The sequence below is a fragment of the Dromiciops gliroides genome, chromosome 4 (assembly GCF_019393635.1).
Source record: "Dromiciops gliroides isolate mDroGli1 chromosome 4, mDroGli1.pri, whole genome shotgun sequence".
Classification (NCBI taxonomy): Eukaryota; Metazoa; Chordata; class Mammalia; order Microbiotheria; family Microbiotheriidae; genus Dromiciops; species Dromiciops gliroides.
The window spans coordinates 474,584,876-474,656,754 of NC_057864.1; the positions used below are offsets into that span (position 1 = coordinate 474,584,876).

The 71,879-nt window shown below is 45.3% G+C and overlaps 1 protein-coding gene across 10 annotated transcripts; it reads right to left on the reverse strand.

Moving 5' to 3' along the window:
* Positions 1 to 25,740: 25,740 nt before the first annotated feature.
* PHKG1 (phosphorylase kinase catalytic subunit gamma 1) lies at positions 25,741 to 51,989 on the reverse strand. 10 transcript variants are annotated; one of them, XM_044002723.1, is made up of 12 exons: positions 51,745 to 51,989; positions 51,383 to 51,464; positions 49,098 to 49,136; positions 38,749 to 38,867; positions 37,828 to 38,003; positions 37,035 to 37,089; positions 33,556 to 33,621; positions 32,666 to 32,829; positions 32,238 to 32,328; positions 31,365 to 31,518; positions 29,920 to 30,045; positions 25,741 to 28,748 (listed from the first exon to the last, which is right to left on the reverse strand). In XM_044002723.1, the coding sequence occupies exons 4-12, from the start codon at positions 38,829 to 38,831 to the stop codon at positions 28,500 to 28,502; spliced, it is 1,164 nt and encodes a 387-aa protein (XP_043858658.1). In that variant the 5' UTR covers positions 38,832 to 38,867; positions 49,098 to 49,136; positions 51,383 to 51,464; positions 51,745 to 51,989; the 3' UTR covers positions 25,741 to 28,499. The 10 variants fall into 10 exon arrangements, with proteins under 10 accessions (XP_043858658.1, XP_043858659.1, XP_043858657.1 ...); XM_044002724.1 differs by lacking the exon at positions 49,098 to 49,136 and having other exon boundaries at positions 51,435 to 51,464; XM_044002722.1 differs by lacking the exon at positions 49,098 to 49,136.
* Positions 51,990 to 71,879: the final 19,890 nt, after the last annotated feature.

Sequence of the window (71,879 nt, forward strand, 5' to 3'; positions counted from 1 at the left end):
ATGGTGCCTTTCTGAGTGCCCGAGACCCTCCACCCCAATCTTTCCTCATTAACTTTCCCCACTCTGCCTCAGCTTCCAGAACCTGCTCCTAGTTCCCAGCCCCACACTGGCAGTCTCTTGATAAGAAGCTGAGAGGGAATTTTTCTGCTCCTCTGTTTGGCATCCAAGCCCTTCCCAACCTGGCTCCTACTGATTATACATCCTTCCCCCTCACACATTCTGTGCTCCAACCAAATGGCTTGCTATTCCCCTAGACAACATTCCATCTTTCACTGCTGTGCCTTTGTAAGGCTATTCTCCCATGCCTGAAATGTTCTCTCTACTCATCTCCACCTCTGGAGACCCCTAGTTCCTTTCCAGGATCAGTTCTGATGCCCCCTGATTATTAGTTCCTTCACATACAACCCCTACTAAAAAAAATAACTTTCCATTTAATCTTCATATATTCTGTATATCATATGTAAAATGGCTATCTGATGAGGCTTTACAAATAACTGAGGAAAGAATGAAAGCAGAAGATGAAGAAGAAAAAGATATACCCAACTGAATGCAGAATTCCAGAGAAGAGCAAGGAGAAATAAGAAGGGTGTTTTTTTTTTAAACTGAGGAATGCAGAGAAATAGAAGAAAATAATAGAATGGGAAAGGCAAGAGATCTCTTCAAGAAAATTAGAAATATCAAGGGGATGTTTCATGCAAAAACCGGGCATGATAAAAGACAAAATGTGGTAGGGATTTAACAGAAGTAAAAGAGATTAATAATATCCAGAAGAACTATAAAAAAAAATATCTTAACCTCACCAATAACCACAATGATGTGATTACTGATCTAGAGCCAGACATCCTGGAGAATGAAGTCAAGTGGGCCTTAGGTAACATTGCTAACAATAAGGCTTGTGGAAATGAATGAATTCCAGCTGAGCTATTTAAAACCCTAAAAGACTATGCTGTTAAAGTGCTACACTCAGTATGCCAGCAAATTTGGAAAACACAACAGTGGCCACTGGATTTGAAAAGATCATTTTTTGTCCCAATCCTAAAGAAGGGTAATTCCAAAGAATGCTCAAATTACTGAACAATTGCACTCATTTCATATACTGAGAAAGTTTTGCTTAAGACTCTGCAAGTTAGGCATCAGCAATGTGTAAGTCAAGACTTACCAGAAGAGCAGACGGGTTTTCAAGGAGGCAAAGGAACTAAAGACCAAATTACCAACATTTGCTGGATTATGGAAAATTCAAGGGAGTTCCAGAAAAACATTTACTTCTGTTTCATTGACTACATTAAAGCCTCAACTGTGTAGATCACAACAAAAAGCAAGTCCTCAATGAGATGGGAGTGCCAGATCATCTTACTTGTCCCCTGAGGAACCTGTTTGTAGCTGAGAAGCAGCAGTTAGAACCAAACATGGGATGACTGATTGGTTTAAGAGTGGAAAAAGAAGGGGCAGCTAGGTGGCGAAGTGGATAAAGCGCCTACCCTGTGTGATGTTTAAAATCTATATTGTGTGATAGCCTTAAATTAGAAGCTTTAGCACCAATCTTTGGGCATTAAACATTTATTAAAGCATACAGAGCTCCCGAACTCATGACACGATCGCTCCAAAAAACATCTAAATAACACCATAGGAAAATGCCCAGAGCAGCAAAACTCACAGAAGAATGTGTTGAAATCATCTTCTAACCAAGAATGGCTTGGAAGGTCAGAAGGAGGGAGCTGCTGTGCTGATAGAGGAGTCGAGCCCAACCCCACAGTCACCCCGACACAGATCCAGTCCCAGGAAGGCCTCACCAGAGAAGTAGACCCCCAGAGCCTCTGAATCAGCTGAAGCACCAGTGTTGTCTGAAACTAAACTCACTGTCTGGTGAATGGGCTGAGCCCTGGGCAGGGGGTATATGCTGGTGCTAAGGCAGAACTTGGATTTTACACCCCTGCTAAAAACCAGGAGGTAGACTCGAGTAGCAGTGGCCCAGTCAGAGCTAACAACCACAACACACAAAGCTGGTTGATTAGCAAGTTGGTCTGGGGTCATCTACGTATCAGGGAACAGGCCAGGCGAGTGAAGAACCTGATCCTCCTTAAATCATACCACCTGGGACTTCTTAAGCTTGGGATACTGCAGCCTGGAAACAGTGCCCCACTTTAAGGAGCTAAAAGTCTAGTAAAGGAAAGGCAAGATGAACTGACAGAGAAAGGTGAGGACCATAGAAAGTTTCTTCAGTAACAAGGAAGACCAAGGGGCACCTTCAGAGGAAAATGTCAACATCAGGGCCCCTATATCTAAAGCATTTTCCAAGAAAAATACGAATTGGTCTCAGGCCATAGAGGTGATCAAAAAGGACTTTGAAGATAAAGATGGAGAGGTAGAGGTAAAAATGGAAAGAGAAATGAGGGTGATGCAGGAAAAACATGAGAAAAAAGTCAACAGCTTGAAAAGTCAAATTGGCCAAATGGAAAAGGAGGTACAAAAGCTCTCTGATGAAAACAATTGCCTAAGAATGAGGATTGAACAAATGGAAGCCAGTGACTTTATGAGAAACCAAGACATAATAAAGCAAATCCAAATGAATAAAAAATAGAGGGCAATGTGAAATATCTTCTGGGAAAAACTTCTGACCTGGAAAATAAGTCCAGGAGAGAGAATTTGAAAATTATTGGTCTACCTGAAAACCATGATCAAGGAAAGAGCTTAGACACCATCTTCCAAGATATTCTCAGGGAAAATTGCCCTGAAATTCTAGAAGAAGCTAAAATAGAAATTGAAAGAATGCATTGATCACCTCCAGAAAGAGATCCCAAAAGGAAAACTCCCAGGAATATTATAGCTAAATTCCAGAGCTCTCAGGTCAAGGAGAAAATATTGCAAGCTGCCAAAAAGAAAGAATTCAAGTACTGTGGAGCCCCAGTCAGGATAGCACAAGATCTAGCAGCTTCTATATTAAAGGACTGGAGGGCATGGAATATGATATTCCAAAGAGCAAAGGAAATGGAATTATAACCAAAAATCACCTACCCAGCAAAACTCAGCATAATCTTTCAGCGGAAAAAATGGGGCTTTAATGAAAAAGAAGACTTTCAGATATTTGTGATGAGAAGACCTGAACTGAATGGCAAATTTGACTTTCAAATACAAGACCCTAGAGAACCATAAAAAGTTGGAGCTGGGGGACATACCTGGGGTCATGCAGTGGGTGACTGTCTTGTGTCTGAGGCTGGGTTTTGGCTGGGATCCCCCTGGGCCCAGGGGTGATGCTTTGTCCACTGTGTCACTTAGCTAGGTGATGACATCTTTAGGGTTAAACTGAGGGGTGAAGGGAATTCACTGGGGGAGGGGGAAGGGCAGAAGTGAAATCCTACATGAAAGTAACAGGAAAAGGCCTATGGAGTGGGGGAAGAGATGGGAGAGGAGCAGGGCAGTAAATGAATTTTATACTCATCAGAAAAGGCTCAAAGACCTTAAACTCATCGGAGCTGCCTCAAGGAGGGACTAACACACACACTCAACTGGGTGGAGTAATCTCTCTAACCCTGCAGGAAAATAGGAGGGTGAAGGGGATAAAGAGAGAGGGGCAAAAGAAGGAAGGACAGAGTGGGGGAGGGGACAGACAGAAGCAAATACCTTTCAAAGAGTGATAGGATGGAAGAAGATGGATAATAGAATAAATAACATGGGGAAGGGAATAGGATGGAAGGGAAACAGTTAACAATAGTAATCATGGGGGAAGCTAGATGGTGCAGTGGATAAAGCACTGGCCCTGGATTCAGGAGTACCTGAGTTCAAATCTGGCCTCAGACACTTAACATTTACTAGCTGTGTGACCCTGGGCAAGTCACTTAACCCCAATTGCCTCACCAAAAAAAAGAAAGAAAGAAAAACAATAGTAATCATGAAAAAGAGAAAAGGGGGGAAAACTGTACAAAAATATTTCTAGCAACTCTTGGTGGAGGCTAAGAATTGAGAATCAAGGGAATGTCCATCAGTTGAGGAATGATGGAAAAAGCTGTGCTATGTGATTGTGGTGGAATGGTCTTATGCTACAGGAAATGACAAACAGAATGATCCCCAAAAAACCTGGAAAGACTAATGAACATTGGTGTATAGTGAAGTGAGCAGAGCTGGGAGGACAATGTGACAGCAGTATTATTCAATGAGAAATTGTGAATGACTTAACTACTCTCAGCAGTGCAATGATCCAAGACAATCCAAAGGAACTAACGAGGAAGCTTACTATGCACCCCTATAGAAAGAACTGATAAAAAGAACACTTGTGGATTGTACATATATAACCTGGTTGCAATCTTGTGGAGGGGGGAGGAAAGGGAGGGAAAGAGGGAGAAAAATTTGGAACTCTGAATCTTATGAAAATAAATGTTGAAAACTACCCTTACATGTAACTGGAAAATAAAAATAAATATTTGTTGCTATTAAAGCATACAGGTATTCACATGGAGTTCAGAAAGTTAAGGAAAGGCCTATCTAGCCTAGAGTTCCAGCCTGGTCGGGTTCTTCCTCAAGTCCTCAGTCATGAGCCTGCTTCAATCACAAACTCCCCAGCAAACTGAGTGTGGAAGCTTTTTATGGAGGCGGTCCTTACACACCGTTTCAAGCTGATTGGTTGGCATCATCCAAATCCATTGGTTCACTGGATAGCCAGGTGTGATTACAATCTAGTTAACCTGAAGTAGGCTCATCAGCAGTCAATAACTCTCACTTGATTCAATCAGTTTAGATTAATCTCCAGGTGGGTCTTTGAGTATCTGCTAAATCCCATTATTTTATCACACTTGGATTCAGGAAGACTTGAGTTCAAATCTGACCTCAGACACTTGACACTTTCTAGCTGTGTGACCCTGGGCAAATCACTTAACCCTTATTGCCCCACAAAACAAAACAAAACAAAAAAGAGTGGAAAAGGAGTATGACAAAGCTGTATATTGTTGCCTTATTTATTTAACTGATATGCAGAGTACATCATATTAAATACCAGGCTAGATGAATCAAGTAAGAATTAAGGCTACCGGGAGAAAAATTTGGAACTCTAAATCTTATGAAAATGAATGTTGAAAACTATCCTTACATGTGAATGGGAAATAAATAAATGAGAAACCTGAGGTAGCCAAAAAAAAAAAAAAAAGAATTAAGGCTGCCAGTAGAAATATCAACAATCTCAGATAACAGAAAATGAAGAACTAAGAAGTTTCTTGATGAGAATGAAAAAGGAGAGTGTGGAGCTTAACATAAAAAACACTAAGATCTTGGCAACTGGTCCCATCACTTTCTGACAAATAGAGAAAAGGAAAATGGAAGCAGTGTAAAATGTTATGTTCTTGGGCTCAAAGATCACTGCAAATGGTAACTGAAGCCATGAAATTAAAACACTTGCTCCTTGGAAGGACAGTTATGGCAAATCTTAACAGCATCCTAAAAAGAGACATCACCTTGCCAACAAAGGTCCATGGAGTCAAAACTATGGTATCTCCAGTAGTAATATTTGACTATGAGAGTTAGACTCTAAGGAAAGTTGAGCACTGAAAAATCAAGACTTTCACATTGTGGGGCTGGAGAAGATTTTTGAAGGTCCCTTTGACAGCAAGGAAATAAATCTGCCAATACTTAAATTAATTCAGACTACTCATTAGAAGGACAAATACTGAAGCTTAAATACATTGGCCGCTTAATGGGAAGGTGGGACTCTGAAAAAGAATTGATGTTGAGAAAGACTGAAGGCAAAAGGACAAGGGGACAGCAGAGGATGAGATATATAGATGGTGTCATGGAAACAATGAATATGAACTTGGGCAGAGTTTGGGACATAGTAAAGGAAGGAAGGGCCTAGTGCACTGTGGTCCATGGGGTCAGACATGACTGAATAACTGAACAACAAATACAGCTCCTTGAGGGTAAGGACTATGTGTGGGGGTGTAACTAGATCAATTCCTAGCCCATATAATTTCTTTAATAAATGGTTATTGAATTGAAATGACCTAAGCTCATAGACCTCAAAGAGCATGTAGTCCAAGACCCTCATTTTACAGATGAGAGAACAGAGGTATAAGAGAGATTGAGTGACTTGATACTAGGCAATTAGTTGGTTATATAAATGCCAGTAACAAAAGTTGGATTTGAACTGAGCTCCTTTAATTTCAAATCCAGCAATATTCCCATTGTACAAAGCAGCCTTACCTCTATGATGTTGATATCCAGAGACTAGATGCTTCCCAGAAACATTTGTTTTTCAATCCGAATACATTAAAGGAAAGGAATGAATTTCACTTTGGAGATTCCAGGCCCCAGATACAGATTAAGAGTACTAGACTGGTGTTAGAAAACTTGAATTTGATTCCTAGATTTGCCCCCTTAGAGGCAGTGGGACAAGTCCCTACCTTCAGTTTCCCAATCTGTAAAATTAAAGGCTTGGGTTGAATGACTTTTTTTTTTTTGGTGAGGCAATTGGGGTTAAGTGACTTGCCCAGGGTCACACAGCTAGTAATTGTTAAGTGTCTGAGGTCAGATTTGAACTCAGGACTTCCTGAATCCAGGGCCAATGCTCTATCCACTGTCCCACCTAGCTGCCCCTGGGTTGAATGACTTTTAAGACCCTTTCCATAAACCCATGAAATCACACAATAAAGCCCAAGTGCCCAGCCAGTATCAAATTAAAATATAATTGGAAAATGTTTATCAAAATTAACAAAAATGCAATACAACATAGATGATGTTAATTTGTATTTTTAAGTCAATATATGGACACCCACCCACCCAGGGATTCATTTCTATTTGAGTTTGACACCACTGACATAGGTTACCAGCTAGATGATTAAGGTCACCCGCAAATGACCTCCTCCCTGGGACAGACACATTTACAAAGAAAAAGAGTGACTAGAATTTGTTCTTTCTGTTCAATGAGAATGCTCAGTGGGGTTTATTTGTTTCTTTTAGTCTCAGCTTTTCCTACCCTCCTGTAAATCAACTGAAAAATTTCTAGACTATTCTGAGAAATAAAAGGGTCCAACGCTGCCTTAAAATAAGGAAATTTCCATATCTAGAGCTGGAAGGAACCCAAGAGATGAGAAAACTAGGGCCTAGAAAGATGAAATAACTTGGCCTAGATCACATGGATAGCAAGTCACCAAGGGGGAATTCAAGTTCAGGTCTTCTAATTCCCCATCAGTGTGGTTTTTTCCACCAGACTACATGTATTTTGAGAAATGTATTTCATATAATTGGTTTCCTTTGTAATCCTGTTTTTTGTACATTTTTATTTTATGCATTTAAAAGCATTATTTGGAGAAGGAATCCATAGGCTTCAGCAGATTGCTGCCAGATGGGTCCAGGACACACACAAAAAGGTTAAGAAGCCATGCTTTTGAGTTTACAAAGCCCTCCGGAGACATTTTCTCATTTGATCCTCACAATCGCCTTTTAAGGCAGGTAGAGGATTCATTCTTAGCCCCTTTTTAGAGATGAGAAGATTGAGACCCAAAAAAGTCGGGCAGTTTGCCTGAGCTCACACACCTAGTCAGCCTCAAACCAAGTTTTTTTTCAGATTCCACTATACCCAAGGGGAAAAGACATTGGCTTGGCCAGGAGTCAGAGTGAGGGACTCTATTGTCTATTTGATATTTCAAGCTCAACAACCTTTCTTCCTATCTTTCTAGCACTTTTTACACAATATTCTACTCCATTCACTCCACAGTTCAGCTGCCCTGGTCGATTCACTCATCCACACATCTCTCATCTCCATGCCTTTGCACTCTACATCCCCGTTCCTGGAATTCCTACCCTCCCCATCTCCACATCTTTAGAATTCTTAGTTTTCCTCAATATTCAGCTCAAAGGCTGTATTCTAAAAGACATCTTCCTTGACCCCTCCCTATAGTTCCTTCCCCTCTAAAGAAAAAAAGAAAAACAAACATCCGGTGTCATCCCCAGTTGTCCTGATGTATATCTTGCCACTGGACCCTGATGGCTCCAGAGGAGCGAATGAGGCTGATGACTTTGCACAGCTCTGCCTCACTTAAATCCAATTCACTGCAAGTCATGACATCACCCCAATGTCATGGTCCTCTTTGAGAACAACAATCCGGGGGCAGCTAGGTGGCGCAGTGGATAAAGCACAAGCCCTGGATTCAGGAGGACCTGAGTTCAAATCCAGCCTCAGACACTTGACACTTACTAGCTGTGTGACCCTGGGCAAGTCACTTAACCCTCATTGCCCCAACCAAAAAAAAAAGAGAGAGAGAGAGAGAGAGAGAGAGAGAGAGAGAGAGAGAGAGAGAGAGAAGAGAACAACAATCCCCTCACAAATTGTCTTCCATCTACTCTATATGTATCTGCTAATATGCCAACATATCAATTAGAATGTAAATTCCTCGAGGGCAGGAACTGTTTCACTATTATCTTTGTATCACCAGCACTTAGCATAGTGCCTATCACATAGTCAGCACTTAGTAAATGCTTGTTCATTCACTGATTGATTGAGACAACATAGATGTGCTCAGAAGGGCTGTCTCAGCAAATAAAGCCATTTTGGACCATCCTTCAGGGGTAAGAAAAAGAGATGATGATGCTATGTTCTAATAACTTGGCCAAGTCTACTCTACCAAAGGAAAAAAAAATGTCTCCATGGGAAGCTGTTTCTTGGAGAGACTCCAGGAAAATGATTCTAAAGGCAAAGACTTTAGTGAAAGCCAGACATTTTTACTATATGAGCTAGTCATCTTCTAGAGTAAGCTAACCATCTTCTAAAACAAGCTCTTAGTCCAATGGTCCTTAAGGGAACCCTGAACTCACAGGGGAAGATACCATTGTAGCAAGAGCACTGGATTTGGAGTCAGGTGACCCAGGTTCCAATCCTAGATGTGATCCTGATACTTGATCCCTCTGAGGCTCAGTTTCCTCTATAGAATGAAGGGATTGAAAAAATCCCCCTCAGCATTGACATTCTATGTTCCTCTTATGTAGTGAGAATAATATAGGATTCTTCAAGGCAGAAGAAAGCATTAATGTACTAACCCCTCAGTTTTCTTTCTCAAACCCATCTCCTTTCACTTTCTTCCATTTCTTTAGTGGTGAAAAGCCCTTTGCACACTGGCTATAACCTATCATTCCTGTTAGTACCTTATCCCCCCCTCCACAAATGTAAACTTCTGTTCATCTGACTTCTTTTACTCAAACAGATCATTCCATCTCCCCACTCTATGCATTTGCATGGGCTGTCCCTCTTGCCAAAAATGCCCTTCCTCTTCACCTATGCCTCTTAGAATTCCTTACTTCCTTTAAAGCTCTGCTTTAGTGATATTTCTTACAAGAGCTTGTTCCTGATCTCCTCCCACTTGTTGATGTGCTCTCCACCTATGCTGGAGTGTACTGGTAAATGTTTAACAACCAGGTCTCTGAGAGTGAGGGGGAAGAAAAAGGAAGAAATGCACATATGACAGCCTTTTAAATTTAATCAGCATCATTAAGATTTTCTTAAGTCTAGACAATCAACAAAACAATAAATCAAGCTCTTATTTGTATTCTTTGCCAGTTTCTGAGGTGGAAATGCTCACCGGAAAAAAATTTCACAATTGGCTCACCTGAGCTGATTCAGCTAGCTACAGCACACCCATTCTAACTTACTTTGCATATATTATCTGTGCACCTGATATAGAATGGAAGCCTGAAAACAGTACCTTGTATTTCTGTCTTTTTATACCCATTGCCCAACCCAGTACCTTTGCACATAATAGGTGTTTAATAAATTACTGGATTAAAGTTGGCTAAATTGAAGTATGTTGGCAATAATAAGCTGGAAGTTGGCTGAATTGAAATAAATTGTCTTTGCTATTCATTGACATTTAATTGTCACTGAATGCTATGAAAGAATTCTTGTTAAGGTTAGGGGTGGGCCTAGCTAACCTCTGAGGTTCCTTTCCAGTCTGGAATTTGCTTGGGAAGCCCGTGTTGAACCATTCCTCTCCCTTGGGTCGTCAGTGGCTTCAGCCTCCGATGTCCTCCCCATTTTACACAGTGGCCCCTTTAGATGAGGGACCCAGGAGAGGATAAAAGGACTAGGCCTCGTGCCAGATTATGTTCAGGGGAAAGTAATGATTCTACTTCTCCTGGAGAATGGAATGTTGGTGATGAGGGGCAGGGCAGGACACCTGGAATTCTCACGTGGCCCTTCATCAGTAGCCCAGCTCCAAGCTCTCCACTTGCTACTCGGCCTCGGCAGAATTCAAAGCACAGCTGACTGAGGCACCATTAACGGTATTAAAGATTTAGAAGGCGTATGCTCATCCTGCCTCTCTGGAGGGGAGGGGGGAGCAGGGGTGAGAGATGAGAGCACTGATGCCAACAAAACCCATATTGTCATCCAGTTGCCATATTCAACCTTTCGTTTAATAGTTATGGGCCTCATTAAAAGCACATTTATTGTTCAATCTGTAATCTTTCACCAAGGCAAAAAGGCTTCATATAAACAGCTTCAATCACTCCCAAGCTCAATAACATTTTCATTGATTGTCAGTGCCCGGGGGTGGTCTCTGAAATGAGGGCCTTGGGAATCAGAGCGTTTTTGCCCTCTCCGCGGCCGCAGCACAACCTTCCGCTGAGCTTCCCAGAGAGGTGGAACAGGTGTCAGGACCCCAATCTTCCCTCAGCCTCTGGGGAAAGCCAAAATCCTGTTCTAGGAAGAATCTCAGACAAAGAAAGCGAGAGACCCCAGCCTCGCCCTGGCTCTGCTCCTAGTTCATTCGTTCGTGGTGTGATCTTAGGCAGAAGCCAGGTCAGTAGAAAGTGAAAGCTCTGGGAGATACAATACAATGATTACTGACCTAAAAGATGGAAGATGTAGCCATCCAGTCACTGTGTGACTATGGGAAAGTCTCTTCCCCTATGTGAACCTTTTTCCTCTCCTATAAAATGAAAGAAAACATGTTATACCTTATCTCCATGGTCACAGAATACCAGAGTGGGATGGGACCTCAGGGCATCTAACCCTGAAGAAAGAATGTTCTGTAATCTATCTAGCTTGTGCTTGAATACGTCTGGGACTGGGGAACTTACTACTCAGTCCCAGGTCTCCATAGAACCTCAGGAGGCCCAGACATGCTAACCCCTTCCCCCATCCTCCCAGCTCCCCTTTCTATGTTGTCTTTCCCCTCATTAGAATGTAAGCTTGTGAGGGCAGAGAGTGGTTTGTTTGCTTAGCATAGTGCCTGGCATACAGTAAGCACTTAATAAATGCTTTATCTCTCTACTCCCAAGGCCCATTCCACTTTGGGAAAATTCCAGTTGTTAGGAACATCTTTTTAATGAAGAAAAATCTACCACTTTTGCTTCCTCTCATTGCTTTTCATTTTAACTTTGGGGGACTGGAAGAGAAAGTCTTATCCCTCTTCCATACGGCAACCCTTCAAATACACGAAAGCAACAATTCTGAGTCTCCCACACTGGCTCTGCCCTCTCTTCACCAGGATAAATATTCCCATTGCCTTCCTGATCCCCTTACCATTATCTGGGTGACTCTCCTCTGAGTGTAATCCAGCTTGTCAATATCTTTTGCAAATGTGGAGTCCACAACTGAATACAATCATTTTCTTCATCTGAATCTATAGCTTGTGGTGGGTACGCTAAGTAGGACAAAGATTATTAAGAGGCATCTAATGACTGAAAGTAAAATCTAGTGCAAACCCTAATTCACAGAATTGATCCCCACAAAAGGCCATCTTCAGGTTCATTGCATTCTTGGGAACTACCTTGACTCAAAAACATGTGCTTACCTTTAATAGCCAACCAGAAGACCCAATTACTTCAAGGCAAAGGTATTCAATGAAATATTATACTAAAATAAAAGTAACAATAAAGCCTTCCCCCCAGAAATCTGGGTCACACTCATAAACACACTTCTAGAGTTGAGACCTCACTCTATCCCAGAGTCAGCCCTCCTTATAAAGATCCCACTTTGCCTCTAATGGCTGGACCACTCTAGCAGCTGCCCTCCCAACAAACTCCAAGGGTCCTCTGGCCGCTTCTCCACTTTCTCAATTCCAAAACTCTTGTTCCCAAGCAGTTGTGTTGAGGAATGGAAACAAAAACTAAGTCCAAAGGTCAAGGCCATTATAGCTTTCTCCTACTCCCACCCCAGCCATGGTGAGGACCTTATTATGTATATATAAGCAACAGAATTTTTCCAAGCTGAGTTCCCAGAGAAAATCAGAGACCTAGCCAGGTCTATAAAATTTATTCTGAGAATGCTTAGAAAAGCAAATCAGCCCCTTTGTTGGGCTGCCTTTCTGGGGGGCTGAATATGAATAGGGATGCTTGGGTTGCTTCTCCCCCAAGAGAGTATTGGAATGTAACTCCGATCCCAAAGCTCATTGGTATGTGACTCTCTGCTCATTGGTGGAGACCAATGCCCTGCCCTGAGTGAGGGGTGAGGTGAAGTTGGTGAGAGGCAAGAGCTTCGGTCCTCAGTCAGTCCCCTTAGGGACTCCTCAAGCTTCAGAAATCTTCAAGTGGCAGGTCATTTTAGGCACTTCTGGCTGCCAGCTTTAAGAGAGAAGATGGAAGAGGCCAATTGTACTTCATATTGCTGACAGAAAAAGACTCTGTGAAGACATGGGAGGAGTTGGAAGAATTCATCATGTCCCTTTCTCCAGCTGGCTACCCTAGAAACTTCAGGAAGTTTCCCCTTGGTTGAGATCAAGGACAATCTCTTAGTTGAACTGAGTTATTTGGATCCTAAAGGGAAAGCTCTTTCACTTGGTATTGACTGGTATATATTCTCCTATGTATACCTCCTCTGATTTCTGTTTTGCCATATACTATTTGGATAAATTAATTCCTTTGTTATTCATGGTGGAATTGACATTTGGTAGGAACCTCAAGATGACAAAGCAATCAGAAGTGAACCCAATCATCTCCCCTAGACTAACAATATTTAGGAACAGAGAGATACAATTCTTGCCTCTTCTCCCCCTATCCTTTTTCAAAAGATACTTTCATTTTGGCAAGGAAAGGCAGCAAGAAGTTTGGGCTGGTATCCCCTCTTTTGGCAGAGAGGAGAGTAGCCTCAGGTTACCATGTGCCAGGCACTGTGCTAAGTGCTCTACATAGAATTGGTCTTGATTTTACACTTGGAGAAGCTCATTCATCCTTTTAAGGAAGATTTTCAAAATATTAAAATTGGGGAGTAACCAAAAACCAGATAGATTTACAAATGAATTCTATCAAACACTCAAGGAAATTTATCCTCAATATTATATAAATTATATGTAAAAATAGAGAGAAAAGAAATCCTACCAAACTCCTTTATAACACAAATACAAGTCTAAGAAACCTAGGAGAGATATAGAAGAAGAAGAAAACTATAGATCAATCTCTTTAATGAATATCAATATAAAATATTAGCAAGGAGGCTCCAGCAACATATTTAGAAGATTGTATTGTATGCTCTGACAAGGTTGGGTTTATGTCAATACAGCAAGTGTGGCCCAAAATTCAGTCAACTATGAACAATAATAGATCATAATAAATGATATCCCAAGATGATCATGTCTGACATTGGAGGTGACCTTATGTGCTCCAGCCTCCATTCAGTCATAGCCATGAAACAACTAGACCTTGCCAACTTATAAACCTGGCCTCCAGTCCTTGACAGGCAAATCTGATTATATCCATTAACCTAAGACCAGAAAATAAGGGGAGGGGGGCGGAGTCTAACATTAGCTTCCATGAGGATGAGGTGCCCATGATACCAAGAAAGGGAAAGGCCCATTCTTCCCCACGCCTTGCTTGACATCGCATGATATCAACTAGAAAATTGCCACCAAGTGGATGTCAGAAACTATTCTTTTCACGGATTCGTCACTGCAGCCACATTTCCTATCTCTTTTGCAAGTGGGGTTGGGGACTGACCAAAGTAGAGTTCAGGGTTTACCCTACAATGCAAAGTCCTTTCAATGATGAGTGGAATCCCTGATCACCAGATGAAGAAAAGTGCCTCAGAGCACCCACTTCTGTTGACCAGAACAAGAAAGGTCAAGTCTGAGTATGCTTTATTACAGGAGAAAGACCCCACTAAAGTATGGCCCTATAATCTTATAATTCTTGAGCTTTCTGACTACCTGAGTACACTGTCCTCAACCCCACTAAATGAATATGAGACTCCAAAGTAGAGTTAAACCCCCGCCAGCATACCTGCCCTATCACTGAAGTACTTACAAGACAGAGTCTGAAATACACACAAAGAACTTTGAGATATACTTAGACAGAACCAAGATAAATCAGACAGACAGACAAGCAAGATATACTTCAGAACATAACCTCAGAGGGCAGCTAGGTGGCACAGTGGATAAAGCACCTGCCCTGGATTCAGGAGGACCTGAGTTCAAATCTGACCTCAGACACTTGACACTTACTAGCTGTGTGACCCTGGGCAAGTCACTTAACCCCAATTGCCTCACCCAAAAAAAAAAAAAAAAGAACATAACCTCAGACAAACCTTCTTCTGTGGGTCAAGACAAATGTTTTCTGGCCCTAATGGGAAATAGAGAGAAGCCACAGTGGGCTTTGGGTTCATAGAATCAGAGATCAAGAACTAGAATTTCAGAGACCGACTAGTCCAATCCCCTCCCTTTACAGAAGGGGAAACTGAAGCCCAGAGAAATTTAATGATTTGCCCAAGGTGACATGGACAGTAAACATTAGCAGAAGGATTTGAACCTAGGTCATGTGTCTCAAAAGTTACTATTCTTTGTCCTAACTATACCATATTGCTTCCCTTTCAAAAGCTGTGCAATTACCTAGAAATAAAGGCCAGGGGCAGCTAGGTGGCACAGTGGATAGAGCACTGGTCCTGGAGTCAGGAGGACCCGAGTTCAAATCCGACCTCAGACACTTAACACTTACTGGCTGTGTGACCCTGGGCAAGTCACTTAACCCCAATTGCCTCACCTAAAAAAAAAAAGAAAGAAAGAAAAAGAAAGAAAGGCCAAACCCCTCAGCCTGGCATTCAAAGGTTTTCACAAGCTGAGCCCTATCCACCCTTCTGTCTTCTCATCCTATGCGATCCCTAACCCTAACCTCTAACACATCCTCCTTGGCCATTTTGTGCATAACCTGCCCTTTTTCTGGCCTGCCCTCCAGGGTCCTCTCGACCTACCCAAATCTAGCCCATAATAATTCCTATTTCTAAGGATTTTAGGATCTACACAGTGTTTTCTTCATAACCACTTAATGAAAATAAATATTGCAAATATTGTGACCACCAGGAAGAAAATGAGCCTCCATGAAGACTTATCCATGTCTTATAACTACTAAGTTTCAGTTGTAGAATCTGGACCTATATCTTCTGGCTCCAAAACAAATGCTTTGTCTACTATATCTCTAAGCTGCTGGTCTCCAAAGTGGCGGGGGAGGGGGGACAGGATGACTGTACCCTGGATGTGTGACCAACCAATCAGACATTGGGAAGGGGGGTCACTCATGGGGCTTGTCTCCAACACAAGCACACCTACCCTTTGCCCATTGCAGCGCAATACTCATCCCCTCCACTGAACAAGCTCTCAACTCTCCCCTTCTTAGCACCACATTGATTCCTCAGGACATTTATAACCTAACCCTGACCCAGGCACCCACAGTAACAGGGATATAGTCATTGAGGAGGGGGAAAAAACACCAAGAAAACAGACTGGGGAGAAAATGGGCACCGACAAAGGTTTCACCAGCAAGAAAGTTTGGTTACGTCTGCTCTAAACAAAGATGGCTGGCAAATGTTCTTCTATGCATCAAGAGTGACACCTGGTGGTTATAGGAGGGACTCTCAGAAGAGCGACAGAGCCCAACCAACTCTACTTTTCCAAATTCAGTTCAATCCCCTAGAGGACAAAAGCCAAACCCCTCAGCCTACCCACCCATTAAGGCCCGGCTCGACTCCCACGTCATCGAAGAATGTTCCCTGACCACCCCTAACCAATCTGTCAGTCAACAAACATTTATTAATCACCTACTATTTATCAGGCATTGTACTAAGTGTTGGGGATACTGTCCAAACTTCAAGGAATTTCCATTGTATTGAATAATTATCATTAATTTATTGTGCCTACTTTATGTCCATTTCATGCTGGGCACTGGGCATAGAAAGACAAAAATTAAACAGTTCCCGCCTTCAAGGAGTGTGTTTTTAAAATTATTGTTACTAAATTGTACTTTCTAAAATTATTGCTACTTATATTAGTGACTATTTCACCTGTTTTGGCAGTAAGCATTTATTATTAATTAATATTATATATACCAGTAAAGAACTGACTGTGTGGCAGTTGGCACAAGCAGGAGAAAAACCCCAGAAGACCCATGCTGTCTCTCAGAGAGACAACACATGGTCTGAAGGCCTACATAGCTTGTACCCCTAAGCAGGAGAGTGAGCAGAGAGGGCAAAAAGAGCAAAAGGGAGAGTGACCCTGGTGTGGTCAGGGGTTTTATCTTCCTTAGATAGAGGCGGGTCATTATACATTGATCTAAGCTAATTGGTTATAGCATCATTCCGTTCCATTGATTGACATGACATGAGGGTGGTCGAAAGAGTATACAAAAAGGGCAAGCTAAACAAAAGAATCAATCTGCATTCCTTTAGTTCACCTGGGCTCATCCCAAGCAGGGGCTGAACTTTCTGGGGTGAGGGGGAGAGAGCAACTAAGCTAATGTCTGGATCTTTCCTAGAAATCCATTATTAATCATTATTTTCTCACAGGAGCTTCCATCCTATCTGGCCTCTGTCCTCAGAGCTCCTGTCTGAAAGCAGTTCCACTTAACCAAATACTTCCAGTGACATCCAAATTCAAGTCAATTCGGTGGATAATTATTCAGTGGTCTGGGGCCGGTGGACACTTGGTCATCCAAGAGTAGAGTTGTAATCTCATCACAGGCCCTTGGGCCACTGGTACAGATCACAACCTGTCTAAGCCTGCTCAAACTTCCTGTCACCCCTCTCCCATCACACCTATCTTCCATTCTCTAGATAAGTCTTAGGGAATTATCCAAGGTTCAGAGAAGGAACTGACTTGGCTACAGTTCCACAGCTAATCAGCTCCTGCAGCAAGATTAGAATTCAAGTCTTCCTGATTCCCAAGTCCAGGGCCATAGCCACTGAGGCACACTTCATGTCCAAGTCCTCCCATGAATCCTGCAGAGAAGCTCAATCCAACATACTGGGGGGTCTTCCTTGGGTATTTTAACATTGCTTGGATTTCAGTTCCCTTGGGTCCCCTATTTGTTAGACTTCAGTCTCATCAAATTGAAGCTTTTTAATGGGCTTTGACAGTAAGGAGAAAATGAGGTTACAAAGGTTTAAAAATGGCACAATTTTTGACTTCCGAGAATTTCTATTCTAACACAAACGCAAGTAAGCACCATAGGATCCTGGTTCTAACCCTGGAATGGACCCCAGAGGCCATGGAGTCTAATACTTTTATTTTACAGATAAGGAAACTGAGAGTCAGAGGGGTGAAGGGACTTGTCCAAGGTCTCACAGGTAGTAACCATTAGAGGTTCGAACCTAGGTCCTCTAACTCCAGGGGAAGAAAAGCCCAGAGGCCAAACAATTATTTTTGTTGTCATTCAGTCTTTTTTAGTCACGTCTGACTCTTTCTGACCCCATTTAAGGTTTTCTTGGCAAAGATACTGGAGTAGTTTGCTATTTCCTTCTCCAGCTCATTTGACAGGTGAGGAACCTGAGGCAAACAGGGTTAAGTGGCTCGCCCAGGGTCACAGGTAGTAAGTGTCTGAGGCTGGATTTGAACTTGGGTCTTCCTGACTCCAAGCCCAGTGCTCTATGCGCTGAGCCACCATTGTTGCCTCCAATCAATCATTTTACAGATGATGAAACTGAGACAAAGGAGGTAAAGTGATTTACCAAGGTCAGCGTCCTCATAACCTAGATTATTTCTCCCCCGGCGGTTCTGGAGCACTCATTGCTGAAGCCCCGCCGAGTTGACGAGTGAAGACAGGAAGTGATCAGGGGCTGGACGACATGGTCTCCAAGTTCCCTTCTAGTTCTCTTCTAACTCATCCCGTGATTTCAGCTCTTCCATGTCAGCCAAGAGGCTTAGCAGGAATCAGCCAAGACATCCCTTCAACCCAGATGGAAAAATTGCAGGAGACAGCACCTATAACCCAAGAAATGGCTTATACTTCCCCTTGCTGGGCCTCATCGTCCTCTTCTATAAACAAGAGGACTAGCCCTTGTGGTTTTCAAGGGCCCTCATAATTCTGAATTCTGCGGGAGTGTGGGACTCAGCAGATTAATTGTGGAGAATGGCTGCCACCTAGTGTTCTAACCAATTAACTGCAACGGACTCTTGACTAGCATAAGGCAACAAGGCAAGAAATATTTATGAAGCCCTTACTATGGACCAGGCACTGGGGTAAGCATTTGGGATACAAATACAAGCAAAAAGAAAGACAATCCCTACCCTTGAGGAGCTTACATTCTAAAGGGGATTCTTAACTAGATACAAAATAAATAAAAAGAATTTAACAAGGTAGTTAAATACACAGTAAATGGGGAAAGAAAGGCAGCTAGGTGACACAGTGGATGGAGTGCGGGATTTGGAGGCAGGAAGACCTGGGTTCAAATCCAGTCTCAGACACTTACTAACTGTGTGACCCTAGGCAAGCCACTTAACTCTGTTTGGCTCAGTTTCTTCATCTGTAGATTGAGCTGGAAAAGGAAATGCAAACCACTCTAGAATATATATATATATACATATATATATATGTGTGTGTATATATATATATATATTTTGCAGGGCAATGGGGGTTAAGTTAAGTGACTTGCCCAGGGTCACACAGCTAGTAAGTGTCAAGTGTCTGAGGCTGGATTTGAACTCAGGTCCTCCTGAATCCAGGGCTGGTGCTTTATCCACTGCGCCACCTAGCTGCCCCCACACTCTAGTATCTTTTACAAGGAAACCCCAAATGGGGGTCACAAAGAGTCAGACATGACTGAAAGGACTGAACAACAACAACAACAATTGGGGAGAGAGGTCAAGAGCAGCAGAGGGAGATCAGGAAAGACTTGAGGCAGAAGATGGTGTTTGAAGGGAATCTTCAAGATTCTGTGAGGCAAAGGAAAGGAGAGAGTATGTTCAAAGCCCTGGACACAACTAGTAGAGACGGAGTGGAACGTGTGAGGAATAGAGCAAAAGCCAATTTGGCTAGGCTGACTAGTGGGAGGGGGAGGAATGTAAAGTGAAGGTTGAAAGATAGATTAGGGGACGGTTGTAAGGGGCTTTGAAAACCAACCAACCATGTACATTTGAATCTGGATGCCATAGGGAGCCACTGGAGTTACTTGAATAGAAGAAGCCCATGATTGGACCTGAACCTAGAGAAAATCACTTTGGTAGGGGACAGCTAGGTGGCGAAGTGGATAGAGCACCAGCCCTGGAGTCAGAAGGACCTGAGTTCAAATCCAGCCTCAGACACTTGACACTTACTAGCTATGTGACCCAGGGCAACTCACTTAACCCCCACTGCCCTGCCCAAAAAAAAAAAATCACTTTGGCAGCAGTGAGAAGGCTGGACTACAGTGAAGAGAGCCTTCAGACAGGGAGGCCAATTAGGAAGCTATTGCAGTAATCTAGGCAAAAGGTGATGAGGGCCTGGACTAAGGGGTTAACTGTGTGACTAGAGAGACAGAGTCAAATGTAAGAGATGTCATGGAGGTAGAAATGGCCAGATCTGGCATTATGTGGGGCAATGGAGAGTGAAGGGTCAAAGAAAACCTGGAAAAAGAGGAATAGCGCGTCTAAAGTTCAAAGGTACTACTGAGGCCATCTAAGCCAGCCCTTTCATTTTATAATTAAGGAAACTGAGGCCCAAAGAAGTCAAAATGACAAGCCCATAGGTGGTAAGTGAGAAAGGCAAGATTGGAACCCAAGTTCACTGGCTCTCCCCCTAGTGTTCTTTCTCTGGAAAAGATTTTGGAAATCATTAGATTTAGATGCATTCCAAAGGTCTGAGAATATACTGTCCAGTTTGGAAAAAATAAACCATTGAAGTAACTGGAATTACATTCTGATTTTGTCCAGAAAATGGGTAAAACATGTATAAATGTTATCTTTTTGCTTCTAGCCATATGTTGACCCAGCACAGAAAAAAAAAAGTTCTCATTTTGGCATGATATGGCAAACCCTGAGAAGTCACCATCCTTTGAATTCTCTCCAATTTGTTCATATCTTCCCCTAAATGTGGGTCCCCAGAACTGATCACAAATTCTGGAACCATCACCTCCTATATTTTGAACACTGTTCTCTTAACATAGTCTAAGACTGAAAACCCCATGGCTTGGGGCAACTTACGACTCTCAACCATAGGCACTATTGTCCTCAATCCTTTCAAGAAAAAATCTTCCTGGGGCAGCTAGGTGGCTCAGTGGATGTGGGAACCAATTTGTAATTGGGGAGTGTTAGCTAAGCAGCTCGCTGCAATATTGGGGCAAGGAAGGAGACCGGCAGCCTCCCTCAAAACAGAATAGGATTTATTTCAACAAGAACGAACTTAAAAAAAAAAAACCATAAACAGGATCAGTAGGATCAGGGGAAAAGAAATAAAACGGGGAAGGGGAAATTATAATACCTGAAAAAATACCACCGCCCAGGAATCAGCTGAGAATACAAAGCAGAACGCCTGTCGCCTTCCGGCGTCCAGCTAGAATGGACAATTCTCCTCCCCCAGTCCCAGAAAAACCCCACACAGCCCCAGCCAATGGGATGGCCACTCTGACAGTCACATGACTGCCCTCACTAGGCTTCCAATCATTATAATTTTGCCAGGCCCATGTAGGCGTCAGCGAGTGGTGATGACATGAGGTGCCAGCGCCATGGCAACGGCTACAACCAGTGGGTGGAGCACCATGCGGTTTGCAGAGCCCCAGGCCAGTGCGCACTGAGGCATAAAAACCTCAAATAACAATTAATTCTTCACATGGATAAGGCACTGGCCTTGGATTCAGGAGGACCTGAGTTCAAAGCCAGCCTCAGACACTTGACACTTACTAGCTGTGTGACCCTGTGCAAGTCACTTAACCTTCACTGCCCCACAAAAAAAAATTTTTAAAGAAATAAAAAAGAAAAAGAAAAAATCTTCCCCACAGGAAGCCACTTCTGGGCAAACTGCTTCCCTTCTGGTCCTCACTACTCTCCTGGACAAATCCTTTCCTCTCCTTTCAAACTGATGAAGCAATGACAAGCTCTTTTAACTCACAATTACCCTTAACAGGGTGCTGAGAAAGTGTTACACTATTATAGTGGCAAGGAGTTCCTTTAAGTCAAAGTGCTTCATAAAGTTAGCTTTCTAGGCATTGCAAAGTCCAGCCCACTCTTCATACACTAGAATTTTGTGTCATCCAATCAGCTACCAAGATCCTGTTCAAAAGAGAGGGGGAGGGGCAGCTAGGTGGCACAGTGGATAAAGCACCGGCCCTGGATTCAGGAGGACCTGAGTTCAAATCCAGCCTCAGACACTTGACACTTACTAGCTGTGTGACCCTGGGCAAGTCACTTAACCCCAATTGCCTAAAAAAAAAAAAAGATTCCAGGCTTTTCTCCAACCAATCCACAAAGTGATGTTTCTCTTCTGGTCACCACACTTCCAAATAGAGCTGCTGAAGTCTTCCTATCAGCGAAACAATCCCACTGCTTTCTTCTCACTCAGCTCCTGCTTCTTTCCCAACTATTCCTATTGTCATCCTAATTCTTCTCTTCTGAGCTCCACATTCCTTCTGATACCTTGTGTAGCTTTTATAGACTTCATAATACTTACCCTGACTCCTACTTACATTGATAAGAGGGGCTCCACAGCAAGGCTACTTATCTATATCTCCCCCTCAGGATTCTAGGGTACCCCTCCAGGGAAGTAAAGCATGGTTCTATTGACCCAAGTGGACAGAGTGGGCTGCTGGTATTGGCCCTTCTCAGCAACAGAAGAGCCATGTGAAAACATTGTCATGACCCTCCCCGACCCAGAGTCCCATAGCAGCTCACCCTCCCTGCTCCCCACCAGGGAAGAAAAGGGGGCTGGGTTGCCCCCAAGGGAGTCTTTTGTACACAAGTTCAGTTCTGTCTCCATAGCCATTAAAAGAAGCCTTTTCCTTCAACATGCAGTAAGTGGGCAGGGACCCATCATGGCACCTGATATTACTGGGGTTTATCCTTATCCACATCTAGGTCTCCTCCTTGCTTCTGGCTCCCAGGTTCAAACCTCATGGTGCCAGCTCTGCTTTATAGATTAACTTCCCTCATTAGAGTGTAAGCTCCTTGAGGCCAGGATTATCCAGCCTGCTTCAGGGCCCCAGTACCCAATGCCTAGTACAGGCTTTAAAAAATGCTTAATCAATCTATCAATCTGTCTCAATAGTTACTTTGCTTTGTCCCAAGCAATTTACATACCACAGAATCTATTTACATATCGTTCATTCTGACAGAATGGAAACTCCATGACAGGGATGGTTTCATTTCTGTCTTTGTATCTCCAGCTCCTGATACATTGCCCAGCATATAGTTGGCACTTAATAAATGCTTTTAGATTGACAGGTTGACATATTAATGTCAATAAGAGACAACATCTTCTCTGACATCTGTCAAGTGCTCAAGAGGAAGAAATTTAAGAGTAAATAAGTCTTGGGGCTGCTAGATGGTACAGTGGATTAAAGCACTGGCCCTGGATTCAGGAGGACCTGAGTTCAAATCTGGCCTCAGACACTTGACACTTACTAGCTGTGTGACCCTGGGCAAGTCACTTAACACCCATTGCCCCACAAAAAAAAAAAAAAGAGTGAACAAGTCTAGTGAGATTCTCACATGAGTTTCAACAAAGATACACTGAGAAACTTTCAAAATCTACTAGTCCTCTCTGAGTGATTTTTTTTATTATTCCCATTTTACAGATGAGGAAACTGAGATCCAGGGAAGTAAAGTGACTTTGCTAAGGTCATATGAATAGTAAATGGAAGAGCCAGAATTTGAATCTAGGTTTTCTGGCTCCTAATCGAATGTTCTTTCTCCTACACTATGCTACCTTTCATCTGTGACTGGGAAATAAAGTGAAGCCCACTGGAGCCCTGGAGGAACTATAAGCATTATGGGAAGGCTGAAAGCTTGACTGCCCCCAAGACACCAAGAACTACCAGGATGATGTTGTTTTCATCAGCTCTCTTGAGGACCCCCTACTTCCAGAGGATTGAAATGTTCCACCCATTATCAGTCAGGTTTCTTCCAGTAACATGATGTAATGACAACAACACTGGATTTCAAGGCAGAGAATATCAATGATCTTTTGCTACTTGCCAAGCGCTAGGGCAAAAAAACAGTCCTTGTCTTGGAAGAACTCACATTCTAATGGAGGAGACAAATATGTGCAAATAGTTACGGGCATACAAAATTTATAGAGTGTAAATAGAAAGTAATCTCAGAGGAAAGAAGTGTGCATTCCAACCTCATCTCAACTACTTACAGGATCAAAGAATCACAGACTTTGAGGGATGAGACTAAAGTGGCCATCTACTCATTCCCCGAAGGAATCCCGGACTGGAAAAGTCCGCTTGGTCAGTCTCTTTTTTTTTTTTAGCGGGGCAATAAGAGTTAAGTAAATTACCCAGGTCACACAGCTAGTAAGTGTCAAGTGTCTGAGGCTGGATTTGAATTCAGGTCCTCCTGAATCCAGGGCTAGTGCTTTATCCACTGCACTGCCACCTAGCTGCCCCTGGTCAATCTCTTCTTGAAGACATCTAGAGATGGAAACCACCACCTTCTAAGAAAGCTTATTCTACTTTTGGACAACTCTGTTTATTAGGAAATTGTGTTTCTTCCCTGTCTTCAAGCCTAAATGTTCCTCTTTGCAAATCCTGCCCTTATTACTTGGCATAAAGGAAAGGATGTTAGATTTTGACATAGGCGACCTGGGTTCAAATCACCCAGGTCTCAATTTTTTCTCATTTATAAAATGAAGGAGTGTTGGTCTGGATGACCCCTATGGTCCCTTTTAGATTGATAATCTTTTGCAACTCTAAATTCTAGAATCCATAGGTCTATGAGAAAAACCAATGGTCCCTACAATAGAGAGGAAGATGTGTCAGGGTAGCTCTGTGATCTTCTCTCCAGGCCTGGGAGCTCAGCAGGCCAGGTGTGCTTGGAAGCTGTGGCTCACACAATGAGGCTCTCAGAACCCATGCTAGGAACAATGATGCTGAAATATTCAAGAATCCACTTGATTATTTATGAGACATTTACTTTTGGTAAATACCGCCTTTGTGAAGGCACAAGGCTGCCTCCAGGGGCCATGAAATCGGGTTTGGCAGACTGGTGAAGGCTTCAGTCATTTAAAGGCTTTCATCATCCTGCCCAGAGAGCCTCCCTGGATAAGGTCCTATGATGATACATAAGTAGCCAAATGCCTTCAAAAGCATCATCTGAGTATTTTCCTGAGGCTCTGGAAGCCCCTCTTAGACATACACAGGCTAAGAATAATGGGCATTTTATAGGCTGCCTCGAGATCTGAAGAGCAGCTGGCATCTATCAATAGTATGGTTGAGTTGGGAAGAGTATTGACTCGAGTGAGAGGACCTGAATTTAGATGCTGATGTTACTTACCTGTGTGACCTTGAGCAAGTCACTAAAATTCTCTGAGCCCTAGTTCTCTCATCTGTACCATGAAAGAGTTGAATTAAATCATCAGGTTTTGGTCTCAGGATCCCTTTACACTCAAAAAGTACTGAGGACCCCAGAGAGCTTTTGGTTTTGTGAGTTAGATCTATTGATATCACCGGATTCAAAATTAAAACTGATAACGTGTTTAAAATGTTTATTAATTCATTTAAAAATAATGATAAACCCATTAGATCTTAACATAACTTTTTTATGGGGAAAAATGTATTTTCCAGAACAAAAATATCTAGTGAGAAAAGTGGCATTGTTTTACCCCCTGGGTTTTTTGGGGGGTTTCTGCTGGCCAATAAGGGTTAAGTGACTTGCCCAGGGTCACACAGCTAGTAAGAGTCAAGTGTCTGAGGCTGGATTTGAACTCAGATCCTCCTGAATCCAGGGCCGGTGCTTTATCCACTGCGCTGCCACCTAACTGCCCTTACCCATTGTTTTTTGCAAATCTCTTTAATATCTGGCTTAATAGAGGACAGCTGGATTCCCTTATGTGCCCCTGCATTCAATCTTACTGTGATTGGAAGAAATTCTGATATGTGGTTTTGATTGAAGAAAATCTGGCTTTTACAGATAGAGCGCTAGAAAGGGGAGGAGTATTTTAATGGGCAAATAACATCTTAGTGTTATTATGAAAATAGTTTTGACTTCAAAGACCTCAGGGGTCAGAAGACTAAAGGAGAACCACTGGACCAGATGGCTTCCTGTAAGCCTCATGCCAACCCTGTGAGGGCAGGATTTACAGGTTCCATCATCATTCCTATTTTGGAGGGGACCAAGATGCATAACAATAAGGGACTTTTACCCATGATAATACTGCTAGTAAGTGTTGGAAGGAGGATTCAAACCCAGGTCTACCCTGACTCCAAGACCAATCAGCCAGTCAACAATATTTATTAAGTGCCTACTATGTGCTAAGTTCTGGGGATACAAAAAAAGTTGAAAGTCAGTTCTTGCTCTCAAGGAGCTCACAATTTAATTTTTTGTTTGTTTATTGTTATTGCGGCGGGGGGGGGGGAGGGTGCAGGTCAATGAGGGTTAAGTGACTTACCCAGGGTCACACAGCTAGTAAGTCTCAAGTGTCTGAGGCTAGATTTGAACTCAGGTCCTCCTAAATCCAGGGCTGGTGCTTTAGCCACTGCACTACCTAGCTGCCCCCTCACAGTTTAATTTGAAAGCCAACATGCAAGTCACCAAATAAAAAACAAGGCAATTTATATGCAGGATGTCCCAAAAGTCTTAACTTGGTCTTAAGCTATTAAAGCTTAAAATTGCAAAAAGACTTTTAGGACATCCCCTACAGGACAAATTGCTGATAATCAACAAAGGGAATCCACTAGCACTAAGGGGGACTGGGAATTGCTTCTTGCAGAAGATGGAACTTTAGCTGAGAATTGAGGAAACCAGGGAGGTGGAGATGAAGATGGAGAAAGTTCTAGGCATGGGAGATAGCCAGCCAGGGAAATGTTCAGAGTTGGGAGATGGAGTCTGAGAGAGAGGAACAGCAAAGAAACCAGTGTCACTGGATCACAGACTATTGTACATGGTGGGAAGGGACTGTCAAATGTAAGAAGGCTAGAAAGGTAAAAAAGAAACAGATTAGAAAGGGCTTTCTAAGCCAAACACAGGAATTTGTATTTGATCCTAGAGTCAATGGGAAGCCGTTGATTTTTATTGACTAGGAGGATGATTACATCAGACTAGAGCATTAGGAAAATCAGTTTGACAGTTAAGTGAAGGAAAGACTAGAATGGGGAAAGGCTTGAGGCAAAGAGACCAACAAGTGGTCCATTGGATTGGTGTAGGCATGAAGTGATGAGGGCTTATCCCAGAGTCATCTCTAGTCTGGTCTGTTCCATTGCTGACCAAACCTGATTCTGATCCATGTGAACTTTAAAATCATAGAATCAAGCTGGAAGGAAACTTAGAGATTGTCTATTCCACCATCACCATTTTACAAACGAGGAAACTGAAGTTCACAGAAGGGAAGTGCTTGCCCAGGGATGCACAACTTAGTTGGTAACACTGTCAAAATTACTGTGACTCCAGGATGATCTTCAAGATGAGAATAAACAAAAAAAGCTCCATGAAGACAATCTCCTACAGAGGAAATTTCCTTCCCTGTCTTCCTCCTGACCCCCTCCCTCAGCTTTAGAATGCTTGGATGGAAGGGTTTGAGCGGAAGTGCTGTCCCAGGTCCTGACCCAATCACTGTTCTCTACTAACTCTGATGACAAGACAGCCTTTACTCTAGACTGCCTTGGACAACATGGAGTTCTACCCTCACGTCAGCCAGACTATCTACCTGGGAAGCTTTGAGCAATGACCAAGAGACAAAGGTGAGAAACTCCATAGCCTCTGTCCTTATGGTCTACCAAGACTAATCCAGGATACCGCCTTAGCTAACAAAATCTAATATCCAAAGGGCAGATAGAGCTAAACCAACTCTTTGCTGGCTACAGGGAGAGAGAGAGAGAGAGAGAGAGAGAGAGAGAGAGAGAGAGAGAGAGAGAGAGAGAGAACAGCCATTCTCCCTTTTTCTTTCCCACCTATCATCTCACCACCACCTCCCACTCAGTTCCACTATGGCAAGAGCACTTTGGCTGAAGAATGATCCGGGCCTATGGAACTAGGACCACCACCAACTCAAAGAACTCAAGCCTCAGTATTGACTACAGATGTAGCAAACACACCCATCTGCCTATTGGATAAAGATCCACAAAGCTCATAGCCAAGAATCACAAACTGTTGGAAATAGAATGAACCTTGGAGACAATGGAGTGCCTAATTCCTCAAACTAATTTAACTACAAACAATTTGTTTGAGCCTTGAAATTCATTGTTGGATCCCCCAAAATAATATTCCAGTGTGTGAAGGTAATAAGATCTGAGATTCTGGAATATCCCCCGATAATCAAGGAGGGAGAGGACAGTGAAGGAGATGGACGGTCAGGACATTTTTAAAGCAAAATAGATTAAATGAAGCCTTTTTACATCCTCCTTAAAAGAAGCAACTAGTATTTATAATTTGTAATTTTGTGTTTCAGGCACAAATTTAATATTTTAGCTCAGCGTATCATATTTGAGAGGGGGCAATAGCACTTGCATTTAAGTTTTCTCATGGAACTCTGAATGTCACTGTGTCAAAGCCCTGGGCTCTGTGGAACCCAGATGGGGACACTCCAGTCTTGTGTAAATCCCTCATGTGGTTGTTGAGGAAAGCTGAGGTTCAGGGAGGTGCAGTGACTGACCCCAAGGCACACAATTGGTCAGTAGCAGAATCCAGGACTAGAAGCTGGTTTTCCAGACCCCTGATCCAGGTCACTTTCTACTATTGTAGCTATCTGAGGAGAATGGAGGTGGGCAGAGGTTGAGGGGCTCAGGCTCCTCAGGAAGAGGCATTCAGAGAGGACTGAGCTGAAAGGCAGAGCACTCCACTTCCAGCTTGACTTCCTCCTCACCCTTGCCCTCCATCAGGGTCCTGCAGATTGAGACCCTCATTAGTAGTCGAGGGATGCCCTGCTCCTCCCCTGGGAGGCGCAACAAGGAGGGAATTTGAGCCAGAACAAGGGGCACCCCTAGTGGTGCCTCTCAGCAAAAGGGCTCATCTCAGAATAAATGTAACCACTTCCCTTGCTTGGGTTGCCTCCTTAGGCTCTACCCCAATCCTCCCCATCCCCAAGGAGGACAGGGAGAAGCAGGGCGCCCTGAGGAGCTCCCGGGGCCTAGAGCAGGCAGGTCACTCAGCCAAAGTCACACAGTCAGTGGCAGGACACACTTGGGGTTGGGTTTCCCCAGGCACTCAGAAGCCTTCCTCCTCAGCCAGGGAGAGGAGGACAACCTTGGGAGTGTTCTCAAAGAGCGCAGCCCGGTTCTGTTGCTGGCCTTTCTTCACCCAGTGGCCATAGATACGGAAGGCACAGGCGTCGATGAGCTTCCTCAGTGGCCGCAGCGCGTAGGGATCGCGGAGGACGAAGTCTCGAGTCAAAGGCTTCATGTGGCGGTACTGGTAGTAGATCCGGACAGAGGCAAGCACAGTCAAGGCGATCACCTGCAGAGGGGAGGAAGAAGAGAACGGCGGGAGGACCCCGGGGGTAGCCTCCTCGCCCCTTCCCAGGGGGAACCTCCATACATGAATGAAGCAATGGAGGAGAGATCAGAGGTTCTGGGTTTGAATCCAGCTCTGCCACTGCTCCTGTGAACACGGGCAAGTACCTTGATCTCTCATTGCCTCAGTTATTCTGTAAAACTAGTGGGCTAGGGGGCAGCTAGGTGGTGCAGTGGATAGAGCACCGGCCCTGCATTCAGGAGGACCTGAGTTCAAATCCGGCCTCAGACACTTAACACTTACTAGCTGTGTGACCCTGGGCAAGTCACTTAACCCCAATTGCCTTACAAAAAAAAAAACAAACAACTAGTGGGCCAGCCTACATGACTCCTAAGGTCTCTTCCAGCTCTGAAGAGCAATAATTGCATGGGCTGGAATCTCCAAAGAGCCACCTTGGAGCCAGGAAGATCTGTATTTGAGGGTCTTCCCATGTCATATCCTGACTGTGTGACTCTGGACAAGTCACTTCATCTCTCAGCTTCTCTGGGTCTCTCTCTAAGATGATAAGGTGCCAGCCTGCATTGATGAAGAGACACCCCCATTCCAGTGAAATGGCAGGTTCAGTCCCTCTCAACCATCCACATTTCTTTGTTGTTTAAGGTTCATAATAGTAATAGCCCAAGGAACTGGAAAATGTGAACAGATTTGTGCCCATTTTCTTTATGAGAAAGCTACATAACTGAGGCCAGAGAAGGGAAGTTCCTTGCTTATGGTCACACATTATCAGAAGTGACCAAATTCTCAAGAATCTGAAAGGATTTCCAAAGCTGCTTGGTCCAGTCTGATTCTGAGTGAGTCCCCCTTCTCCAAGAACAGGCTGCCAACCGAGCCCCTTTGGATCTGGGGAGCGGAGGGTCTTCTAGGAGGTCAGGTTTGTCCCTTCCAGCCTGCTTTAGATACAGGAGAATCATCACCCCCACCACTCCCTCAAGGAATGATCTGCTAGTGTGTGAGCTGGAGATCAAACCAAGAGAGCCTCTCAGCTGATTTCCGGGGTCTCCTCTGAGGCCAGAAAGACTCAGGTTAGACTGAGATGAAAAGTGGGGGAGGCCTCGAATTGATGAATGAGAGAGGGCAAGGATTATAGAGGGAATGGGAGCCAAAAGGTCCCTACCTTGAACTTGCCCCTGGGGCTGAAGTGACGGACTTCCTGGACCACGTATTGCTGAAAAAAGGGGTGAGCCAGGGCTTCCTCAGCTGTGTACCTTTGCTGTGGGCTCAGGACCAGGAGGTGGGAGATCTGGGAGGAGCCAGAGGGTCCCCTCAGCAGTGCTGCAGAGGACCTCTGACCACCCTGTGGCCCCAGGCCACATGACACTGACTCTACTATAGAGAGAACTTGGCACTGGGAAAATAAGGGACCCTACTGAGTCCTTTCCTCCTTCGTTCCCAGCTCTCCTCCACTTCAGGGCAGAATCCTACCCCTCCATGATTTCATTGTCCACCCCCTCCTCAGAAGGGCCAGTGAAAGACCCTCCTTCCCCTAAAGCCCCAGGCCTAACCAAAACAGAACTCTTCCTTCCTTCCTTCCTTCCTTCCTTCCTTCATTCATTCATTCATTTATTCATTCATTCATTCCATGTACATTAAGTGCCAACTATATACCAAGTACTGTCCTAGTAATATAAAGACCAAACCCAAAACAATCTCTGCCCCCATGAAACATAGGTTCTATAAAACTAAATACTGAGTGATTTTGGGTGGGGAGGAGGGAAGAGTGCTATCACCGGGGAGGGTTATAAAAAAGCCTCATGTAAACCAGAGGGGTCAAGCATGTGCTCTGAGGGCCCCAGGCAACACTCAGAGTGAAGGTCCACTCAGATTAAAATATAATTGGGAAATATTTAACAAAATAAGCAAAATTAGAATACAACATAGATAATGTGAATGTGTGGTTTTCTAAGTCACTATGTGGCTGGGAGTCATTTCTATTTGAGTGTGACACCACTTGGTAGACAATGGCTTCTGATCTGAACCTTTCAGGGACCTGAGAATTCCAAGAGGGAGGAGAGTAGGCACCAAGGAAAGGCACAGAGATGAGAGATGTGGGGAGGGGGAATAATGTCATCCATATAGGGGAACAGCCTGTTGGCTGGGAAAGAGTGCATGAGGAGTAATGTGAAGCGGTTGGAGAGAAAGATAGTCAGATAGACAGATACATGGATAGATACATAGATATAGCTAGCACAACAAAGAGAAGCATGTGTGTGTGTGTGTGTGTGTGTGAGAGAGAGAGAGAGAGAGAGAGAGAGAGAGAGAGAGAGAGAGAATTGAAAGGGGAGGTAAGCAGATAGGTAGATAGATAGAGAAGAGCTTTAAATGACAAAGGAGACTTACAGAGTGTCAGAGCCAGATGAGCCTTAGAGACTATTTGACAGAGGAGGAAACTGAGGCACAGACGTACCTAGCACAAGGTGACACATTTAAGTAACAATACCCCCAGGACTACAACCCACATTTGCTGACATCCAGTCCAATATTCTCTCCACAGCCCACACTGCTTCCCTTGCCTCCTCTTTCCTCCCTGGCTCCAACCTGGAAGGGAAGTCCCGCACTCACAAGATCCTTTACAGTGTCTGAACGATCATCCCACTCTGGGGAGCCAAACTGGTAGTTGCCGCTCATGATCATTCTCAACATCAGCATCTGCTTTCGGTGCCAGAAAGGGGGAGAGCCAGCCAGGAGGGTATACATAATCACACCTGTGCTCCACCTGGCCATGGAAGGGAGGGGCAGAGGTCATGCTGGGAGGACTCCAGATGCCAGCCCTCAGGGTACAGCTTGATGTTTCCTTTAAAATTTCTCTCACTTCCCAATCACTCACTCACACATACACACACACATACACACATACACACGCGCACTCACACATACACACGCGCACTCACAATACCACCACTACCACTAAAAGGAAACTTCCCTTCTAATACAAAAGTAAAGATAAGCAAACCAAGAGGACATTTTAGTCATACCTGACAGTGTATGCTTCGCTCTATACCAGTAGCCCCCCACCTCTCTAATAAGAGGATGGAGGCATGTTTCAATTCTCTGAAATCAAAATTGGTCATTGATTCTTGCATTGACTTGAATTCTGCTGTCTTCTTGGGGGGGCGGGGGGGGGCAGAGCAATGAGGTTTGTCCAGGGTCACACAGTTAATAAGTGTCAAGTGTCTGAGGTCAGATTTGAACTCAGGTCCTCCTGAATCCAAGGTCGGTGCTTTATCTACTGCGCCACCTAGCCACCCCCAATTCTGCTGTCTTTTCATTTATTTCCTTCCATTATTGTGGCCCCTATTTTTCTTAATTTTTTCCTGCATCTCTGTTCCTTCCAATTCCCCCAGACCTTATAGCTTAATCACTGTCCCCTTATGCCCCATGATTTGCAACCACCCTTTACTACTGACCCCTCCCCTTTCCCTGCCTACAACTCACATGTCCACTTCCTTCCCATAACCAGGGTGGCTGTCATTCATGGAGCACTCAAGGATCTCAGGGGCCAGGTAGCTGGGAGTCCCACATACCTCTGTGAGGATCATAAAGAGAAGAGGGCCATTAAGGAAGAAGCTCAAACTGGGAGGGAGAGAGAAGGACAAGGACAAGGACAAGGTCGAAGAGGAGAAAGGGTAGGAAAAAGGAAGAGGAAGAAGAAGAAGAAAAGAGGAAGAGGAGGAAGAAAAGGGAAGAGGAAGGAAAAAATCTACAGAAGGAATATAGTTAGAGCAAGAGACCCACGACAGTTGACCTTAACCAACCCCTAATCAACTCTCCAGGAGAGAAGACCATGGAGGATGCAAGGGACTAGTCAGGCATCCCTACAGCAGGCAACAGGCTAGAGAATAGGCAGGTGCTGGCTACCCCACCTCGAAGCTTCTCTCCAGGGTCCAACTGGCAAGAGAATCCAAAGTCAGTGAGTTTGATATTCATATCATCATCTAGGAGGATGTTTTCTGGCTTCAGGTCTCTGTGTACAATGTTCAGCTTGTGCAGGTAGCAGATCACCTCCAGCAGGGCCCGCATGATTTTCCTGGTAGGGAGGGGAGGGATGGGAAGGAGGAAGAAAAGCAGAGGAGAGGAGAGGAGTTCTTCAGGACACCCTGATCCCTGAGCTTTAATCAGTCTTCTGCATTGAGATCCATAAATTTCTGAGCCAGGACTCAAACATCTGACAGCCTCCCAGGAGGGGAGAAGCAAAACCTCACACTCCCTCTCCCAGCCGTTCCTCCTGCCCACCTTTCCTTGTGAAGATGCAAGGTCTAGGGGGCGGCTAGGTGGCGCAGTGGATAAAGCACCGGCCCTGGATTCAGGAGTACCTGAGTTCAAATCCGGCCTCAGACACTTGACATTTACTAGCCGTGTGACCCTGGGCAAGTCACTTAACCCCCATTGCCCCTTGGGGGAAAAAAAAAAAGATACAAGGCCTAGCCTTCCACAGCATCTCCCCAGAGATCCTTGTACCTAGAGTACAGAAGACCATCTGGTCACTACCACTATCACCACCACCCAAACCATGTAGCTCCTCTGATTAGAATCCCAGTCTTGATTCCCTTCTCCTTCAACACCCCAATAAAGGGAGAAGGGCTCTTGTTGCCAGCAAAAGAGAGAGGCAGTTATCAGAGAGGGTTTGGAAACCTTAGAAAGCACTTAGTCCCTCATAGAAATAATAATGATGGTGGTGATGATGGGGACGGTGATGGCGAGGATAAGGGTAGGGGATGGAGGTAAAGAGTATCTAGTGATTTATTCCCCTCACCTGGTTTCTTTCTCACTCAAGGTGACCTTTTCTGTGAGGTAGTCAAAGAGCTCACCTTTCTTCATCCTACAGACAGGTGTTGGAGGGAGAGGAGAAAGGGAACTGAATGAATGCACAAGACACTTTCCACAGTTCTGCCCCCTCCTACTCAAAGGCACTCCCTTGTGTCCCTGTATCCCCATGGCAACCAATTAGCATAAAGTCCCGGAAGAAGGGGAGCTGCCACCCAACATGGGTGCAGAGGCTCAGAGGTTGAAAAAGGGGAAAAGAAGAAGTCTTTCCCCATCCCCCTTAATGCTAGCACCTTCCCCCTGAGATTATCGGCACTTAATCCTGAATATATATTGTTTGTACTTGATTGTTTTCAGGTTCTCTCTCCTATTAGAATATGAACTCTCTGAGGGCAGGGATTTTTATATCTTTTTTTTTTTAATCCCCAGTGCCTCAAACATAGTAAGTGCCTAATGAATGCTTGTTGATTAACTGACTGACTGACTGGACAGAGGGAGAAAGGTTGAGGTGGCAGGAAGCATAAAGGGGAGGGGGGAATGAGAGGGCAGAACAGTGAGATGGGAAAAACCCAAGATGACTTTAGGCCACAGAGTCTCCCGACTTGGATGGAAGCTCAAAGACCATCTTGTCCAAGGGCAGCTAGGTGTCGCAGTGGACAAAACACCAGCCCTGGATTCAGGAGGACCTGAGTTCAAATCCAACCTCAGACACTTGACACTTACTAGCTGTGTGACCTTGGGTAAGTCACTTAACCCCAATTGCCCCCCCCCCTCTCTCACACACACACACACACACACACACAAAAGACCATCTTGTCCAGCCTATGATGGTAATGTGATGGGAGAGGCAGATGGGGATGAGTGTACCCTAGCTTATGTCTGTCTCACCAGTGGCCTGGTCCAATCTGTGTGGGGGTCAAGTATCACTGGGTGATGGGGACAAGATGCTCAGACTGGAGAGCTTGAGGCATGTGACCTGGACTCCTGGCCCCAGGGGCTTCCTGTCAGGGTCGGGGTAGGCATCAGCCCCTTCTCAGTGGACAAGGGAAGGGCTTTGGGGTTTGATACCACGTGTAATCTCTTTGCTTTTCCTTACCCTAATCCTGCCCTTCCACCTGTCTGGTCATGTCTAGGTGGAGTTTATAAAAATAGCCATTTAAACAACTTGCTGAAGGTCAGACACTCCAACGACTACTTCCCTGCCCCCTTCCTTACTCCTCCCCTTCCTGCCTACTCAGCAACTGGGATACCATGAAGAACCAAGGATAGCTGCTGCTAACCCTACCCAGAGAAACCCAGGAGTTTCTCCCCGGTTTAAAAAAAGTGCCCAAGTGGGTGTGCCCACTTCATTTTCTCCGGATTATTATCACCATCACCACCCCCAAGTCATGTAGCTCCTCTGGTTAGGATCTCAGTCCTAATTCCCTTCTTTTCCCACCTTCAGCACCCCAATAAAGGGACAGGTACTCTTGTTGCAACAAAGGAGGAGATGGTCAGTTATCAAAAAGGGATAATATGGCCAGGGGATGTGGGAGCTGGAAATCTCAGAAAGTATTGAGGCCCTCACAGAACTCATAATAAAAATTAACAATAGCAACAACTTTCTACTATGCCTTAAGTTTTGCCAAATGCCTCAGATACTTTGAGTTTCACATCAGCCCTGAGACATGGGTACAATAAATATCAATCTCCTTCTTTTACAGATGGAGAAAATGAGGCCCGGAGATCCATAAGTTGTCCAAGTGCCTGCTACTTGGTCAGGGTCACATGGACAGGAAAGGCAAATGCTGAAGTTGGCTAATTGGGGAGGGGCATTCTAGGAGTGCAGCCCAAGAGTTATAGAGGCATGCCTTGCTTTGTGCCTCCTCTGGAAAAGATCTAGGACTCTTGTGGTGAATCTTTTTTTATAAAATTAAGATATAAACCATAATTTAGTGTTTCTATTTTTTTTTTCGGTGAGGCAATTGGGGTTAAGTGACTTGCCCAGGGTCACACAATTAGTAAGTGTCAATTAGCATTTCTAGAAATACACATTTTCACATACTGGGTTTTCTTAAATTAAGGCAGATCTATACTACAGTCTCTTTGAAGGAGGAATTTCCAGATGGTGAAGAAACACAGTATTATGGGAGGAGCTGAGAAGTCCCCCTTCCCTGGAAATCCCTAAGAATCCTCAGTTGAGAGCTGGAAGAGACCTTAGAGAGTATCTAATCCCTTGTTTTATAGCTAAGAAAAGGGAGGCCTCAAATGGTGTGTCCAGGGTTACACAGCAAGTGAGTCTTCAAATGTCTAGTCCAAAAACCATTCCACTCCATGAGATTGGTCTTGTCTGTCTGGACCATGCTGGTCAGAAGCTTCAGTGGGGAGAAACCTGGAGGGTCTTGCGTGGGCTGATGATGAGTGAGATGAGCAGAACCAGAAGAACATTGTACACAGTATCATCAACATTGAGTGTTGATCTACTGTGATGGACTATATTCTTCTCACCAATGCAATGGTACAGAAGAGTTCCAGGGAACTCGAGATGGAAGAGAATCTACAAATCCAGGAAAAAAAAAAAAGAACTGTGGAGTATAGATGCTGAATGAACCAAACTATTTCTTTTGTTTTTGGTGCTGATGTTTTTCTATTTTGAGGTATTTCCTCATTGCTCTGATTTTTCTCTTATAACGTGACTAATGCAAAAATATGTTTAATGTTATTATGTATATCTATACATAATGTATTATGTATTATGTATGTGCATATATATATATATATAACCTATGTCAGATTGCCTACTGTCTAGGGGAGGGGAGAGGGAGGGGAGGGAGGGAGAAAAATCTGAAATTGGAAAGCTTGTATAAACAAAAGTTGAGAACTATCTTTACATGTAACAGGAAAAAAAATACTTTATTAATTTTAAAATAAATAAATAAATAAAATGAACCAGGTATTGCCCAAGGGGAAAAAAAAGAAGCTTCAGTGGGTCCCTGCCCTTCTCTCAGCCTCAGTTTCCTCCACTGTGAACCGAGAAGCTTGGACTAGATGAGATCTATCATCCTATGATCTCTAAGGTGCCCTCCAGCCCTGAATCTTGTGGGGCTAAAAATGGATGAGCTGTCCCTGGAGGAGGGAAGTGATCCCCAATTAGAGTTCCTATTTTTATAGCGTTAAAGTGTTAATTTTCTTTCAACAACCCTGTGAGGTCAACAGTACAACTATTATTGTCTCCATTTTACAAAAGAGGAAACCGAGGTTCTAGAGGCAGAAAGGCTTACTGCTAAGGAGACAAGCCAGGATGAGAAGATGGATTTTCAGAGCCCATGTCCAAGGCTCACTTCCCTGCATCATGGCATAAAACCAGAAGGGTCTTGGAGAATAGCATAGGAGGGCTTCGTCCAGTAGAAATCAGGAATGGCTAACTCTGAAACACACACCCCCGCCCCTGCCTGGGAGAATGGCTGACTAGGGGGGCCAGGTACTCACAGATCAAACACCAGGAAGAAGAAAGTGTTGGTCTCATAAGTGTCCTTCAGCTGGACTGTAATGGAAATGACCAGCTAGCTTCAGGCTGCAGAGAAGATGTTGTTTGGGGGAAGGATGCAGGGAGGGGGCAGGGGCAAGGGCTCTAGAAAGGTCAGATATGGAGGGGTGCTGTTAAGGGGAACTTTAGGGCAGGATCTGACTGGGTTTGAATTGGGGATGGGGAACCTTTGGGTAAAGGTGCCCATAGCTGTTTCTTCATTCTTTCCAGACAGCTGACCAAAAGCTTTGTCCAATTTCATCCTTCCACCTGCTCCCACACTTCCCATCCCTATCACCACCTGTAACCAGACCTGCCTGTGTGCTTGAAGGAAAGGGAAGGGGGTTTGAGGAAAGCCAGGAAGACTGACTCTTCATTCCTGACTGAGAGAGAAGGCCAAGATGGGAGAAGAGTAGGCTAATGCTTCTCTCTTGGGTAAATGTTCCCTGTTTAGGGTTCTCAGATCGCAGGAAGATAGATTGGCTGGGTCTATACAGGCAATGGGAAATAAGGAATGAATACAATTACCTGGATATTTCAGGCAAAAGAAAAAGATACTTAAGAAGTGAATTATCCAAGTAATTGTCCTGATTCTCCATCAGGGGCAGGGGGTACAACTATAGAGTGACTATCCTTAGTCCCAGTCTCATGTCATCCATCCCATGTTCCCATACTCCAGCACCTGGCTCTAGCCCCACCCCCCAAGCCCTCCCTCTCCCAGGTTAGAGGGTGGCAGCTGAGGGAGGGGGGACTCACTGACGTTGGGGTGCCCGGAGACCTTGTGCAAGATGTCAATCTCCTTGATGGTAGCATCCCTCAGCTCCTGAATCTCTTCAGGGTTCAGGTTGCCAGCGGTGATGTCAATAATCTTCACCGCATATTCCTTCCTGGTCAGCTTGTGGATACAGCGTCTCACTACACTGCTCACACCCCTGGGAAAGGAAGCTTAGCTGGGAAGGGGGCCCACCTCTCCAGCAATTTGAGGGAGTGGGTCAGATCCCACCAAAGGGGAGATAGATACTGTACAGATGAGAAAAGCAAACTCCAGAGAGGGTAGATCTTTCATCTAAGGTCCCACATCAGAGCTGAGACTAGAATCATGTATGTCTAGAGCTGAAAGAAACTAATTGCCAGCTAGTCTCACTCACTCATTATGAAAAAGAGGAAACTGAGGCTTATGAAGGTAAAAATGCTTGCCCAGGGTCATATAGGTAGGAAGCATCAGAAGAGGGTTTTGAACTCAGGTCCTCTGACTCCAAAGTTAGTGTTCTTCTCAAAATATCATTAATCTAATTTACTAGCTGTATGACCCTGGGCAAGTCACTTAAGCCTCATTGTCCCACCAAAAACAAAATCATGAATCTAGATCTCGTAACTTGCAGTCCTTTGGGACCACAGTTTCTCTTTTGGGACCAGAAATCAACCCCATTCCATACCTAAGGCTGGGTTCAAGTGGACAGAGACAGAATAACCCCAACTTTTGAAGGGAGGGGAACATCTGGGCTGGTTTTCATCCCCTTTGCTCACACTGGTACATGAAGTCCAGAGCCCCAGTTTGAAGGGTTCCAAAGAGAGAAAGGACCAGTGATGGATGGATTCAGAGAGAAAGATCACCCCTGGAAAGGCCTGAGCTCTCAAGGAGGTACAAGGAAAGGGTCTGGAGGAAAGGGAACTTACCTTCCCAGGATCTCCTTGGGTTCATACTTCTCATAGAACACCTGGGCAGAGTGTGAGTCCGGAAGCCCTTCGTCCAGGGTCATGGTCTATTCTTCAAAAGGTGGTGCCAACTGGGCTCACTGGGGGAGAAGGAGAGTAAATCCTCGGGGGGCATAGAGGGAGGAGCCCCAGAGTCAAATTGTGAAGTTGGCCAAGTCTGCCCTTGGTGGCCTCTCACCTCCCCACCCCACCCCCACCATCTCAAGGAAAAAGCCTCATCTTCTTCCATCCCAGTTGACCGTCCCCTTGGGAAGGAATTGACAAATGATTCACACCAAGGCAAGAGTTCTTCACCTTTTGTGTGCATCTTGGCCCCTTTGGGCAGGCTGGTGAAGCTTATGCACCCCTTCTCAGAATCATGTTTTAAAATACATAAGTTACATAGAATTACAAAGGAAGCCAATTATATAGAGCTATCAAAATATTCATTTCTAAAAGTTCTTGGGACCAAAGGTTAAGAACTCCCTGCACTGAGGGGTTAAAGCCCCTTCATGGATTTATGCTTTATCTTCCCCAATGGTATTTGCATTTTAACAGGGACAATCTATCAATCAGTGATCATTTATTAAGTGCTTGCTGTGTGCCAGGCACTGGACTAGGTGTTGGAGGCCACTAAAACAAAACCAAAAAGGATCCCCACCCCCCAGGTAACTTCCATTCCATTGTGGAAACAACTGTTCATATGCCCAAAGGGCTATGGGTCTGTGCATACCCTTTGACCCAGCAATACTACCACTAGGTCTGTATCCCAAAGAGATCATAGAAAAGGGAAAAGAATACACATATACAAAAATATTTATAGCAGCTCTCTTTGTGGTGGCAAAGAATTGGAAATCAAAGGAATGTCCATCAATTGGGGAATCCTAGAGACAGAGTAGTCAGTGGAATGAATGGACTTGGCTCTTTGGGGCACCTGGTGATCAAGGCTATGGACACCTCAGGTAGAGCGGATATTGTGGCCATCAGTTATGCCTTCATTGATCTCGTGGTTTTAAATGATCCTTCCCCCCCCCCTGCCCCCCATCAAGAATACCATCAAGGCTAAAAATGGAAAGTTGGTCATGATTGGGAAGTGACTTGGGAGTGAGCCCACCAATGTTAAACAGGGAGCTTCTGGTGCCAAGAATGTTGTAGAATCCACTGGCTGGGGTTCACTTGAAGGATAGAGCTAAACATGTCACAATCTCTTCCCCTTCTTCGCATGCCCCTAAGTGTCTGATTGGCGTTAACCATGAAAAATAGAATAATTCCCTTAGGATGACCAGTTGTCCCTTCTACTCTGCCAACTGCTTGGCCCCACTTATCCAAGGCCATTCATGACAGCTTTGGCATTATGGGGGGAATCATGACTACATTTTATGCTTTATTGCTAAGTAGGAAACAAGGTATGGGGTGATGGGCATGATGTTGACCAGAGTATCCCCCCACTTCCCCTGGTGTTGCTGAGAATATAGGAAAAGGCAAAGCTCACAGACATGGTCTTCCATGTCCCTAGTTTCGATGTCTTAGTCATGCATCTGACCTCCTGCCTGGAGAAATCTGCCAAAAATGTTGAAATCGAGAAAGTGATGAAGCAACATCACAGAAGTCCTTGAAAGTAATCTTGGGCTACACAGACACTGGCAGTGGTGTTGTCCTCAGTGACCTTTTTGTTAGGCTCATTTCTTGGTGTGATTACATAAAGTTATGGCAGCTCAGGGACTCCTTGCCCCCCCAAAGAGAAAGCAGAACACCATAGATATCTTTATCTCCTGCCAAAACAGGTGTTTCACTATGGGAGAGCCCCCATCCCAGATGTGTTTCTCTATACTGGAGATCCTTTACCCCAGACTCAGCCCCTGACTCCTGGTGCCCCTGGAAGAGGAAGAAGATATGTGTGGACTCCTATCTTCTGCACCATCAATAAAGCCAACATTATACTCAGTGAAACAAAACAATTTAGGGGGAGTGGAGAGATGAAGGGATCTTCTTGACACCCAAGCAGTCTCCTGCCTAGTCCATCTATGCCCACAGGGAGGCACAATCCTAATCCTTGTGATGCTCAGGGGACACCACCCTCTAACAACGAAGGTAGATGAAGTGGGACAGGATCCTCAGAGGCTGGGGTAGCTGAGACCATCAGAGAGAGCAGTAGATCTGACTCGGGAGACCAGATTCCTGGCTCTGTGTTTCAGGACAACTTGATCTTTCATGGATTTGGGGGGAGTGGGTGAGATGAATCTCCTGGAAAAGCAGCGGTTAGCAGGGGCAGAGTGGTACATAAGTACAGCAGAAATTGCATCGACTGTGGAGTTAATGGCCCTCGGTTCAAATCTCACTTCTGAAGCTTCTGACCTGTAGGGCTTTTCTGAGCCTCAGTTTCTTCATCTGTAAAATGGGTGGATTGGGCTAGTTGGCCTCTGAGATCACTCCTAATTCTAGACACAGGCTCCCATGAACAGAGGTGGGTCTGGTTGAAGGAATGAGTGGAGAGTATCCTGTTTTGCTCCTGCCTGAAAGGAAATACCACTGACAAAGGGTTTTTCATAGGAAAAATGAATGAGAACGAATGGAAGAAACACAAGTCTCCTCTTTTTTCTCCTAGGAGAAGTGGGCTGTCCTTTTTCCTACCCTGAGAAACTTGTATCACATCATTAGAAGCTGTAAAGCTTGAAGGGCCCTTAAGAGACTGCCTAAAACAGCTTGGTCATTTCACAGAGGAAGAAACTGAAACCAGAGAGTTGAAATGACCTGCCCACAGTCACACAGGGCAGCACGCAGGAAAGCCAGGGTCGAGTCCTTGGCTTCCACAGCCCTAGAGCATCCTGGGGTCTGCCCTGGTGGGGAGCTCCCCTTGGCTGCAACCCTGGAGTCAGCTTTCAGTGGTTGCTTCCCGGGGCTCAAGGCACTGCTTGCTCCAGCTTCCCATGAGCTTCAAACCTGGGCCATTGTCGACTATTGGCTTTCCACCTGCTCTGGGACTCACTTCAATTCAACAAATACAGATCGGGTACCTGCTTGTGCCAGCCTTTAGGGCTAGTGAAGAGGGGGATGTATGTGTGTATAAAGAATACAGATATAAATTAGAGGAATATGAGAAGATAGAGGTAGGGAGAGACAGAAATTAGATATAGGAATTGATATGGGTGTAGATATAGATGTGAATATCAATTATATAGAGAGATATGGATATAGATCGTAGATATAGATACATATGAATATAGTGATATCAATATATAAAGATATAGATGTAGATTATAGATATGGGTAACCACTAAAGATATGAATATCAATATAGATATAGATATAAATATATAGATTATAGATATTGGTATCAGCTACAGATACAGCTATGAATACAGGTATGGATTAGAGATAGGTGACGTCGATGGATATGAATATAGACATAGGGTGTCCTAAAAGTCTTAGTGCAGTTTCACAATAGTTCAATAGTTTCATAAGCTTTAATAGCTTCAAACTGCACTAAGACCTTTGGGACAAGCTGGAGATGGGATCAGGGGTCTGGAGATGGAACTGACCTAAGACATGATCTAGTTCAACCCCAGCACTTTAGAAATGAGGTGAGGAGGCCAAGATAGGCCAATGACACAGGCAGAACAGATGTTGAACACAGGTGTGCTAACTGCAAGCTCATTACTCCAAGTTTACCTGTTGACTACAAGACTACAATCTAATTGAGGATATGAGAGCGGCTGGGCGGTTCAATGGATAGAGTGCCGGGCCTGGAGTCAGGAAGATCTGAGTTCAAATCCGACCTCAGACACTTGCCAGCTGTGGGACCCTAGAGAAATCACTGATTGGTAACCCTGATTGTCTCCATTTCCTCATCTGTAAAAGGAGCAGGAGAAGGAAGTGACAAACTGCTCCAAGTCTCTCTGCCAAGACCCTCAGATGAGGTCACAGAAAGTTGGATATCACCAAAAACAACTGGACAACAACATACTGAGTCTATAATAGCCCTGTACAGATAACTTAAGGAGGAGGAACAAAATGAGTGAAGGGCCCAGGAGACGTACTCACAGCCCTCTGCAGCTTGGAGGAAGCTCACACAGGTAGGTAGGAAGGGGAGAGGAAGGAGCCAAGTCAGATTTCACCACCTTGAGTTGAGTAGGGAAGCAAGGCTAGGATGCCCCTGTCACCCCCTCATTCAGCCTGCTCACACATCACATAGAATGAAAGGTTTAGACTGGATGAACTTTCTAGGACCCCTCCAGCTAAACCCATGACCCCATGGACTGGGTTGGGGGGTACAGAGGGGGTGATGCAGAAGGACTCATGGAGGTGTCCAAGATGGCTCCTGAGGGTCTCTAGGTGGGAGATCAGTAGGTTAGCAGGCAGAGATAGAGGGATGGTCAGGAATGGATGGCAGGGAGAGGGCATCTCAGCTTAGGAAATGGCTCTCAGGTCTCAGGTCCTCAGCAAATGTTTGCTGATTGCTGGCGGCCCTATGGCCTCTGACCCGATGTCCCTGGCAGCCTGGGACTCAGGCAGATGGCCCTTTTGCCCAGTTCATAAAATGGCCAGACTGAGCTCTGACTCTGGCCCCTGAGGCCAGCCCAGGGTCCCCTCCTCAGAAGGGTCAATCAGGCGCAAACACATGGTGGGGAGGGGACAGAGGCTCCTGAGGGAGGGCCCTCCTACACACACACACATACACACACACCACATTTGTTAGAATACCAGAAATAGGGGGTGGGGGGACCAAGGGAGACCAGATGAAAGGGAAACACTGGAGACAAAGGGAAAGCCTCCAGGAATGGAGCCCAGCTCCCCTGTGGCCCCCTTGGCAGGCCTCCCCGGCTCCCCCTCCCCCTTGGGCCTGCTCAGCTCAGTCTCAGGAAGGGGCCTGACAAACAGGCCTTTCTGCTGACTGGCCCCAATGTCAGCCCCGGCTGTGTCAGGATCTTGGCTCTTCTGAGAGGCTCTTGTGTCCTTAGCTCAGGGCCTGGTGACTGAGGGAGGGTTTAGAATGACAGCAGCAGCAGCAACCGGGGCTGGGGGGCTGGGGGGGGGGACCAGCCCTGCCCCCTTCCTGAGGGGACCACACACACACACACACACACACACAACCGGGCATAGCAGGGTTTGCTCCCTTGCTGCCCCCTAACACTAGGTTGGTGTCAGATGACCTGTACTCAAATCTTAACTCTACTATGTAACCCTTAACTACCTGTGTGACCTTGAACAAATAACATAACATTTCTGAGCCTCAGTTTCCCCATCTGTAAAATGGGAGAGTCAGACAGGATGGCCTCTGGGATCCCTTCTGGCTCTAAAATCTGCATCCCTGTAATCCTTCCCAGAACAGCAGACCAAGCAGATGTGCTGCTAGGAGCACATCTGGATTTGACCTCATTAAGCAGAGATTCTTTGCAAAGTTATTTGCATCTAAATGCACCAAAATGTCCAATAACTGACAAAACCCCCTACAGTAATCTTCCACCTCCCAGGCTGGGAGCACTACTGGTTAGCTCCTGCCTTGGGATTCTTCCATCTCTCCCCAGAATTCCCATCACCCCCAGCCTGAGGGAAGCATTGCCCAGAAAGTACGAGGTCCCATGATCCTTCTTCCTAGGCTCTTGGTCTCCCATGGCAGTCAGCTGGAAACCAGGGGCTTGATGCTTCCTTCCTGAGCGACTCAGTCTCAGTGAGACCTCAGAAAGGAGTAAGGCATCCCAGGAGACCCATTTGTTTCAGGTTAAGATTAAAAAAAAAAGAAAAGAAAAAAGAGGGGTCCCTCTCTGCCTTTATCACACCCTCCCTTCCCTGGGTAGACAGAAAGAGAGCCTGCTACTCACACAGCTTCGAGAAGGGCGGGGAGAGCTAGAAAGGCATCAGCTGGAAAAACTGGGCTAGCCTCAGCCTGGGGCCCCTCTCCCAAGTGCCTATGGAGCCAATAGGTCTCCTCCATCTCTTCTGCTGCTGCTACAACCCACTTCCTTCCTGGCTCCAATCTCTTGAATCTAGACCCTCCACATGCCTCCCACCCATCCTGAGATAGCGTCTCCCTTTGTTAGAAGTTGGTCAGATCAGGTAACACACAGACCCTGTTCCCTCAATTCCATTAAGAGCGTTCTTGCCTCAAGGAAGTACCAAAGCTCAGAGTGGTGTCAACCCCATCCTTACAAATATATTCTAGTTACCTGTGAAGGAGCCTTACCTCCCTCCCTAGGTTATCTGGCCCCGGAGGGAGGAACTCTCCCCTGTTCATCTTTGTGCTCCATCCCCTTAGATCACCAGCCTACCTGAGATGCACAGACCTCAGAGGTCATCCAGCTCAGAGAACTTGGCTGGGTTGCCCAGGGTCTCACGGGAGATGAAGTCCCTGCACCAGGATCCTAACTTGGGCCCTCCATTTCTAAAGGCGGCATTTTTTCCGCTGTCTAATGTCATCTCCATCACTCAATAAATGCTTATTGAATTGACATGAGCCATTACGCACATGTTCGGGGCAAACAGCCAAGCACACTGGGTGTGGATTATCACTGTTCATCACACAACTTAATTTAAGAGAAGTTATCCCAGGTCAGACTGATGGTTAATGCAGTTCAGTGGCTCTGAGTTGGAAGGAAGTTCTGAGGGCATCCATCTAACCTTCCTCTCCAGCCACCACCATCAATATCCCATGTCCCCTCTCTAAGCCTTTGTCCAGGCTGTGCCCTATGCCTGGCATGCACTACATGCTCATTGTCCCCTCAAATCCTTCTCCTTCCTCCCCCACTCTGACAGATCAAGTGCTCTCCAGGGGGGACGTTTCAGCTGAACCCCACCCAGAGCAGCTGAGATACCCACACTCCACTCTCCCTGGCAGAGACTGCTGGGCCCTGGGGCCATGCCGACCCAAGTCTCCCCTTTGATTTACTTCCTATACTCCAAGGTTGGTAGGGAAATAGCTGCCAGGGGAACACTGGGGTTGGAAGGAGAGGGATCTCCTCTGCTCTAAGACATATTGAGTCCTAAGTCAGAAATGTAAGGCCTCTGTTGTGGAGGGTACTTAACAGGGCCTTGCCTCCCAGAGAACTGAGCCAGACCAGAGTCCCCTGAACCGAGCACCATGTCCAAATGGCTACCACATCACCCCGTTCAAGAGAAAGAGAGGAAAGGAAGGGAGAGTGCCCTGTGGGGCCATGGAGATGGTGTCATGCAATGGAATCTCCCCTCCCCATTGCACTGTCCAGCTTTCCTCTTCTCCCTCTCCATCCCAGCTCAGGGCTTCTTCCCCGGGTCTTCTGCCTTGGGGTCTGAGGAAGCAAAAGAGGAAACAATGGTCCAGCTTCTCACTTATTCACTCTCTTTGGCTCCAATGGCAGGGTGGACCCCACTCTGGACTCTGCCTTAGACAGCTTGGACTTCTACCATCCTGCCAACCTAGGCCAACCCCCCGGGGAACTCTGAGCCACAAGGGAGAGGAACACCTGCGGGACTTGTCCTCCTGGTCAGCCAGGACTCTGTACCCTAGCCAAGAAAATCGGCAGCTCAGATGAAGGGGCCGATGGAGTGACTCCAACCCCTACTGGGCCATTCCATAGCAGCTGTTCTCCCTTTCTCTGCCCACCACCTTCCCATCCCACTTCTCCATCCAGTCCCTCTGTGACAAGAGGCCTTCGGCTGAGTCAACAAAAGACTAAGACCTCCAGCCAGGGCCCCTGTATTGACTGTTGATGGAGCAAACATGTCCACCTGCCCATTTGATTTGAAAGAAAGAAAGAAAGAAAGAAAGAAAGAAAGAAAGAAAGAAAGAAAGAAAGAAGGAAGGAAGGAAGGAAGGAAGGAAGGAAGGAAGGAAGGAAGGAAGGAAGGAAGGAAGGAAGGAAGGAAGGAAGGAAGGAAGGAAGGAAGGAAGGAAGGAAGGAAGGAAGGAAGGAAGGAAGGAAGAGAGAAAGAGAGAAAGAGAGAAAGAAAGAAAGAAAGAAAGAAAGAAAGAAAGAAAGAAAGAAAGAAAGAAAGAAAGAAAGAAAGAAAGAAAGAAAGAAGGAAGGAAGGAAGGAAGGAAGGAAGGAAGGAAGGAAGGAAGGAAGGAAGAAAGAAAGAAAGAAAGAAAGAAAGAAAGAAAGAAAGAAAGAAAGAAAGAAAGAAAGAAAGAAAGAAAGAAAGAAAGAAAGAAAGAAAGAAAGAAAGAAAGAAAGAAAGAAAGAAAGAAAGAAAGAAAGAAGAAAGAAAGTTGATGGCCAAGAATCAGAGACTGTTGGCAAGAGGGTGGATCTTCAAGACCATAGAGTCCGGTCAATTTAGCCACAGAACACTAATCGAGCCTTGGAATACATTGTCAGAATATTGGTAGGATTATTGGCATCTGAGGCTACAGAATATCCTTAAGAAAACCTTGAAAACAGGGGCTCCTCTTTCTTCTGCTAGGGGACCAGGTTAGCCAGACGATGGAGGACAATTTCCTCCCCTTGCCCTATGGAGCTTGAGTCACATCATTCGAGGCTTCAAAGCTTGAGAGGACCTTAAGAGACCACCTAAAACAGCCCAGTCATTTCACAGAGGAAGATGCTGAGACCAGAGAGGGGAAATGACCTGCCCACAGTCACACAGGGCAGCAGACATGAGAGCCAGGGTCAAGTCCTCAGCTTCCACAGCCCTGGGATGTCCTGGGGTCTGCCCTGGTTGGGAGCTTCCCTCGGCAGCAACCCTGGAGTCTGTGTCCAATGGCTGCCCCCCGGGGGCTTGAGGCACTGCCTGCTCCAGCTTCCCGTGAGCCTCGAGCCTGGACCATTGTTGACCACTGGCTTTCTACCTGCTCTATGACTCACTCCAATTCAGCAAATGCAAACTGGGCACCTGCTTGTACCAGCTTTTAGGGATGGGACACAAGCAAATGTGTATATATACACGTATATATGATCAAAGATTTAGACCTAGAAGGGCCATAGAAGCCATCTGCATGACTTATGTCTCTCTGTCTGTCTGTCTGTCTTTCTCCCCCTCCCTGTCTCTCTGTCTCTGTCTCTGTCTCTCTCTTTCTCTCTCTCTCTGTCTCTCTCTGTCTCTCTGTCTCTGTCTCTGTCTCTGTCTCTGTCTCTGTCTCTCTCTCTCTGTCTCTCTCTCTCTCTCTCCCACCTTCCCTTTCTGGGAATCAGGATGATCTGAGTTCAAATCCAACCTTAGACACTTACTAGCCATGTGACCCTGGGCAAGTCAGCTAACCCTGTTTGCCTCAGTTTCCTCTTCTGTTAAATGAGCTGGAGAAGGAAATGGCAAACCACTCCAGCATCTCTACCAGGAGAACCCCAGTGGGGTCACTACTGAACAATAACAAGAACCTTCCCTTTTCAGGGAGATGTTTTTGCTCTATCTTCTCAGGAAATATCCCTTTTATTTTTTTTTATTTTTAAATGTAATAAACAGTTTTATTTATAGTTTGGGGTTCCAGTTTTTTATCCCTTCTTCCCTTCCTCCCCTTCCCCTTCCCTGAGGCGGCAGCCATCAGATATGGGTTATCCATGGATGATTAGGTAAAACATGACCATAGGTGTCATTTTGTACAAGAAAATTTGATTAAGAGAAAAAAATGAAGGAAAGCGAAACACAGCCTGCTTCGGTCTGTTCCATCAATATCAGTTCTTTCTTTGGAGGTGGAGAGTATGTTCCATCAACAGTCCTTTGGGGTTGTCTAAAATGCTCATTGGTCAAATTGATATTGAGAATACATATTATTGGGAATACATCAGAAGGGGGCTAATGAGAGAAAATACAGAGAGACAGAGAGACAGAGACAGAGAGCAAGAATCCCCCAAAGCCCCTTAGGGTTACCCCTAGAGCCCTAAGGAAGAAGATTTATCCTCCCTCTGGAGGCCAACACACCCATACTAATGAGGAGTGGGATAGTGAGCTCAGCTGATATATGTCCTATATCCATATGCATATTTTTTAAAAGCTACAGACAATTTTTTCCTAATAAAATTGAGTGGCATTAATTACTTTTTTTCCTGTTTGGTTTTTTGTTTTTTGTTGGGTTTTTTTAGTGAGGCAATTGGGGTTAAGTGACTTGCCCAGGGTCACACAGCTAGTAAGTGTCAAGTGTCTGAGGCTGGATTTGAACTCAGGTTCTCCTGACTCCAGGGCTGGTGCTCTATCCACTGCGCCACCTAGCTGCCCCATTAATTACTTTTTAAAATGAGATACGGGAGGCAAGAGGTGATAGGTAATTTGCCCAATTTGCTTCCATGTTCAGCGCCTAGCATTTAACTCTGTCCTTCGCACCCTGCTCCCTTGCTCCCAACACATAAAGCCAGATCTAAGACTCCGGTGTAGATAACTCCAAGAGAAGATGCAGAATGATTGGGGGGCCCAGGAGAGGTACTCACAGCCCTCTGCAGCTTGGAGGAAGGAGCGTTCACATCCAGCTAGGGAGGGAGGAAGGAAGGGAAGGGAGGGAGCTAAGTCAGGCTTCACCACCTTGAGTTGAGTAGGGAAGCAAGGCTAGGACTTCCCTGTTACCCCCTCACTCAGCCTTCTCACACATAGAATGAAAGGGTTGGACTGGATGACTTTGTAAAGACCCCTACAGCTAATCCCACGAACTCGGTTGGGGGGTGCAGAGGCCTGTGGAGGTGTCCAAGATGGCTCCCGAGGTTAGAGACCAGTAGGTCAGCAGGCAGAGGTAGGGAATGGTCAGGGATGGAGGGGATGAGAAGGGAGGAGAGGGGGAAGGGAAGAGGGAGGGGGAAGAGGGAGGGGGAAGGGGAGGGGGAAGGGGAGGGGGAAGGGGAGGGGGAAGGGGAGGGGGAAGGGGAAGGGGAAGGGGAAGGGGGAAGGCTTTCTCAGTTTAGGGAATGGCTCTCAGATCCTCAGTAAATGTTTGCTGATTGCTGGCAGCCCTATGGCCTCTGACCCAATGTCCCTGGCAGCCCGGGGCTCAGGCAGATGGCCCTTTTGCCCAGTTCATAAAATGACCAGCTTCAGTCTGAGAGGAGTGGCTCCCCCCTTCCTCACTTGCCCCACCACCTTAACCTCCACAGGAGGAAGCTCAGGGTCTGCATGCTCCCTAGTGATTCTCTGACTCTGGCCCCTTGAGGCCAGCCCAGGGTCCCCTCCTCAGCAGAGTCAATCAGGCCCAAACACATGGGGAAGGGACAGAGGCTCCTAAGGGAGGGCCCTCCTACACACACACACACACACACACACACACACACACACACACACACACACACACACTCACACTCACACACACCAGATTTGTCAGAACGCCAGAAATGGGGGGGGGGGGGCGAACCAAGGGAGACCAGATGAAAGGGAAACACTGGAGACAAAGGGAAAGCCTCCAGGAATGGAGCCCAGCTTCCCTGTGGCCCCCTTGGCAGGCCTCCCCGGCTCCCCCTCCCCCTTGGGCCTGCTCAGCTCAGTCTCAGGAAGGGGCCTGACAAACAGGCCTTTCTGCTGACTGGCCCCAATGTCAGCCCCGGCTGTGTCAGGATCTTGGCTCTTCTGAGAGGCTCTTGTGTCCTTAGCTCAGGGCCTGGTGACTGAGGGAGGGTTTAGAATGACAGCAGCAGCAGCAACCGGGGCTGGGGGGCTGGGGGGGGGGACCAGCCCTGCCCCCTTCCTGAGGGGACCACACACACACACACACCCACACACACTCACGCACATGCACACATAGGTGCACATACTCACATACACTCTCACTCATACACATGCACACACTCACACACATGCACAAATTTACACACATCTACTCACACACTTAGACACTCATATTCACAAACTCACATTTACACACTCACACACACACACGTGCTCACACAGGATTTGCTTTCCTCAGGTTGGATTTGGCATTAGTGCACCTATGTTCCAAACTTGACTCTGCCACTTACACTTACTACCTGTGTGACTATAAACAAATCACTTAATCTCTCTGAGCCTCAGTTTCCTTATCTGTAAAATGCAGAGGTCAGACCTAAGACCCTTCAGTAATACCCCCCTAGCCTGGATTATAACTGCATCCTTCTTTGTGATTCTGCCATGTCCTCTGTCCCCCCTCACACCCCCTCATCTAAGGGAATCATTCATTGCCCCAGCCCTCCCCAAACAGCACAGGTCATGATGCAGGTCTTTGCTATTGCTTCCTCCTTGCAGAGCCAGAGGAAGTCCCAGCCTGAGTGGGTCAAGGCTTCCTCTTTCTTTGATGACTTCATCTCATTCTGATCTCACAACAGAGAAATGCTTCACAGGAACATTTTCCCCCAAGTCGAGAACAAAAGAACCCATCCTTTCCCCCTTCACTGACAACTGCTGCTCCCTGTCCCTGTGTGTCTGTCTCTCTCTCTCTTTGTTCTCTGTGTCTGTCTTTCTATCAGTTGCCCTCTGCCTGCCAGTCCCTCCCTCTTCTTTCTCTCTCCCTCTCTCCCTCTCTCCTTCCCCCCTCCCCTATGGACAGAAAGATATATAGTTCTGAGGCCTGGGTAGAAGAAGTGAGGGAGAAAAGACCCCGTTTCCCGTGTCTTTACACTGTCCCACCAGGAAGATCGCCTCTCAGAGTGTAGCTGCCCTATCCCTATCACAGACCAAACTGCACAGCACTGCAAGCCTCAGCCCTAGCCTAAGCCCAAGGGGCAGACCCAGCCAAAGCATTTAAAAGTCTTCAACATACCCAGAGAAAACAGTCCCCTGTTTCCCACCAGAAGACGTCAACCCAGCCGTACTTGTGACCAGTGCTCCACAGGGGACAGGTCCTATGTCAAAAACAGTTCAGGCATTCAGCTTAGCAGCAGAGACGTTCCCCTGCCCACTGCCTACTCTTCCTGCCCTCCTCTGCCCATCCCTCCTGCCCACTGCTGCCCGTCCCTCCTGCCCACTGCTGCTTGTCCCTCCTGCCCACTGCTGCCCATCCCTCCTGCCCACTGCTGCCCGTCCCTCCTGCCCACTGCTGCCTGTCCCTCCTGCCCACTGCTACTGTTTCCTTTAAAGGACTTGAATGGCCATACCAATCACTGAGCTGCCACCCACCATTACCTCTTGGCCAGGCCTGGAGAATGTTTCCGATAATCAAGCCCAGATTGTTTGATGGTTCAAACAGGGACTGACCAGGAAGAGGGATAGGATCATGGGGAGGCGTCCCCAGGCTTCCTTGTACCTCGTACCCAGGAGGAAGACAATTAGCTGTTCTTTGGTTTCTGCCCCTTGATCACTGAAGGCCCAAATGCCAAAAATAAATCACAGATGGGAACCTGGGAGCCACGCCAAGACTTTTGGAGGGAGAAGGGGGAGCAGTGTGTGAGATGTGAGACTCACTTTATAAGGAGAGTGACCTCAACAGGAGGGTGAATGAAATTCATTGAGTGGCGAATACCGGCAAATGAAGAAGAGAAGCAGGTTTGGCTAACCATCTAAGGAGTTCTGAGCTCACATTCTTGGCACAAAGGGGATGAGTTAAACCTTCTATAGGAGACCTCAGACACCTTCCAGTCCAGCCTACTCATTTTACAGATGATGAAACTAAGGCTCGTGGAGACTAAGTAATTTGTCCTTAGTCACATAGGGAGAAATGTACAGGGGTGAAATTGAAACCCAGGTCTTGTCTCCAACATGAGGGCTTTTTCTACTGAACCAAGATACTTCCCGAAAATGGATTAGTTTTCCCTATGTACACATCTTAGCGCTTAGTCCCCTGCTACATAATTCTCTCTCTCTCTCTCTCTCTCTCTCTCTCTCTCTCCCTCCCTCCCTCCCTCTCTCTCCTCCTCCTTACAGTACTTAGCTTTACAAAAGTAGGCATTTAGATGCTCAAAGATTTAGAGTAAAAAGGGCCCCTCATTTCCCCAACTGAGACTTTGAGTGCTTTGCCCAAGATCACACAGCTACTGGTTAAGTGATCACAATGAGATTCAAACCCAGGTCCTCTGATTCCCAGTTCAGCATTCTTTCCACTGAACCCCGCTGTCTTCCCACACTCAAATTTTGGTCCAGTTGAAATGCCTTGGGTCATCCCTGCCATCAACATAACTTAAGAAATGTCATCCAGGGTCAAACCAGTGGTCAATTGGCTTCAGAGCCTCAGTAGTGGAAGAGATTTCAGCGACCATTTAGCCTGACTCATGAGGAAAAGGGAATCCCCTCTACAATATCTGGCTTCCCTCCAGTGACAAGGGACAGACCACCTCCTGGGGGCAATTCGCTACACTTTTAGACAGCTCCAATCTTTAGAAAGCCTTTCCTTATGCCAAGCCTAAAGCAACATGTCTCACTTCAACAGGTATTTTTAAAGCACCTTCTGCAAGCAGAAGACCATCTGTCCATTACCAGTCGCTCATCTCCCACCGTCCAAATCCTCTTTGAATCTGAGATGCCCGGCCTGCACAACTGTTCACATCATGTTCCCCTGTTTACTACTAGCTATTTCTTTCTTAGTACTAAAATTACCACCCAGGCTCACAGAGTGTGCCTTACCCTGGGACTAGGGGAAAAACACAGTGTCTATTAACAGCGAGCGCTTGGTGTTCACTACATGCTGATTTGTTTGGATTGAACGAGTCCACAGATTATTGCACATTCCAGTTATATTTCATGACTCTAAGTTCCTTAAAAACAAGGACCTGTCACACATTTTTTAACTTTGAATTATATTTTTTTCAATTAGCAAAAATCTACCTTCTCTCTCTTGTCACCGCATGCTCTCCCCCAGTTGATAATGAGGGAAAAACAAAATCCCTGTTATAAACATGTATAATTATACAAGACAGATTTCCACATCAGCTATGTCCAAAAAAGAAAGTCTCTTTCAACACTGAGTTTTTCACCTCTCTATCAGAAAGCAGGTAGTATGTTTCATCGTTAGTCCTCTGGAATCTTGGTTAGTCATTACATTGGTCAGAGTTTTGTTTTTACCATATTGTTGCCACCGTGTAAATTGTTCTCCTGGTTCTGTTTACTTCACTCCACCTCAGTTCATATAAGTCTTCTCAGCTTTCTTTGCACCCATCCCCTCCAGCATTGCTTACAGCACAATATTATTTCATGACATTTATATACCATAACTAATTTAGCCATGATGGGTAACCCCTCAGATTTCCATTCTTTGCCATCCTAAAAAGAGCTATAAATATTTCTTCTACATCCTTAGAGTTCCTATGGGGCAACAAGGTGTCACAGTGGATAGAGTGCTAGCATTGGAGTCAGGAAAACCTGAGTTCAAATTTGACCTCAGACACTTACCAGCTGTGTGACCCTGGGCAAGTCACTTAACCCTGCTTGCCTCAGTTTTCTCTTCTGTAAAATGACCTGGAGAAGGAAATGACAAGCTGCTCCAGTATCTTTGCCAGGAAAACCTCAAATGGGGTCATGGATAGTAGGACATGACTGAAAATGACTAAACAACAACAGTTTGTTTTTCTTAGGATTAATGTGACCCTTAATAAAACCTCCCTCTAATTCTTTCTTTTCCCTTCTCCCCTTTCCCTCCTATACCTCAGCTGAGTGAAATGTATTTCTGTATCCAACTGTGTGTTGTGTGTGTATATATGTATACACATACATATACATATATAAAATGTGAGTGTATGTATATATGTGAATATATATATATATATACACATATATATATATATACACATATATATTCTTTCCTCCTTTAACCAGTTCAGATGAAAGGAAGGTATAAGTGTGAACCACTGACCCATCCCCTCCTCCTTGTCTGTGTAGATGTCTCCTTACATACCCTGATTATGTGAGATAATTTTCCCTAACCTTCCTTTCCCTTCCCTCTAGTTAATTCCTCTACTCTTTTCTTTCCATTCTTCTCTTAAGGCCATCAAGATATAATAGAACAAAAAAAAATTTAGTTAAATTAAATTTTTTAAATGATATAATAGAACCACTCCCAGGCCTTGTCCCTCTGCGACCTTTGATGATGATGGGGTTCAGGGGAGAAACACCCATCCTCTCCGCATGTAAGCCATTTATATTCTCTTTAGTGCCTAGAACCTATCTCTCCAGACCCTTCTAAACCACTGCTCTATTAGTGAGATGTCAGCCTGGAGCTAACCCTTCTTGCAGCTCTTGTGTTTAGTTTATGACCTCCCCCCACCCCACCATAGATGACTGCTGACTCAGCCAGTCCAGCCCATGAAGCCCTGAGGCTGTTACCCATATCCCAGTGGTACCCCATATGGTAGCCTATATAGGCTACACACAAGGACTCCTTCCACTCTGGAAGCAGCACCATTATTTCTAAAGAGTTCCAGGAATCTAATGGGTCAGGACTGGAACACTGAGTATGGGTATACCGGAGCACCTCCTCATTGTAATGGAACCATCTCCAGGTCTGGAAAACAAAAGCTCGGCCTGTTGTTTTTTCCCAAGCTCACCTTGGATGACTTGCCTGACGTGGTCAATATTACATGACCACCAGTCAGCAACAGAACCGTCTTCTGGCATCTGTTCTCCAGCTACCTTCTGACCCTTACAGGAGAGGCGCTGAGCCCGGCAAGCAGTTAATCAGGGATCCAAGTTGTTAATAGAAGCAAGGAGGCTCTGGCACCTCCCAAATGTTAGTGTCTCCAGACCATAGTTCTCAACAGTCTCAGTGGAGACCATGTGTCCTTACATTCCATCTCCAACAGACTGTTAAGATTAGCATCAACACCTGCCACCAACCGAAAATGACAGCTCTGACAATCTAGCTATAAGCAAAGCTCTCTCCTAAACAACCCTCTTCCTCCAGACAGTTTTTACAAAAATCTCCTATGACTACGCTGCCCGACATTTGGAATGTGAACTTTGTGAAGATGGCCAGTCCCTTGAGCCTACTGCTTAAAGAATGCAATAGAGTCTGTATCTCTCTCTCCTTGCCAGGTAGGGAAACTCAAACCCCTTCATTGTCTGTCCAAGAGATCCCTCTGAAAGTTTGTTCCATAAGCGGGGTGAGGACTGCCCATCTAGAGACCAGAGTGAGTTCACAGAAGTGCCAAAGGAATAAATAATAATAATAGCTATCAAATATATACGAGGGGTGTGTGTGTGTGTGTGTGTGTGTGTGTGTGTGTGTGTGTACACTATTTTAAGATTGGCATGGGGAAGCTAAGTGGTGCAGTGGATAAAGCACCAGCCCTGGATTTAGGAGGACCTGAGTTCAAATCCGGCCTCAGACACTTGACACTTACTAGCTGTGTGACCTTGGGCAAGTCACTTAACCCCGATTGCTTCTCACACACACACACACACACACACACACACACAAAAAAAAAAAATTGGCCAAATACTTGACATGTAAGTGAAAGTGGCATTTTTAATAGAATCAGAATGGGACTGGCATCTTCTATGCTGCCTAACATCCCTCCCCAACTAGGGAAAAGCTGGTTCATTTTCATACACTTGTACTCATTTTTTAAAATACATATTTCTATTGTCAATGAATAAACAACTATAAAACCACAACAGAATTCTTCTCTTCTACCTTCATCTTACTTGAAATGCCTCCTACAAAAGGATGAATAGTAGTTTCACTTACTGAAAACATCTGTCTAATGAGATAAATTATTATTATTAATAACCAATGATGGGGGTAGAGTCAAGCTTTTTCCTTGTCCTGTTTCCTTGTTCAAAGCCTGGCCTTTGAAGGGTATTACTGACTTCTGCCAAAAATTTACCCCACCTAGGTGAATTCCTGCCCATTGCATTCCTTTCCAGCTAGTTTGAGTAGAGCTAGATCCTTTTTCTAGGTTGCCCAAGGCTGGGAATGTGTGTAGAGATGGTCTCTTTGTCCAAGAGTGACATGGCATGACTCTCTCAGCCCCTCACTGGAGTGAGCCCATTTCTCATTGTAATATTCATTCTCTCACTAACTGTTAACCAATCAGAGTTGATTGCCACCCTCAAGAACACCCATTCTTCAAAGGAAACATAAATTGTGAGCCAAACCTACCACCATGAGGGGTCTTTGGCATTCAAGAATGCCACCAACCTCATTTATTCATAAAATGCTAGCATTATTAATAAAATAATTAATTACCCAGAAGCCATGTCTCTCTCTAACTGTCTAAACCATGCTAAGTACAAGGGAGGAAAGACCAGAATTCACACTGTTTAGTGGACATTTTCCTAAGATGGAAGGCCAGACCAATAGAAACTTTGGATACCAGTTTTCTCCAGCTAAAAAGAGAAATAAGCTTCTGTTCTCTTCTTACTTCACTGAAACCTAGGATAAAAACTATAATGAAGCCTGGAGCAAGAAAATGAAGACCAGGGAGGCATAGGTTGCATTTTCCTCATTATTGCCTATCAAAGCTAAGAGATTCAAAAAAGAAAAATTGATTAGGGAAGTAAACAGCTGACTGAGAAATTAGCATATGAGAACTCCTGTAGCTCCTTTACACCAGTGCCGAAAGTCTTTCCCAACCTTTCTTAATTCTAGTGCCTCGCTTCTGCTATTTCCTATTTATCCTGTATATAGCTTGCTCTGCTTATATTTGTTTGGGTGTTGTCTCTCCCATTAGACTGTAAACTCCCTGGGGGCAGGAACTTTTGCCCTTTTTTGTATCCCCATAGCTTAGCACAGTGCCTGGCATATAAAAGGTACTTAATGTTTATTGTTTGATTAATTATTCAGTTTTTAGGATGAAGAGAAACTAACAGGATAATTAGGTGGTTCTCGTGCCAACTATGAATATGCCACTTATTTAGTTTGGCTATGACTCCTGCACAAGGACTGAGTCTTAAAGGCAAACCATAAACCTCATGTCTTTCACACCCAGAGTTCTCTCGTTGACTACTTGTGACCCCCATAAAGAACTATAATATCAAGTTTGCTCCGTCTATTTTTCCTCAGGTGGGGACCAGATTCCAAAAAGCTTTTATTGGTAGGTGCAAAATGAGGCATGTGTTTCCAAACATGGTGGCTATGTTGGCTTGTTCTGTCTAGCTACCAATTTGTCACAAGGTAGATTCTATGGGAAAGGAGGGATGGTATATGCATGAGAAGGGGTCTTTGGCAACTGACTGATGTTTTAAAAAGGCATCAGTGAGACGTTGCCTTTTCTAAGTGTTCTTGAGGCATGTACAAAGTTAAATCCATCCCTTTGCTGTCCATCATCTGATATTGCTTCTCCTAATTTAGACCTTTAAGGGAGGGGGTAGATTACATACTAATGAAAGTCAATAGAGTTCCAAGTTGAAGTAGAATTGTACATTAAGATAGACTCTGAAGGTATTGCTTATTGACTCCAAATTGGCAGGGAACCCAAAGGTTCTCTAGGATCCCTGACCCAAAACATAAACTCCACCCCAATACCCTCTGAGAAGTAGTCACCCAGCTTCTAATGGAAGACTTCCAATCAAGAGAAGCTCTTTCTTCCCTGAGGCAGCCCATTAGGCTTTTTGGACAGCTCCAATTACTAGAACCCTCTTCTTGTGTTGAGCAGAAACCAGCAAGTTGTCAGTGATCAGAAAGACAAATGATCTACTGCTCTCCTCTCTCCTGATAGTGACATAACCCAAACCTCTCAAAGCCCCAAAGTAGTGATTCTTCATTGACTTAAACTTCCATCAGTCAAGGACACAGACTAGAAGTCCCTTCAACAAAGCTTCATGGGACATCGATGACTTTAAAGCTGTGAATTAAGCATTTCCAAACCAAAGCTGCACTGCTCCACTGAATCCTTCAGCCAGCCTGAGGTCTCACTATTTCTGCTTGAAGCATGGGATTGAAATGTGCAAAGTGCTGCCAAATCCTAGCCAGACTCCCTGGGATTCTGGAAAGATGACACACTGAAGATACTGGAAAAAGAAATGTCAATCTTCTAGGGGGCTAAAAGACCATGAAAGGGTACAACTTAATTCTTTCCAAAAAAATTGAAGAATTAGCTTGTATGTGTTTAGTGGACTGGATTTGGGGGATAGCATTTAAGTGGTAAGACTCAAGCTTTTTACATACAAAAGGCATAGGAACAGGTAGGCATGTGTAAGATCATAAAATACAGAAGAGACTTAAGACCATATGACCAGTCAGTCAATAAATATTTATTAAGGACCTAATATGTACCAGGAAGTGTGCTATGCATTTGGGAATAGAAATTTTTAAAAATTTTAATTCACTGCCTTCTAGTAGCTTACAATCTAATGGGAGAAGACAATTCATGAAAGGAAGCTGAAATGTGTCAGGGTAGGGCATGCTTCGACCTAAAGACCCCTGGGGTTTGTCATCCTCCCTGCTGCCACACCCTTATGACTGAGGTCTTGCTATCTTCCTAAAATTGAACTTTCTTTTAGGTGTTATCTCCCCCACCGCCCCCCCTCAGATTATGAGCTCCTTGAGAGAAGGAACTGTCTCATTTTCTGTGTGTATCCCCAGCATTTAGCATAGTACTTAACCCATAACAAGTACTTAACAAATGCTTTTTCATTGATTTGAATATTCATTCATTCATCTTCCCGAAGGAGAGGATTGTGTGATCCAGCCTTAGATTAGGGTCCATAGTTTGCCCTCAGGACTTGTCTTTACCATAGTCCAGGGGCCTGAACCATGGACCCTTTTGACCACTTGATTGGATTCCATTCATAACCAAAGGCAATGCTAAATTTCCATGAGAGGCTGGTGAAAATCAAGATATGTCTTTTCCCATCCAAGTTCACAGACCTCCTGAAATCTATCCACTAACCCCTTGGAGGTCCATGCACCCCAGCTCACTTCCCCTTTGTGGGACTCATATTTCTCATCTATAAATAAAGAGGCTGGACTCCATGACTTCTATGGTCATTCCAGATCTAAATCTCCATTCAATAACCCTTTCCTCCTCCTCCCTTTCCATTCCCTCATCGGAAAGAAGAGAGTGATAATACTCCCAAGGCCTGATCCCTGCCTGGTTGTGGGGAAAGTCCTTTGGGAACTCAAAAGACTCCATCCAGAAAAGGAGTAGATGGTGTCAACCTTCTGTGATCTCACCACCCTCAACATCTCTTTACCAGCTTCTTTGCGCCATCTAGTGGCAAAGGATAAGATTGACAATCCTATACTAAGCATCCTTCCAAGGATGCTACTCACGCCCTACGTGTCTTCCTTAGCCCTTCCTTGCCCATCAGCCTGCACAGGTCGTGTCTGTCATTCAAGACCAGCGGGAGCACTGCCCCTCCCACATTCTTCATGTGGGCTGAAATAACTTCCCAAGTTTTCTGTTCCTACCCACAGTCAATCTTAGTGTGAGAAATGGGTAGTTGTCTCCTCTCGATGTGGATATAACAGTCAGTCATACTCCTCCTGACCTGTTTGTAGGACAAAGGTCTCAGATCCCCTCCTCCCCCTCAGGTTAGCAAGGTCACATGGTTCAAGGAGCCCTGGTCTCAATAAGGTCCGCTCCAGAGTGGTGTCCGTATAAGGTCCACTCCTGAGTTATGCCCATACAAGGAAGAGGGGTGGGAATACTTCCTTCCGATTAGCTAGTTTTTACTCTTAGATTGTAACCTCACCAGTGATGAAAAAGGGGAGGGTCCATTCGCACTAGGGACTAGGGTATAAAACAGGGCCTGCGAGCCCCCTTTCTGGGCACCCACTAGCTGCACACTAGGGTTCCTCATTCTCATGAGAATGAAATAGAGCCTTTGCCACACCCCTGTTGAGTTCCTGAGAATTATTGAGAAGAGGATGGATTTTTCCCTCACACTTAGCCTATACAGTGACAAGGCTTGGCAAGTGACACACGGCAGCATGGTAAACATGGGAAAAATGCTGGGTTTAGAGTCGGAACCTGGGTTCAAATTCCAGTTCTCCTACTTCTGAGCTACATGACCTTGGGCAAGTCACTTTTACTTCTTTGGGACTCAGTTTTCTCATCTGTAAAATGAGGAATCTATGGTCCTAGGATCCATATCTCCTCTCCTTACTCTTGAGTAGGAAGCCTTGGGACAAGGAGAGGTGTACAGGGCAGCCTTCCTCAGGTGGCCAGGTCTTAAAGCTTCAACAGGAAGACTCTGCCTCCATAATCTCTGCTACTTCTATCCACCCTTATGGACACCACCCTAGTTCCCACTCTTATCACCTCCTAAATGAATGTTTTCAATAGTCTCCTAATTACTTCTGATGCTTCTCTCAGTATTTCTCTTGTTGTAGTCACTGAACCCAGACCTCTTGGTACCCAATCCAGAGCTCTCTGTCTGTACTTTCCCATGTGGCTCTCTTTGGGGGGAAAAGGGGCAGAGCCAAGGAAAGCACAATCATTTCTGTATTGTGCCGTCAAAAAAGAAGAAAAAGTAAATGGAATGAAACTCTCCCTTCCCCCACCAAAAATAATTTCTCTTTCTGTTTGTTTTTGAGAAATACATTTTTATAGTTCTTTTCTTTTTGGGGGTGGGGCAATGAGGGTTAAGTGACTTGCCCATAGTCACACAGCTAGTAAGTGTCTAGTGTCTGAGGTTGGACTTGAACTCAGGTCCTCCTGAATCCAGGGTTGGTTCTTTATCCACTGTGCCACCTAGATGCCCTCAAAAATAATTTCTTAAGAAGGTCCTCTTCCAACATTGTACACAGTATCATCAACATTGAGTGTTGATCTACTGTGATGGACTATATTCTTCTCACCAATGCAATGGCACAGAAGAGCTCCAGGGGACTCGTGATGGAAGAGGATCTCCAAATCCAAGAAAAAAAAAAAAAAGAACTGTGGAGTATAGGTGCTGAATGAACCATACTATTTCTTTTGTTTTGGGTGCTGTTGTTTTTTTCTATTTTGAGGTTTTTCATCATTGCTCTGACTTTTTCTCTTATAACATGACTAATGCAGAAATATGTTTAATGTTATTATGTGTATATATATATATAAAACCTATATCAGATTACCTGCTGTCTAGGGGAGGGTGAGGGAGGGGAGGGAGGGAGAAAAATCTGAAATTATAAAGCTTGTATAAACAAAAGTTGAGAACTATCTTTACATGTAATGGAAAAAAATACTTTATTAATTTAAAAAATAAAAGACAAATTAATGGCAAAAAAAAAAAAGAAGGTCCTCTTCCTTGTTTGTATTCCTTGGAATTAGGATTAGCCTTGACCTTAAATTGGAGGCAGCTGGTGGTGCACCTGAAGCCAATAAGATCTGGATTCAAAACCAGCCACAGATGCTTTCTAGCTGGCATCACTTAGCTGCTGTCAGTCTCAGCTTCCTCAACTATAAAATTCAGATAATAATAGTACCCGCTCCCAGGATGGTTGTGGGAATCACATGAGACATTTGTAAAGTGCTTAGCCCAGTGCCTGGCACATGGTAAGGGTCTGATAGATGCATATTCCTCCCCTCCTTCCCTAGGTGTTGAATTCACAATAAAAAAGACTTTTTTTTTTTTAAGTAGACAGTGCAGTTATCATTGCCCCCCATTTAGAGGACAAGGAAATTGAAACCCAGAGAGGCCCGGTGAGTTGTTCCAGAACACAGAGCTAGTTGGAGCAGAGTTGAGACTAACACCCACATTACAGGATCACAGGCTCATGTATAGGCTTAGAACTGGAAGGGAGATTAGACGTCATCTACTCCAATCCCCTCATTTTACAGATGCGGAAACTGAGGCCAGGAGAGGCAATCAGACGGGGAGCCGGGTCAGGAATCAGACCCAGCTCCTCAGGCTCCAAATCGCCGAGCTTTCCTCTGTGCCACATCCCAGATTCTCTCTTTTCAGGGGAGGGAGACAAATGGGGTTAAGCAACTTGCCCAGGGTCACATAGCTAGGAAGTGTCTGGAGGTGGATTTGAACTCAGGCCCTCCTGACTCCAGAGCTGGTGCTCTATCCTCTGGGCCACCTAGCTCCCCTCCCTCCCCCCAACTCCCCCGCCAAGATTTTCTCTTAAAGAGCCACAGGAAATAAGCAGGGCAGAGATTATTGCCCCCTGTTACTGACAGGAAAACTGAGGCTTTAGTTCCTGAATCACAGTAGGCACCTTGCTTGTTGATTGACTCAAGAGGGACCTGCCCAAGGTCACAGGGCCAGGACTCTAGTAAGTACAGTGGTTTGAATCCTGCTTCAGACACTTAGTAGTTGTATGATCCTGGGCTAGTCATCTAGCCTGCCTAGGCCTCAGTTTCCCCCATAAAATGGGGGGTCAGAGCCACTGAGCTGTAAGCCTCCTTCTGGCTCTAAATCTAGAACCCCATGATCCTGGGGGGGGGGGCGGCAGAGAAAATATGATGCAAAGAGAATCCAGTCCTCATTCCCAGCCGGGGCCCCTGGAGAGCTGGGGCCCACTCCCTCATCAGCCTGACAAGGGCCCGTCCCAGACAGAGATCAGAGGGTGCTTTTCCATGGGAGGAGTCATCTGTGTCTCTGTCTCTGGCGTGAGCTCCCTGTCTTCGATGTGTAGACCTTGAGTTTATACAGGCCTCAAGTCAGGAAGACCTGAGTTCAAACCCAGCCTCAGACACTTCCTAGCTGTGTGACCCTGGGCAAGTCACTTCATCCTGCTTTCCTCAATTTCCTCATCTGTAAAATGGGCTGGAGAAGGAAATGGCCAACCCTTCCAGTGTCTTTGCCAAGAAAACCCCAAATGGGGTCAGGAAGAGTCAGACACAACTGAACAACCATCCCTAGAAAGGACATGTCAGTCAATTGACCCATTCCCCATCTCTGTTAGTTATCTGACAAAATCACCCCTCCCTGGTCACCATTCCTCAATGTTATCTTCCCCCATTAGAATGTAAGCACCTTAAGGGGCAGCTAGGTGGCGCAGTGGATAGAGCACCGGCCCTGGAGTCAGGAGTACCTGAGTTCAAATCCGGCCTCAGACACTTAATACTTACTAGCTGTGTGACCCTGGGCAAGTCACTTAACCCCAATTGCCTCACTAAAAAAAAACAAAACAAATCAAAAAAAAAAAAGAATGTAAGCACCTTAAGGGTAGAGACCATCTTGTTTTTATTTGAACCCCCAGGACTTAGTAAACGTGTGGTTTTGTGTTTTTTTTTTTTTAATTCAGTCGGATTTTATTTTAATTTTTTTTAGAAATAGCTGAGTTGAGGGGCAGCTAAGTGGTGCAGTGGATAGAGCACTGGCCCTGATCAGGAGGACCTGAGTTCAAATCCGACCTCAGACACTTAGCATTTACTAGCCGTGTGACCCTAGGCAAGTCACTTAACCCCAATTGCCTCACAAAAAAAAAAAAAAGAAGAAGAAGAAGAAGAAGAAAGAAATAGCTGAGTTGGCCCAAAACACCCTGCCCCAAATTAGGGGCACATTCTCCCATAAAAATATACAGAGTCTTGAGGAAAGTGGGTCCAGGCTTGAAAAGCATATTGACAAAGGGGCAGCTGAGAGTTCCTGTTTGCTGTAAATCCTTCTCCCCCCTGGAAGGTCTGACCTTCTTCATGAAGAAGATGCTATACCCTCAGATCAGGTGTGGCTTTCAGCTGGACTCCTAGGACAGTCCTGACACCTTCTTTCTTCAGGCAATTTATCATATGGCCAGTCAGCTCCCCAAGAAGATGCTGCTATAGGCCCCTGCTGTTCCAGGAGCTCTCTTACTGAACTCACATTTGACCCAAGAAGACCCGGGTTCAAGTCTTACCTCTGATACATCTTGGCTAAAGAAATCACTTAACTTTTCAGCAGCCCCAGACAACTCTCTGAGGGTAAGCTGCTGAGCAGAAGCAGATATGCTTTGTCTGAGGGAGGGTCTTTACCAGGAATTCCCCATATCAGGGAAATCACAGGTCTGGTGTCAATTTTTTTTTTAAGTCAGCAAACAATGGGGCAGCTAGGTGGTGCAGTAGATAAAGCACCAGCCCTGGATTCAATAGGACCTGAGTTCAAATCTGGCCTCAGACACTTGACACACACTAGCTGTGTGACCCTGGGCAAGTCACTTAATCCTCATTGCCCCGCAAAAATAAATAAATAAAAATAATAAATAATTTAGCACACAGGATGACTAATAAAACTAATAAATCATCTGGTGACCCCTTTGGAGTTCTTTGGAACCGTTTCCAGAAGTGTTCCATAGCCTAACCCAAGGGGCATGGACTTCAAACTGAAGGGAACCTCAGACTCACCCCCAAGCTCTGAGATTGAGCTGCCTTCTGCTTGAGAGAAGCAGTTTCTCCAAAGAGACAGAATCACTCCTGGATCTTGCCCAGAATAAGGGAAGATCAAGCTTTCCTCACACCTCTCAAGGCTTTGTATTTTTTCTTTCCATGTTCTATCTCCCTAATGGACTTAAAGCTCCATGAGGGAGGTCCAGGACTTCCTCTGAATTAAACTTCTCTTCACAGGGGCCTGACCTCTGCACACAAGCAGTTTTTCATAGATGGTTGTTGGACTGATTGGCAGCCGGTGGCACAACGGATAATAATTAAGAACAATAAACATTTATACAGTGCCTACTATGATACGTCAGGCACTGTGTTGTTAAGGGCTAAAATTCTAGCTAAACTGTCTAAAATATCTAATGAGTGGTCGCCAATAAATTATAAGCTTTAGCAAGAGTTAGGCTTTTAAGCATTTATTATACCAGATGCTTTTTTTTTTTTTCCAGTAAGGCAATTGGGGTTAAGTAACTTGCCCAGGGTCACACAGCTAGTAAGTGTTAAGTGTCTGAGGCCAGATTTGAACTCAGGTACTCCTGAATCCAGGGCCGGTGCTTTATCCACTGCGTCACCTAGCTGCCCCTCTTTTAAGCATTTATTAAGGAGAATAAGAATTTGGTAAAGAGAGAAGAAAAGTCCTAGATTCCTATCTATTAAAGGGAGAACGCATTTCTAGCTCTCTTCTCCACCAGCGTCCCCAGGAAAAGAGAGAAAGGCAGAGCGCCTGGCTCCCCCTTCCTCCTCCCACCAGCAAACGTCACTTCCTGACGCCAAAGAAAAGACGCATGGTCCTGCCCTCAAAAGACCTTCCTTCATAGCGGAGCGTTCCTATAGTAAGTCTCCAATAGGTGGCGTCATTCCAATCATTACAGTGTTAAGCTGTTTATAAATGTTATCTCATTTGATCCTCATCATAACCCTGGGAGGTAGGTGTAATTATTATCATCCCCAATATACAGATGAGGAAACAGGCAGAGGGTAAAGGACTTGCCCAGGGTCACACAGTAAATATCTGAATCCAGATTTGAACTCGAGTCTTTCTGACTCTAGGCCTCACACTCTATCTACTACACCACTGAACTTCCAAGAGAGATTCAAAAATATCAAATAATACAGCAGCAAGAACACTGAAGCTGGTCTTGTGGTACATGTGGTGCAATGGGAAGAACATGGACTCTACACTCGGAGGGCCTGGGTTCGGGTCCTAACTCTGATGTGCACTACCGGTGTGATCTTGGACAAGGTCCAGAGGAAGTCTCTTTCCTCTGAGATGCTACGATCCCGTAGTTCAAATCCCAGCTCGGCTACTTAAGACCAGTGTAACAAGTAGTGATAGCGAGGATGGTGTGGACAAAGGGGAACACGGGAAAGAGCAGGGAACAGGACATGGGCACAGAGAGACACACAAGTACACACACCCTCTACTGTCCCCTGCCCGTGCACATGCTCCCCACCCTTCTAGAGCTCAGGTGGTCAGGGCTGGGAGGAACACAAAGGGCCAATGCCAAAGACTCCTTGTACCAGGCCAAGCAGGAGATGGGGCTCCTTGGCTTTCCCATAATCCCTTCTCCCCTCTCTGTTGGGAAAACCAGCCCCGTCTGCCCCTTTCATAATTCACTCCGAATACTTCAGGAGCAATGAGACAAAGCTTTCATTATTCATGGAGCAAATATTTACCAAATGGCAGCCTTCGGGACGTTCAGTCTGCGGTAAATAGCTTCCTATTTAGAAGGGAGGCCAGAAGATGGCAAGGAGAGCAGGAGTGATCCTACGATTCTGAGCATGGACTCAGACAGGGGCTTCTCTCCCTAATGATCCTGCTGTTCCCCCACATGAGCACCCATCGGGATGGAATGTGCTGTCTCAAATGTTCTCCTTCCAGGCAAGGCTTAGAAACCTGAGAGGGGCCAGGAGAGCCCAGCCACCTCTTAACTACCAGCAGGTCAGCACAAACAGGGCTGTGAGGTCCCTCACACTGCAAGTCTGAGATGCTGGTAGGAGGCCAGGCCCCGCACGTGGAACAGTTTGGGCCTCCAGCTTCCTGGGGACTAGAGAAAGTGTAAGTTAATAACTCAGCCAATGCAGAGGACAGAGAAAGAGATATGGAGAGAGCAGGAGATGAGATGGACCGGAGGGAACAGAGGGAAAGGGGGAAGAGAAGGGAAGGAGAGAGGGAGGGGAGGAGAGATGAGAGGGGCAGAGAGAAAGGAGAAACAGCAGGGAAGAGAGAAAGGCAGAACAGAGGATAGGGAAGAGAAAAGAGGAGAGATGACAGGGAGACAGAAACAGAGAGGAAGAGACAAAATTAGAGGTCAAAAGATAGAGACAGTGAATGAGAGGAATAGATTGGGAAGTGATGGGCAGAGGACAAACAGAGAAGAGGGAGGGAGGGAAGGAGAAAGAAACAGATACAGATTTAGAGGGACAGGCTCAGAGCAAGGAGAAGGGTCTCTACAAAGGATAGATATAATGACTGAGTGATGGAAACAGAAGCCATCTATGACAACAATCCAGGGAAGGGTTGATAAAGGCCTCAAGTAAGCTCATGGCTGTGCCACTGCAGAGACATTGATGGAGATGAAACAGAATGGACAAGACTGGAACTAATGGGGTGGAGGGGGGCAGAGAGAGAGAGAAAGAGAGAGAGAGAGGAAGAGGGGGGAAAAGAAAGAGAGGAGGGAGGGGGGGAAGAGAGAGAGAGGAGGGAGGGGGGAATCCAAGAAGTTGACTCTGGGTAACAGGGATAAGGAGGGAGGGAACAAACATTTCTTATACACCTGCTATGTGCCAGGCACTGTGCTAAGCACTTCACAAATATTCTGTCATTTGATCCTCACAACAACCCTGGGGGTAGGTGCTATTGTTATTATCCCCATTTTACAGTTGAGAAAACTGAGGCAGACAAAGGTTAAGTGAATGACTTGCCCAGGGTCACACAACTGGTAAGAGTTTGAGGTCAGATTTGAACTCAGATCTTCCTGACTCTGTGGCCAGCACACTATCCCCTGCACTGTCTAGCTGCCTCAACACAAGAATGCTGGTGTCTTCAACAGAACTAGGAAAGTTGAGGAAGGGACAGGTGATGAGTTCAGTCTGGAGCATGTTAAGCTTGAGGACATGCAGGTGGCAGGAATGAAAAACCAGCTGCAACTGCAAGATTGGCGCTGAAGGGATTGAAGAGAAATCATGGCTGGCTATAGAGACATGGGAGTCCTCTGTTCAGCAATGGCAACCTGAAGCCATGCAAATGAATGAGATTCCCAGAAGAGACAGATAGAGGCCCCAAGACAAAGCATCAGAACATAGACTTACTTAGAGCATGGAAGGAAATGGTTGGTGTGGAGGAGGGGCGGCAAAGCAGACAGAGAAGGAATAGTTCGGGAAGTAGGAAGAGGAAGGACCAGGAGGTGGGGGGGGGGATGTATATTGGAACCCAAAGCAGGAACCCCAAAGCATCCAGTGGGAGAGGATGGCCAAGAGCATCCAATGCCACAGAGGCCAGAGTGGATGAAGACTGAGAAGGGGCACCTGGACCCTGCAGTGAAGAAGTCAGTGGTTCAACTTTATGTTTGTAAATCTCTCTGAAATGTTGGAATTTCTTTTCTACCTCAGTGACCACCCCTGAATTCCTCAGCTCTCTGAGGAAACTGTGGACCCCTCAAAGAAGTCCCTCTAAAGCACAGGTCTCACTTTGCAGGACCATGTTTAGGAGATGAGAGTGAGTCTGTAATGGGATACACCCAGGAAGTTGGTTTTATAACTAATAATACTATTAATAATATTACTATACTATGAATAGAGCAGCTTGGTGACACAGTAAATAGAGTATGAGGTCTGGAGTCAGGAGGACCTGAATTCAAATCTGGCCTCAGACACCTACTAGCTGTGTGATCCTAGGCAAGTCACTTCACCCTGTTTGCCTCAGTTTCCTCATCTATAAAATGAGCTAGAGAAAGAAATGACAAACCACTCCAGTATCTTTAACCAAGAAAACCCCAGTGGGGTCACGGAAAGTCAGAGATGGCTGAAAAAGGACTCTAAAAACAACAAAAATGACAACATGAAGAAGAAAATATTAATGCATCTTAAACTTTAAAGTGTGCTATTCTTTTTCCAGAGAACTGGTTATTAAACACTGAACAACACACCCCCAAGTCACAGGCCTCGTTGACAATCTGCTGAAACCCAGATTAGAGCTTTTAAAATGCAAAAGAAAAATACATAAGATAGCACCGGCCCTGGATTCAGGAGTACCTGAGTTCAAATCCGGCCTCAGACACTTGACACTTACTAGCTGTGTGACCCTGGGCAAGTCACTTAACCCCCATTGCCCCGCAAAAAAACAAACAAACAAAAAAAAAAAACATAAGATAACAAAGGAGGCCAGCCCTGAAGTCAGGAGGACCTGAGTTCAAATCTGCCTCAGATGCTTGACACTTACTAGCTGTGTGACCCTGGGCAAGTCACTTAACCCTGTTTGCCTCAATTTCCTCATCTCTAAAATGAGCTGGAGAAGGAAATGACAAACCATTCCAGGATCTTTGTCAAGGAAACCCCAAATGGGCTCATAAAGGGTCAGACATGACTGGAAAAAAATGACTGAACAATGACATTAACTGTCTTTTGATATCTTGCCCAATAGGTATATGAGGTTGTTTTGATGTGCATTTCTTTTGTGATTAGTTATTTGGAGCATCCTTTCATATGGCTGTTAAAAGCCCATAATTCTTCTTTTGAGAACTGCTCATTCACAACCTTTGACTGTTTCTGTACTGGGAAAATAAATTCATGGTGATTGATTGATTGAGGTAAAAATGAGGGCAGAGACTATGTCTTCTCTGCCTTCTGTCAAGTCTTCCAAAGGGTTTGATATGAAGAGGAGGAAATTTGAGAGTTAACATATCTGAGAGTCTCCCACTAGTTTCACTCAGGATCCCAGACCAAGTTGGAGAATCCCCTCTCCCTCATGAAGCCCCTTTCTCCTGGGTAACTGTCAGGAGGGCACGTACTTTGAACAATTTTTCCTGAAACAGAAGAAGATTTCTACTGATCCATCCACATTCTCTCACCAGATTCTCTTGAGGCCAAGGGCTTGTATTTTGCAAAGATGTTTGGCTTGAGGGGCAGCTAGGTGGTACAGTGGATAGAGCACCGGCCCTGGATTCAGGAGGAGCTGAGTTCAAATGTGGCCTCAGACACTTAAGACTTACTAGCTGTGTGATCCTGGGCAAGTCACTTAACCCCAATTGCCACACACACACACACACACACACACACATACACACAAAGATGTTTGGCTTGAATCAAAGGTATACATCAGGGTTTTAGGATTTAGAATAGGAAAATCATAAATTCATAGATTGAGACCTGGAAGGGATTCCATCCATGGACTGTCTAGTCTACTCACTTTTTTTTTTTTAATTTTGTTGAGGCTATTGGGGTTAAGTGACTTACCCAGGGTCACACAGCTAGTAAGTGTCAAGTGTCTGAGGCTGGATTTGAACTCAGGTCCTCCTGAATCCAGGGCCGGTGCTCTATCCACTGTGCCACCTAGCTGTCCCTACTCACTTCTTTTGACAGACAAGGAAACTGAGGCTCAGAAAAGTTAAGTGACTTTCTCACAGCCATATAGGTAGTAAGAAGCGCCAGGATTTGAACTCAGGTCTTCTTGATTCTAATCTAATGTTCTTTCCACTCCCACCATAGTCCTCTGGTTTGTGGCTGGGAAATAAAATGAAGCTGACTGGACCCTTGGGGGATTATACCCATGCCCTCAGCCCACACTAGAGCCACCAGGTGATGGCACTCAAGACTGATAGCCAGATTGCACTGAGACTGAACCCCTGAGAGGCTGCACATTTTCATCAGCTCTTGGGGATTTCCCTCTTCTAGGAAACTAGACTGGTCCATGTGTTCTAAGATAAAGCGCCTCCCAAGAAGTAGGTGGTTTCACGACAATAACCCTGGAGTTGGAGCCAGAGGGTGTGGGTTTGAATAAATACCCACTGGTCTGAGAGTAGACATGGGCTTTGTAATTAGAGGACCCGGGTTCAAATCCAGAATTGGCTGCTTTCCACCCTTATGGCCTTCAGAAAATTATTTACCTTCCCTAGGCATCAGTTTCCTCTCCTGCAAAATCTGGGGGTTAGAATGGATACTTTGAGAGGCAATGACACAGTGGAGAGAGGGACGATCTGCAGTCAGAGGACCAAGGTTCCGGATGGGCCTCAGTTTCTTCATCTGTTAATGGAGAAGTTGAACTAAAAGGCTGCCGAGGTCTCTTCTAACTCCAGATCCATGATCTTACTGTCTGTTGAAGCTCTAAATCCTAGAATCCTAAGCATTTTTTTGTTTGTTTTTTGCTTTTTTTTTTTACAGGGCAATGAGGGTTAAGTGACTTACCCAGGGTCATACAGCTAGTAAGTGTCAAGTGTCTGAGGCTGGATTTGAACTCGGGTCCTCCTGAATCGAAGACCAGTGCTTTATCCACTGCGCCCAATCCTAAACTTTTAAAGAGAAATCACCAGTCTCAGGAAGGGAGAGGAGAGTGAGGCGGGTAGATAGATCTGTGATCTTCTCTCCAGGCCTGGGAGCCTCGAGGCTCTCCCACCCCATGCTAGGAGAGAGGATGCTGAAATATTCAGGAATCTGCTCGATTATTTATGAGACATTTACTTTTGGTAAACACGGCCTTCTCAAAGGCCCAGAGCTGCCCCAAGGGGCTGTGAAATAGTCTGGTAGGCTGGTGAAGGCCTCAGTCATTTAAAGGGTTTTATCATCCAGCCCGGAGAAGCCTCTCCGTGAGATCCCATGATGAAACATAAACAGCCCTTGCCTTTAAAAATGCAGCAGCTGAGAAGTGTTTGCCTTAGCCGGCTAACAATGAGGGGCATTTATAAAAGTGCTGCCTTGAGGTCTGCTAGGGCAGTTGGCATTCAGCAGCAGCCTGGTCCGGTGAGAAGAGTGGGAGTAGGAGAAGCTGGGTTCAAGTGCTGCCCCTGATGCACCTCCCTGGGACTCAGTTTCCTTATGTGTTAGAGGTCGGGGTTGCCCAAGATGACCTCTGATGCTCTTCCTGGCTCTAGCCCTGTGAGCCCATGA

Coding starts and splice junctions, on each gene's coding strand:
- PHKG1 (XM_044002725.1), bottom strand. CDS start 38,831: ATGACCCTGGACGAAGGGCTTCCGGACTCACACTCTGCCCAGGTGTTC. Junction 33,622..37,034: donor TTCTTCCTGGTGTTTGATCT/GTGAGTACCTGG, acceptor ACCTGTCTGTAG/GATGAAGAAAGGTGAGCTCT. Junction 30,046..31,364: donor CAGACACTGTAAAGGATCTT/GTGAGTGCGGGA, acceptor GGCTCCTCCCAG/ATCTCCCACCTCCTGGTCCT.